Below are 72,089 nucleotides of genomic sequence, written 5' to 3'. Positions count from 1 at the left end.
TTTGCTGAACTGTTGTTTTAGACACACATCTGGTAGCCCCCTGGTTGATTTTCACGGTGAGCTGCTCCACTGTAGCGTGTCGTTTGGCCATCGCGCACCTTCGTAACCGATGTTAACCTCTTACATCAATGGCACGTGGTGCTCCGCAGTTTCCACAATAGTTATTACCAATGGTGCCAATTGTTCACTCACGATACACTTTTACCATAGCAGTACGTGAACTGTTAACAAACTGCGCTGTTTGAGAAATGCTGCCACTCTTGGCCCGAAAGCCAATAATCATCCCATTTTGCAACTCTGATAAATTGCCCCTTTTACCCATGGCAACAATGAGTGATATGTGCATGGACAGGCTATCGCATAACTTCTATGCACACAAAGCCATCCCATGACACATCACTTCCTTCATCGGCTTTGCGCTGCCGGCGTCGAAAGTAGGAGGTGGCCTTAATAATGTGACTCGACTGTGTATATTTCTATGTCTATGAAGGGTACTTGGAGCTGTGTGTCAGAAGAACTGAGCTCTGACCACTGAAAGTAAATGTTAAGAAAATAAATAGCGCAATATTTTGGACCTAAAAATTAAAAGTGTTAAAAGATAGTGACTCCAAACTGACAGTTGTTACAATACTCTATGTCTGATATCGTTAGTAAAATATCTGTATGTGATGAATCTTAATTTTTTTGTTCAGAATGCCATTTTAGCTAAATATAAAAGTCACAATGTAAATCTCTTTTTAAAAAAATGAATAAAGAAAAAATGCTGATCTACCCATGAAGATCATTGCAAATGACAATATTCCTGAAAAATTTCTGGTGTAATCCCAGCTGATCCACACACCATAATGCCTCTCTTTTATCAACATCTGTAAAATGCCAGCATAATTTATATTACATTCTTATCACAAAATTTCTCTTCTCTACATATTTCCTGCTAAAATAACATTTGCCATTTTACTCTAGAAATTCTTATCTGAGAAAGCTAAGCTCATGATCCAAACATGAAACAGGTTTACTTACTACTGTTAAACCACATCTGTTTTATTTTGCATCTAGTGCATTTTCACCAAATCATTATATTTATGGTATGTTTTATTCAGATAAAAAAGACGGGACTCATAATCTATGTTGGATCAAAGCACAGGCTTGGGAACTTGCAACTTACCAGGACTAGCTGTGAGTGTATTCAATCTATCTCTGAGAATTTATAAATAAAATGTCTTAGCAAATGTCCAAGACTAGTACTTAAGCTCGTCATCTTGATTTCCGAAGTAGCTAATGAAATCCTTCTCCTTCCTTATATAAAACAGGACATCTACTGTAGGTTCACTTCTACACCATTCAGCCGCAACATTAAAGTCACTGACAGGTAAAGTGAATAACATTTATTATCTTGTTACAATGGAAATTGTCAAGTGGTGGGATATATTGGGTAGGAAGTGAACAGTCAGTTCTTGAAGTTGATGTGTTGAAAGCAGGAAAAATTGTTAAACCTAAAGATCACAGCAACTTTGACAAGGGCCAAATTGTGATGGCTAAACGACTGGGTCAGAGCATCTCCAAAACCGACGGTCTTGAGGGCTGTTTCGGGTATACAGTAGTTCGTAGCTACCAAAATTATTCCAAGTTCCAAGTACAACAGGCAACAGGGTCATGGATGCCCAAGGCTCATTAGTGTGCGTTGGAGCGAAGGCTGGCCCATCTAGTCCAATCCCACAGAAAAGCTATTGTAGTAGAAATTGCTAAAAAAAAGTTATTGCTAGCTATGATGCTAGCTATGATAGATAGGTGTCAGAACACACAGTGCATCACATCTTGCTGCATTGATCGGCTGCATAGCTTCAAATCGGCCAGAGTACCCATGCTGACCCTAGTCTACCACGGAAAGCACCGGCTATGGGCATGAACTGGACCATGTAATAATAAAATAAGTGGTCTATTCTAATTAATCACATTTTATTTTGAACGGTAGCTCAATATATATATATACACTACCGTTCAAAAGTTTGGGGTCACCCAGACAATTTTGTGTTTTCCATGAAAACTCACACTTATATTTATCAAATGAGTTGCAAAATGACTAGAAAATATAGTCAAGACATTGACAAGGTTAGAAATAATGATTTTTATTTGAAATAATAATTTTCTCCTTCAAACTTTGCTTTCGTCAAAGAATGCTCCATTTGCAGCAATTACAGCATTGCAGACCTTTGGCATTCTAGCTGTTAATTTGCTGAGGTAATTGGGAGAAATTTCACTCCATGCTTCCAGAAGGCCCTCCCACAAGTTGGATTGGCTTGATGGGCACTTCTTGCGTACCATACGGTCAAGCTGCTCCCACAACAGCTCTATGGGGTTGAGATCTGGTGACTGCGTTGGCCACTCCATTACAGATAGAATACCAGCTGCCTGCTTCTTCCCTAAATAGTTCTTGCATAATTTGGAGGTGTGCTTTGGGTCATTGTCCTGTTGTAGGATGAAATTTGCTCCAATCAAGCGCTGTCCACAGGGTATGGCATGGCGTTGCAAAATGGAGTGATAGCCTTCCTTATTCAAAATCCCTTTTACCTTGTACAAATCTCCCACTTTACCAGCACCAAAGCAACCCCAGACCATCACATTATCTCCACCATGCTTGACAGATGGCGTCAGGCACTATTCCAGCATCTTTTCAGTTGTTCTGCGTCTCACAAATGTTCTTCTGTGTGATCCAAACACCTCAAACTTCAATTCGTCTGTCCATAACACTTTTTCCAATCTTCATCTGTCCTATGTCTGTGTGCTTTTGCCCATATTAATATTTTCCTTTTATTAGCCAGTCTCAGATATGGCTTTTTCTTTGCCACTCCGCCCTGAAGGCCAGCATCCCGGAGTCGCCTCTTCACTATAGACGTTGACACTGGCGTTTTGCGGGTACTATTTAATGAAGCTGCCAGTTGAGGACCTGTGAGGCGTCTATTTCTCAAACTAGAGACTCTAATGTACTTGTCTTGTTGCTCAGTTGTGCAGCGGGGCCTCCCACTTCTCTTTCTACTCTGGTTAGAGCCTGTTTGTGCTGTCCTCTGAAGGGAGTAGTACACACCGTTGTAGGAAATCTTCAGTTTCTTGGCAATTTCTTGCATGGAATAGCCTTCATTTCTAAGAACAAGAATAGACTGTTGAGATTCACATGAAAGCTCTCTTTTTCTAGCCATTTTGAGAGTTTAATCGAACCCACAAATGTAATGCTCCAGATTCTCAACTAGCTCAAAGGAAGGTTAGTTTTATAGCTCCTCTAAACAGCAAAACTGTTTACAGCGGTGCTAACATAATTGCACAAGGGTTTTCAAGTGTTTTCTAATCATCCTGTAAAGACGGGGTAGGGAGACAGACAGGTGAGCCCTAATCTACCCGCCACTCAGTCCCTGCCTACTTGCAACGGCCCGTCCTAGGCGACGGCGTATATCTGGGCGACGGTCCCTACTCTCACTATGTGCACGACAGACAAACAGACAAGGGTACACAGAAGCCAAGGGAAACGGGGCAGATGCCCACGGAAACACCGTGAGCTACAAGAGTAGTGAACGAGCTGAGTCAAACCAGGAGTGTACGAGGTACCAAACGCAGAGCAGGAGAGTAGTCAGTAAAGCCAGGGTCAATATGAAGCAGAGGACAAATAGTACAAGCAGCAGCAGCAGAGCCAGGAAGCAAGCAGAATCACAGGCAAAGGAGGAGCAGGAAATTAAGGTATAAATAGACAGAGGGCGGGAGCTAGCTCCGTCTGGCCAGGCTGTGATAGGCTCTCCCACTCCTCAGCCTCCCAGCCTGACTGGTAGAAGAAGGAGTCACTCTATCAAACTTAGGAGCATGCAGACTGACTAACCACGGGCGTCGACACAGAAGCTGTGTCTGGCAGATCCTTTACAGTACCCCCTCTTTTATGAGGGGCCACTGGACCCTTTCTAGGTGGACCTGGCTTATTGGGGAACCAAAGATGGAACCTCCTGAGCAATACCCCAGCGTGAGCATCCCGGGTGGGTACCCAAGTCCTCTCCTCAGGCCCGTATCCTCTCCAATGGACCAGGTACTGGAGGGAACCTTGGACCATCCTGCTGTCCACAATCTTGGCCACCTCGAATTCTACCCCTTCAGGGGTGAGAACAGGGGCCGGAGGTTTCCTCGAGGGGAGCAGCGTTTCAGGAGGGAGGCATGAAACACGTTGTGTATTCGAAAAGACGGGGGTAACTCCAGTCGGAAGGAGACAAGGTTAAGGACTTCAATGACCTTGTAAGGCCCTATATACCGGGGAGCAAATCTTTTGGACGGGACTTTAAGGCGCAAATTTTTAGAAGACAGCCACACCAGATTCCCGACCACAAACAAGGGGTTAGCAGAACGTCTTCTATCTGCCTGAGTCTTTTGTATGCTCTGGGACGCCTCTAGGTTCTTCTGAACCTGGGCCCAGACTGTGCACAGTTCCCGATGAACGACATCTACCTCGGGATTGTTGGAACCACCAGGTGAAACGGAGGTGAACCGTGGGTTAAACCCAAAATTACAGAAAAAGGGGGAGACCCCTGACGAGTTACTGACCCGGTTATTAAGGGAAAATTCAGCGAGGGAAATTAAGAAGACCCAATCATATTGACAGTCAGAGATAAAACACCTTAAATATTGTTCAAGAGACTGATTAGTCCTCTCAGTTTGGCCATTAGTTTCAGGATGGAAGGCCGAGGAGAAGGACAGATCAATCTCCAACTTCTTACAGAAGGCTCTCCAAAACAATGAAACAAATTGTACCCCTCTGTCAGACACAATATTGACAGGAACCCCATGGAGACGCAGGATGTGTTTGACAAACAAGGTAGCTAACGTCTTAGCATTGGGTAGTTTCTTGAGGGGCACAAAGTGGCACATCTTACTCAAGCGGTCTACTACAACCCACACCACCGACTTGCCTTGAGATGGAGGCAGATCGGTGACAAAATTCATGGAGATATGGGTCCAAGGTACTGGGGAATAAGCAAAGAACATAGTAAGCCCGCTGGTCGGGACCTGGGAGTCTTGGACCTAGCACAAATTTCACAAGCCGCGAAATAGGCCTTAACGTCTTTAAGCAACCCAGGCCACCAATAGTTTCTGGCAATGAGGTGCTTGGTACCCAGGATGCCTGGATGGCCAGATAGTGCAGAGTCATGATTTTCCCTGAGTACCCTTAGCCGGAATTGCAGGGGAACAAACAGCTTGTTCTCAGGAAGGTTCCCGGGAGCTGAACCTTGATCAGCCGCAATTTCGGAGACTAAGTCAGAATCAACAGAGGAAATGATTATACCTGGGGGCAAAACACAAGCAGGATCTTCCTCCGAAGGAGGGCTGGCCATGAAGCTATGCGACAGTGCATCAGCTTTAATATTTTTAGACCCAGCCCTATAGGTAACCAAAAAGTTGAATCTAGTAAAAAATAACGCCCATCGAGCTTGTCTCGGGTTTAGCCTCTGGGCAGATTCTAGGAAAACCAGATTCTTGTGGTCGGTAAGGACCGTTACCTGGTGCCTAGCCCCCTCCAGGAAGTGGCGCCACTCTTAAAATGCCCATTTAATGGCTAAGAGTTCCCGGTTGCCAATGTCATAGTTACTCTCAGTGGGTGAGTACTTCCTGGAGAAGTAGGCACAGGGACGGAGATGGGTGAGGGACCTGGTACCCTGGGACAAGACAGCACACACTCCCACATCGGAGGCGTCAACCTCTACGATAAATGGCTCCATTTGGTTGGGCTGAACCAGCACTGGGGCCGAGATAAAGCACTTCATAAGGACCCCAAAAGCCTGGACCGCCTCAGGAGGCCAGTGGAGCAGATCAGCACCTTTGCGAGTGAGATCCGTAAGAGGCTTAGCGATGACCGAGAAGTTAGCAATAAATCTCCTGTAATAATTAGCAAACCCCAGGAAGCACTGTAACGCCTTCAGGGAGGCAGGTTGGACCCATTCAGCCACAGTCTGAACCTTGGCAGGGTCCATGCGGAATTCATGAGGAGTGAGGATTTGACCCAAAAATTGTATCTCCTGCACCCCAAACACACATTTTTCGGTTTTAGCAAACAGTTTGTTTTCCCGAAGGGCCTGGAGCACCTTCCTAACATGTTCAATGTGGGAGGACCAGTCCTTGGAAAAAACCAGTATGTCATCAAGGTACACTACAAGAAATACCCCCAGGTAGTCTCTTAAAATCTCATTTATGAAATTCTGGAAGACCGCGGGAGCATTACACAACCCAAAGGGCATGACGAGGTATTCGAAATGACCTTCGGGCGTGTTAAACGCAGTCTTCCACTCATCCCCATCTTTGATGCAGATAAGGTTATAAGCCCCCCATAGATCAAACTTAGAGAACCATTGGGCCCCTTGAACCTGATTGAAGAGATCATGAATCAAAGGAAGGGGATACTGGTTACTTACAGTGACCTTATTCAAGTTTCGGTAATCGATGCACGGCCTAAGACCACCATCCTTCTTCCCTACGAAGAAGAAGCCAGCACCTACCGGAGAAGTAGAGGGGCGAATGTAACCCTTGGCCAGGCATTCCTGGATATACTCTCTCATGGCTTCACGTTCGGGACAAGAGAGATTAAATATCCTACCCTTAGGGAGCTTAGCTCCTGGTACCAAATCGATTGCGCAATCGTACTCTCTATGAGGAGGTAACACTTCGGAGGCCTTTTTAGAAAAAACATCAGCGAAGTCCTGAATAAACTCAGGTAGAGTGTTCACCTCCTCAGGGAGAGAAATAAAATTAACAGAAAAACATCACGTCATGCATTCATTACTCCATTTGGTAAGATCCCCAGTATTCCAGTTAAACGTGGGATTATGCATCTGCAACCAGGGTAGGCCTAAAGCCAAATCGGACGATAATCCCTGCATCACCAGTACAGAGCACTGCTCCAAATGCATGGAGCCAACAAGAAGTTCAAAACAGGGGTATGCTGCGTAAAATAACCGTTAGCAAGAGGAGTGGAGTCAATACCCACTACCAGGACAGGTTTAGGCAATTCAATCAATGGCATAGCTAGAGACATAGCAAATTCCACAGACATAATATTAGCAGAAGACCCTGAATCAACGAAGGCACTGCTGGTAGCAGACCTACCACCAAAAGAGACCTGAAAGGGAAGCAAGATCTTATTAGGTTTTATATTCACGGGAAATACCTATGCGCCCAAGTGACCTCCCCGATGGTCACTTAGGCGCGGAAGTTTTCCGGCTGCTTATTCTTACGCCTAGGACAGTTGTTCACTTGATGCTTGTCATCCCCACAGTAGAAGCAGAGACCATTCTTCCTACGGAACTCTCTACGTTGTTGGGGAGACACGGAGTCCTCGAGTTGCATAGGTTCATCCGAGTTTTCCATGGAAGAACGATATTACGGCACCTCGGGAGCCATCATGGGGGAGCCAGAGGAGAAGGCACAAAAACTTTCAAGTCATCGTTCCCTGAGACGTCGGTCAAGACGTACCGCTAAAGCCATAACCTGATCTAGAGAGTCAGAAGAGGGATAGCTAACTAACAGGTCCTTCAGGGCGTTCGACAGACCCAATCTAAACTGGCACCTCAAGGCAGGGTCATTCCACCGAGAAGCTACACACCACTTCCTAAAGTCCGAACAGTACTCCTCAACGGGTACGTAAGGTCACCAGCTGACTCTCGGCAAAGGCAGTCTTGTCTGTCTCGTCATATATGAGCCCGAGAGCAGAAAAAAAAAAGGTCAACAGAGGAAAATTCAGGGGCGTCGGGAGCCAAGGAGAAGGCCCATTCTTGGGGCCCGTCCTGGAGCCGGGACATAATTATACCCACTCGCTGGCTCTCAGAACCTGAGGAGTGGGGCTTTAGACGGAAATAGAGCCTACAACTCTCCCGAAAGGAGAAAAAAGTCTTCCGGTCCCCTGAGAACCGGTCAGGCAACTTGAGGTGGGGTTCAAGAGGTGAGGTGGGGGGCACTACCAGGGTAGCATCATGCTGGTTGCCCCTCTGAGCCAGGGCTTGGACCTGTAGGGAGAGGCCCTGCATTTGCTGATCCAGGGTCTCAAGGGGGTCCATAGTTGTGTCAGGGACCAGGGTAGAGTAGGTATATGGGCCTGTGATTATGTAAAGACGGGGTAGGGAGACAGACAGGTGAGCCCTAATCTACCCGCCACTCAGTCCCTGCCTACTTGCAACAGCCCGTCCTAGGCGACGGCGTACAACTGGGCGACGGTCCCTACTCTCACTATGTGCACGACAGACAAACAGACAAGGGTACACAGAAGACAAGGGAAACAGGGCAGATGCCCACGGAAAAACTGTGAGCTACAAGAGTAGTGAACGGGCAGAGTCAAATTAGGAGTGTACGAGGTACCAAACGCAGAGCAGGAGAGTAGTCAGTAAAGCCAGGGTCAATATGAAGCAGAGGACAAATAGTACAAGCAGCAGCAGCAGAGCCAGGAAACAAGCAGAATCACAGGCAAAGGAGGAGCAGGAAATGAGGGTATAAATAGACAGAGGGCGGGAGCTAGCTCCGTCTGGCCAGACTGTGATAGGCTCTCCCATTCCTCAGCCTCCCAGCCTGACTGGTAGAAGAAGGAGTCACTCTATCAGACTTAGGAGCAGGTGCAGACTGACTAACCACGGGCGTCGACACAGAAGCTGTGTCTGGCAGATCCTTTACACATCCATTAGCCTTCTAACACAGTTAGCAATCACAATGTACCATTAGAACACTGGAGTGATGGTTGCTGGAAATGGGCGTCTATACACCTATGTAGATATTGCATTAAAACCAGACGTTTGCAGCTAGAATAGTCATTTAGCACATTAACAATGTATCGAGTGTATTTCCGATTAATTTAATGTTATCTTCATTTAAAAAAACTGTGCTTTGTGACCCTAAACTTTTGAATGGTAGTGTATATATACGTCATAGATCAGAAAAGTTGATGGAACACCCCAAAATACATCTCTTCAAGAAAATGTGAACAAATAACTCTACATCTGCTATAATGCTGAACGATAATATCTAAATACAATGGCAAATATCTTAAGGTACATCATGATATGGGAGACTTGCTATGCATATTTATGACGTTTACTAGAGGTCCTAAAGTTAACTTGAAGTTCTTTACTTTTGACATCCTATTATTACAATTATTTGACTTTATTTTAGAATTAGAAAATTCCAGGTCCAACTTGGATGGATGGTTTTCATGCCTACAAATGAAAGAGCACACTTGTGGAGATATTGGTACTGAAGCCTGGATGTAAAAATCTTCAGGTTGTGTAAAATAAAGAACGAGTGTAGGGAAGAGGAAGTGATCTACTATGTGTATATTGGGTCAGTGATTGCAAAGACAAAGACAAATATAATCTCAATACCAAGTAGACAAGGGGATTACTTTAAATCCCAGGTTAAGATTGTTTGACCTTGACAACACTATATATTTAATTTAAAGAAATAGAGATGATTGCTTTTAAGACCCCGGGTGAAATTCACCAGATTCCTAGCAAAAGGACGTGTGTGTTTAAGATAATATAACTGCTACTGTAATCATAAACATGAAACTAAAGAAATATAGGATAAAGCAAAGCACCCTCAGAACAGGATTAACCTATGGAATTCAATAACTTGGTTCTAGAAAGCTCCCCTAAAATGCAGCACATTTCCTGATGCTTTAAACTATGCAGATCATATTGTTTTTATGAATTAGCAATAGAAAGAAGCAAGAATAAAAATTGTTTGTTATACTACATAGAATATTTCTAAAGATGTTACAGTAAAATATGAATACATGAATATCTACAATGTTATTAATAATAATAATAATAATAATAATAATAATAATAATAATAATACTACACATAAAAGTTTGTATAAACCATTAAAGCAGTCATGTCTAATATGAATCAGGCTGCACATTTTTTACAGATTTTTTTTTTAACTGAAAACACAAAAAATTGAGAAAGCGCCAGATTATCAGACTGATAAAACAATCTTATTTTTAAAACGTTAATTAAATGGTCACTAACTTTTCAACAAACTTTGCATAAATCAATAATACAAGTGAATATAAGAACATTGTAATATATCTTATTAGAGGAAAAAATGCCTCTTTTACCACTTATTGGGCACCTCTCGTCCTAGCTGTTAACTCACCCTGATTTTACTGCTTTTTTCGTCTCCTCAAGACAAGACATACTATCTGCTCACTGAGGGATCAGGTTACATCTGCCCATAGAAATCTATGGAATAGAGAGCAGGAACAGAGTGAGAGAGAGGAAACTGTGTAGACCCATGCACATGCTGCTGCAGCTTCTAGTAAGTGTTATAGCTTAACTCAGTACTGGATTCTTCGCTACACTGCTTATTGCTCATTCCTGCTGTGTAATCCCCTCTATGCTGCTGCAGCTTCTATATATGTGATAGATAGAGATTGGAGAGTGGATTCTCCTCTTCTCTGTGTGCAGTGTATAGAAGACATAATAGACATTAGGCTCCACCTACTAGCTTAGAGAATACTGAGAATTGGACATAGAGCCTGCAGAGGGGAAAATTACTAGATACAAGTCATATATTGGCCAGAAATAATGTTATTCTTCATGTACATAGATATGACAGCTTATTCTGAAATATCACCTGAAAAGTTAGGTATGCTTTAAAGGAAGTTTGTTACCAGGTTTATGCAGCCCTATCTAAGGGAAGCATATAGTAGTGACAGAGAACCTGATTCGATCACTGTATTACCTAGTTTTCAGTGATCAGTAGTTTTTATAAAATTCACATTATCTCATGCAGTCCATCTTCACTTCCTTCCACTAGTTATGGACAGCTTTATCCACATACTGTGCATAAGGAAAGAGCTGCTATTAAGCGTTGGGTGGGCTAGCCGAAGCTAATGAATATTGAGGACTACATACGCTCTAAAGGAGCCTACATGGTAAACGCCAAAAAATGCCAAACCTAGGGTTTGCTGCATTTTGAAAATAACGCCACAGAGCCCATAAAATGTTACAAAAATGTGGTGATTACTGTAGTATGGCATGTGACCACTGAATCCACTGATTTGCTAAAGCGGTCTCGTGCAGCCATTGCATATCATTGCTGGCATGTCACAGCTGGTAAACAAAGCCTGGCATGTTGATTGCCAGAGCATCTGTCTTGGATCGGCATTGGAAAGAAGAGGTGAGTAGTGTTTTTTTTTTATATTTGAACATTTTATTTTTATTTTTCAAAAACCCGACAACCCCTTTAACTGTATTACCTATGTTCTTAGAACACTTAGACCCATATTAATAAAGGCACCTTTCTTTGCATGTATATAAATATATGTAAATTGTATAAATACATGTAGATTGTAAATATATGCAAACCCGAAAATGTTTTATGGTTTCAACAAATAAATGGAATATGGTGACAAACTGCACAATTTTTCAATATATATTCTGTAACAATTCCTCATGGATTTCAAGATCATTCAATAGGAACTTTCATTGCCTATTCCCAAAAGGGGAAAAATCTGTCCATGATCACACAGATGCTCAGATGCACATTATAATCACACAGATGCTCAGCTTGTTACCAGACATAGCTCTGATACACATACTGTAACTCTATTGAGCCAGGCACCTATGTGATTTTCAGCCCCTGGAGGTAGACCATGGAAGTTTATATTAAATGACAACAAGCAGGGATCTTGAAAACCATAAAGAATTGAAAGGGAAATTATATTTTGAATATTGTATAACCTTTTATGACACAAAAAAAAAATAACCTTATTTTCCTAAAACTGTAATACCCGTTTAACGTAAATACATATTCCAGATAATTTAGACATTTTGTACTAAATTTGTATTTCTTTCCCAGCATTGTATATTGCTCTATGTATTACTTCTGCCTCCCTTAGCATATGCATACATCAACAATCCTTTTCCAGAATGCATTGAGTGAGTCATTTCTTTTTTTAATTTATTCTGTATTTAATGTTAAATTCCTTGTAACCTAGGTTATTCGTCTTTGCACCTGCTTAATTCATTAGGTTCACACCATATTCGTTAATAAAGATTTTTAAGAACAAACCTGAGAACCCTGCAGATGAAGTTTTCTACTTTATTACACTTTTTTGATACATGTTTTTTTCAAAATATTTCTCTTTACAAAGGTCCAAACCAGATTAACACTTACACTGATATACTGGAATAGCCATGGGGAGATTACAGTCAGGTTTCTTGGAGCAGCAAGGCCACAAACACTTTTGTGATAGTCCCTTGAGTGAAGTAAAACATTGAAAAGTTTCTTCTAAATCTCAATAAAGGCAGCGAGCCAACAACTATATTAAATTCAAATTCTCTGGACTTGGCAATAAAGTGATGCCTTTAGGCACAAAGCATTTGCAAAACATATTCTTCTCAAATATAACCTCAAGGTAATTGAATTCATGATTTTGTTTTCTTTATTGAAGGCATGACAATGAAAATAATTTGAAACCTGTTCATTTTTTTTCTAAAAAAGGCATGGCATCATGCGAAGTAGCAGACCTTTATTTGAAGTCAATGTGTTTCTAATAATAAGATTAGTTTTTACTGTATTGTTGCTTGGGTGCAGACAAGTTTGAGCACTCTTGCAAAATTAAGAATTATATGTCATTCCTGCTTTCTTTCATGTACTTACATAAAAATACAAACCAAATATTTTTGGTATTACGCATTCTGTCTGTTTTGCGTAACGTATATCTGACAAGGATGTCAAAAATTATTTTAAGCCTGCAGCAAATCGGCATTAAAGGGGTTTTCCAAACTTATGATAACACATAAAAGTACCTTTATAGGTCGGAATCTCACCAGATGATGTCACTGTAGCTCAGAAGTAATTCGTTTTTATTTTCATTATGTTGCCCAGCTCTATGCTGTTTTCATTTTGCTACGGCTTGTTCTGGGCGGGATTAACATGTAAGAACTATAGTTCCCATCTGCTACCCAGCATGAGAAACACACCTACTCCAGAGACAGGAAGGGAGGGGGAGCAGGTAGTAGTTGAGACAATGATGTGTGTACTACAGAGAAAGGGAGAATGGAGCTGCCCATGTGTTCAGTGTACTGAACATCACACAAGCAGGTGATAAACTCCAGGAGCAGGGTCATGTGACTGCATGTGAGACCAGGGCCGGCCCTAGGATAGATGGCGCCCTGTGCGAAATGCTCTTTCGGCGCCCCACCCCATCATTAAAAAAAAAAGCCCCATAAAAAAATTATAATGCCCCTTTAGTGCCCCCCATACAGTATAATAATAATATTTAATAATATAATATATTACAACCCCTTCAAGGACACAGTATTTTGTCCTCTAATTGTGCCCACAGTATTATGCCTCCTGTAGTACCCCTACACAGTATAATGTCCGCTTAGTGGCCCCCACACAGTATAATGCCCCCCTGTAGATTTTGCCATATAGCCTCCCTGTAGACAATGCCATAATCCCCCACCTCCTTTTTGTAGATCGTGCCATACAGCCCCCCACACCTCCCCCTTGTAGACAGTGCCATACAGTCCCCCACCTCCCCCTTGTAGATCGTGCCATACAGTCCCCGCATCTCCCCCTTGTAGACAGTGCCCCCAAACAAAAACAAAAATTGTACTCACCTAGGCCCCGTTCCCATGACGAACTGAGCTGCTCCATGACGGGACCCTAGTACAGAGTTTCCCAACCTTTTCGGACTCCAGGCAGCACTGGAAAAACAAAATTTCCTCAGGGCCCCCCTACCAAAAATAGTTTTGAGAAAGACAGAAAATGGCTAAGAACAAGCACTCCACTCGTAGGGCATGTTCACACACGTTTTTTGTAAGGAAAAAAAAATCTGCCTCAAAATTCCTTCAGCAACTGACAGCGGTGTGTGACCTTTTTTTTGTGTTTTTTCTTAAAGGGAATGTGTTGCCAGAAAAAAATTTTTTTTTTTTAAAAAATTAAACATTTAGTGTGTGGGTGATTAAACATTGTTCAAATTTTTTTTATTTTTTTCACGAGTCAGGAAATAGTCAGGAAATATTATAAATTAATTCTAATTTATAATACTACCCATTTTTGGTCACTAGATGGAGCTATTCCCAAAATTGCAGCATTGCAACATTGGGTTAAAAGCCCTCGCTCTAGTGAGCTCTCAGCATCCCCCCCTCCTTTATCCTGGCTAGTGCCGGGATAAACGAGGGGTTTGAACGGTGTAACCTCCTACACTGTGTGTCGCCATTTTTTGAGCTAACACACAGTGTAGTAGGTTTACATACAGTAGTAAACACACACAAACACGAACATACATTGAAATCTCTTACCTGCTCCTGCCGCCGCGGCTCCCTCCGGCCCGTCCGCTCCGTTTGCTGCCGCTGGTCCAAGTGCACAAATCCGGAAGCCGCGACCGGAAGTAGTAATATTACTGTCCGGCCGCGACTTCCGGTCTACAGGAAAATGGCGCCAGACGGCGCCAATTTCGAATTGGACTGTGTGGGAGCGGCGCATGCGCAGTTCCCACACAGACGCCGTACACTGAAGTCAATGGGACGGGAGCCGTTCGCAGTCCCTATGGGACTGTGGCTGCCGTATTCCATGTCTGTATGTGTCGTTAATCGACACAGACAGAAATGGAACAAAAAATGCCAGCCCCCATAGGGAAGAAAAAGTGTAAAAATAAGAAAAAGTAAAACACAAACACACAAATAAATATAAACGTTTTTAATAAAGCACTAACATCTTGAACATATGAAAATTTTTTTGGGTGATGACACTGTTCCTTTAAGCTGTTGAAGCGAATGCAAAAGACGCAGGAAAAAAAGCTCCAAACGAGCGCCGCAGGTATCTTCTGCCTCCTATTAATTTCAATTGGAGGTCAGAGGTGGAAACCACTTGAAGACCATCAGCTCCCCACTCACAGAAAAATGACCATCAACCCCCACTCACAGTAAAATGACCATCAGACCCCCACTCACAGATTCCCCCTGTAGGTAGCGCCACACCGCCCCTTGTAGGTAGCGCCGCACAGCCCTTTGTAGGTAGCGCCACACAGCCCCTTGTGGGTAGCGCCAGACAGCCCCCTTGTAGGTAGTGCCACACAGCCCCTTGTGGGTAGCGCCACACAGCCCCTTTGTGGGTAGCGCCAGACAGCCCCCTTGTTGGTAGCGCCACACAGCCCCCTTGTAGATAGCGCCACACAGCCCCCTTGTAGATAGCGCCACACAGCCCCCTTGTAGATAGCGCCACACAGCCCCCTTGTAGATAGCGCCACACAGCCCCCTTGTAGATAGCGCCACACAGCCCCCTTGTAGATAGCGTCACACAGCCCCCTGTAGAGTGTGCCACACAGCCCCCTGTAGGGAGAGCCACACAGCCCCCTGTAGGGAGTGCCGCACAGCCCCCTTTAGGGAGTGCCGCACAGCCCCCTGTAGGGAGTGCCGCACAGCCCCCTGGTAGGAAGTGTCGCAAAGACCCCTGGTAGGTAGTGCCCACAGCCCCCTGGTTGGTAGTGCCACACAGCCCCCTGGTTGGTAGTGCCACACAGCCCACAGCCCCCTGGTAGGTAGTGCCACACTGCCCACAGCCCCATTGTAGGTAGTGCAAGGACTACGAAATGACCGATAGCTGGCGGGCAATAGACATTCAAAAAAGGAAAACTGTGCAGGAGCACACAAAATACCCAGCTTTCCCAGCTATCAAATAAATGTGTGGAAATAAACTAAGTTATAACTTTTATTTAGTCTGAGTAAAGGATTAATTCTTTTAGCTAGATTAAATAAAAGTTATATCTTAGTTTATTTCCACAGTCTTTTTTTGATACCCGGGAAAGCTGGGTATTTTGTGTGCTCCTGCACAGTTGTCCTTTGTAGGTAGTGCCACACAGTTACCTCCCTGCTCTGCTATAGTGCCCCCCTGTAGATAGCAACCCCCCCCCTTCCAGTATAGATAGCGCCACTGTAGCTCCCTGAAGGAGCGGAATCCCCGTGTGGCAGGGGATTCCGGTCCTGGAGCGCTGCTTGATGCCTCTGTCCATATATGGACAGTGACATCAGGGAAAACTCCTGAAGCGGAATGCCCGGTCACAGCGTTGCAGACGCTATGACCGTCGATTCCACTCCAGGAGAAACTCCTGACGTCTGTGTCCATGACGCCATTGGCTTCTCCTGGAGTGGAATCCCCGATGCTGTGACCGGGGATTCCGCTTCAGGAGTTTTCCCTGATGTCACTGTCCATATATGGACAGAGGCATCAAGCAGCGCTCCAGGACCGGAATCCCCGGCCACTCAGGGATTCCACTCCTCCAGGGAGCTACAGCGGAGCTATCCTGGAAGGGGGGGGGGCTTTGATATCTACAGGGGGGCACTATAGCAGAGCAAGGGAGGTATCTCCCTGCTCTGCTGTCTACTAGCGCCGCTGTAGCTGAAGGGAGCTACAGTGGCGTTAATAGACAGCAGAGCAGGGAGATATCACCCTGCTCTGCTAGAGTGCAGTCGCTACCACTATAGCAGCCACAGCAGCTGCTAGCGGCGCCACCGCCCTCATGCCCGGTGTCACCGCTACAAGATGCTATGGCTGCTACAGCGGTAGCGATGGCCACTAAGTGAAGAAGCGTCAGGTTGCGAATGCAGTTAGTGTGTGTATCCCGCTGGTAGTTGCAATGGCACGGGGATACACACACCCGCTGACGCCCCTCTTGCCGTTTGGCGGCTTGCGCCCTGTGCGACCGCACCGGTCGAACATAGCTAAGGCCGGCTATGTGTGAGACTGGCTTACAGAAGCATTTAAGCTACAGACAGTACATTAGTGATAAATGTTACTCAACTTGCCCGGTTCTAGTGCTGTGTCCCTGTGAGCAGACTGTTAGGCAACGGGGCATCTTCTTCACCTTTTACTCTACCTTCGATCTCCCACCGCGACCAGCAGCCTCTTGCTCTGGTTGTACAGCAGCATTAGGTTACCAGGGTAGCCAACGCCAAAGATGATGCCTATTTAAGGGGGGAATCGTTCTGCCATTTGCTGCCTGGTAATTGAGGAACATCCTTCCTGACTCTGTTCTGGGAGTTTGTATTGCTATTGACTTTTCCAATTGATCCTGACCTTGGCCTTGACCCTGCCTGCTCTCCTACCTTGGCCTTTGTATACTACTCCTGGTACCTGTGGTTCTTCTCCTGGTCCTGACCCTGGCTTTCACCTGACTATGCTCCTATCTCATTCCTTGTCATGTCACATTCTATCTGCTCTCCAAGTGACTAATTCCTAACCACGCTACTTCTCCAGCAGCGCTACCATCGACAATTCAAAACTATTATGTGGACTGCGACTTGGGGATTCTCTGGCAGCAAAGTCAATATCTGCTTGCAGGTGTTAAGGTTGAAAACCAGGGGATCCCTAGACTCTGCATTCTAGTCTAACCTGTGGCAAACAAGTTGAGGCTGTGAAAATCCACTGTCCGGTACGTGACTCGTAGCAATTATGTAAAGGATCTGCCAGGCACAGCTTCGGGGTTAACGCCCATAGATAATCAGTCTGCACCTGCTTCTATGTCTGTGAGACTGACTCCATCTTCCACCACTCAGGGTGGCAGGCTTAGGAGTGGGAGAACCTATCACAGCCTGGCCAGACGGAGCTAGCTCCCGCCCTCTGTCTATTTATACCTGCCTTTCCTGTTCCTCCTTTGCTTGTGATTCTTCTCAGTTGGTTTCCTGGCCCTGCTGCAGCTTCTTGTACCATTGTCCTTGCTTCATATTGACCCCGGCTTGCTGACTATTCTCCTGCTCTGCGTTTGATACCTTGTACACTCCTGGTTTGACTCGGCTTGTTCACTACTCTCCTGCTCTGCGTTTGGCACCTCGTACTCTCCTGGTTTGACTCAGCTTGTTCACTTCTCTTGTTGCTCACGGTGTTGCCGTGGGCAACTGCCCCTTTCTCCCCCTAGCTCTGTGTACCCTTGTCTGTTTGTCTGTCGTGCACTTATTGAGCGTAGGGACCGTCGCCCAGTTGTACCCCGTCGCCTAGGGCGGGTCGTTGCAAGTAGGCAGGGATTGAGTGGCGGGTAGATTAGGGCTCACTTGTCTGTCTTCCCACCCCCATCATTACAAATTAATATTATTGTAGCTAAACAATGTGTACACAATTTTTAAAGATTGAAAAACATTTTTTAATCTGTAAGTTTAATATATGTACAGTATGTGCTGAGGAAAATATTTTATACAAAAATACACAAAAGTAAATTTAACTTAACCCCTTAACGACGAGCGACAGATATATTCGTCACAAGGTATGTGCTAGTTCCCACATTGTGACGGATACATCCGACACTCAGATCTCATGAGTACTGACACTGCCACTCCCATGAGATCAGTGGCAGGAGCACTGCTGCTATACACAGACAGGCTCCTACTGCAACTGCCAGAATTAAAGAGAATGACGCGGGGCACCAACGGGTTACCATAGCAGCCGGGGGCCTAACAAGGGCCCCTAGGTATACCATCTGTAACTGCCTATTAGGTAATGCCAGACGCATTGCCTAAGGGTTTATTCACATGAACGTTGTAAACGTCCGTATGACGGCAATTAAAACAATGGCCGTCACACAGACGCATGGGGCGTTCACACGGCCATTGTTTTGATGGATCGTGTGAAGGGTCCGTTGATGAATAGAACATGTCCCATTTTCTTCCGTTTTCATGGATCCCTCGATAGACTCAAGTCTATGAGGGATACGTGAAAACGGGTCCCGCACGGGTGCAACTCAGACGTGAAGAACGGCCATTTTTCATGTCCGAGTTTGCACTCGTTCGTGTGAATAACCCCTAATAGTTTGTGATACACTGACAGGCATCAATGCTTTGGTATACTAAGTGTTCCAAGGCATTACACAAGTGACCAAGAATCTCAGCTTCAAGTACCCTAGTGGGACAAAAAAAATAGTAAACTTAAGTTCAATAGAGATTAATAAGAATTCAATAGTAACCCCCCCCCAAAAAATTTTTTTTATAAATTCAAACTTTTTTCCTTAAAAATAATTAATTTCAATAAAAATTGGTCACTGTAAAATAGTTATGGAAATCAATAAATTATACTGTATGTACCCAAAAATGGTATAATTTGGGCACTACGTGGGCACTACTCTTTATGCAGTATTATGTCGACACAAATGGCAGTATTAGGCGTTCTATGGCTGCATTATTCAGGTACTGAATGGTTGTATTGTGTAGGTATTGTATGGAACTTTCTTTTTTTCTTACTTGGGTTTCAATAGAAATCTATATAAATGACACCCAAGTATTTTATGAGATTTTTTCTATATACTCCAAATAGTTTTCATTCAAATTTTTAGAGAAATGTTTTTAAATTATCATAGGTTTTCAATATTCAAGACTATACTACCAGATGCAACTTCCCTATTATATAGCGTCTACTGTTGAGACATTTTATGTGAGTGCTTTGTTTGGAGAAATATATGGTATTACAATGGGCCATTGTGCTATTACACAGCAGTACTGTAGGACCAACATACAAGTTGTCAAAATATATATAAATGCTTTGACTAGTTAGACCAGTATAAAAATATCACAGTTATATTCTGTTCTCGTATCTGTATGTGCAAACATGTATGACATTTTAATTTATTTCTACTTTCCCTAATATTAAAGAACCACTGGATAAATTAATCCAATAAAGTTAATATTTCTGAGAGAAATCTTCCTTAAATTCTTCTGCACTGAGTGTGCCTGCGGGGTTTTCCTTATGTCAACAACAGTGTTGCTCATGGACCACTGCAACAGCATGATCACTAGGTGCAGAGGATGAGGAAAATTCTCTTTTATATGCATGCTTGCAAATAATAGCTTTTTGCATGTAGAAACAAGGGATGACACTTTCTTCACTAGCACGACCACTATCTGATTAGTTACAAACAGCCTATAAATACCTATTTGTCTATATACTTACTATATAAACTGGAACTGATACCCTGCACCCCAATATAGTACATATTAGAAGCAATACATTAAAAACATAGAAAAAGCACAATTGTCTGATGTTGGACATTGCATGTTGATCACATTTAATGTGGTCAAATATTATGGTCTAATATTATGGTCATAATATTGTGTGTCTAATATTATCGGCGTGAATAATAGGCTGTAAGCCAGGATGGTGCACTACATGCACCCATGTGACTGACACTCTTATAAAAGCGACATTTGTGTGCAATGATAATACTAAGCAGCCACATGAATAGTAGGCGTGTGAGTGGGTGTTTTATCAGTATATTGCACCTGTGTAATCCGCCTCTATGTAGCATTGTGGTTTGGCTGCGTCCTGCCGGGAGGTGTTGTATCTGCCCTCATGAGTAAATATGGCCTGTTCAGTTAGGATACAGCTAAGGAACCATTTGCAGAACAAACATGGGAAGACACAACAATGCTCAGGCAAGGAGGAAGTGGGCAGAGTCCTTTTTAAAGTCCGGGGTGAGTTGGGATAGGACAGGGACAATTTTACTGGTGCGCTCGCTGGCCCTTTAAGACCGGGAACGAGTGCGCGCACCCTAGGGCAAGGAACAGGGAGATGCAGACGCGTGTGTTACCTGTGGTGTTACATAGGACTGCAGGTAACATCTACTACATTATCTGTACTCAGAGAGTTATCACTATGTGTGTTATCTCTGGTGTTACGTAGGACTGCAGGTAAAACTACTACATTATATGTACTCAGAGAGTTATCACTGTGTGTTATCTGTGGTGTTACATAGGACTGCAGGTAACATCTACTACATTATCTGTACTCAGAGAGTTATCACTATGTGTGTTATCTGTGGTGTTACGTAGGACTGCAGGTAAAACTACTACATTATATGTACTCAGAGAGTTATCACTGTGTGTTATCTGTGGTGTTACATAGGACTGCAGGTAACATCTACTACAGTATCTGTACTCAGAGTTATCGCTATGTGTGTTATCTGTGGTGTTACGTAGGACTGCAGGTAAAACTACTACATTATATGTACTCAGAGAGTTATCACTGTGTGTTATCTGTGGTGTTACATAGGACTGCAGGTAAAACTACTACATTATATGTACTCAGAGAGTTATCACTGTGTGTTATCTGTGGTGTTACATAGGACTGGAGGTAACATCTACTACAGTATCTGTACTCAGAGAGTTATCACTGTGTGTTATCTGTGGTGTTACATAGGACTGGAGGTAAAACTACTACGTTATGTCTATTGTCTATTATGGTGGAATAAAGGAATCTTTATACTCTTTTGATACCACAAGAAATGTGTGCTGCGGTCTCTCTATCTTTATGTTGTATACTATGATGTTATCACTGTACCCAGGCTATATCAGTAATATGAAAATATGTGATATAAAGTTGTAATCTTTTTCAGCACAGCAATAAAAGTATCCCTTCCTTACTTGATGGTTACATTTTCTAATGGTATTTTATATAAAGTATTGTATAGAAAGCATCACATGCTAATTGTTATTTCATTATTTTAGCTTTTGACAGCTTCTCTTAAATTGTAAACATTTCATGCAGCTGCAAAAAGATTTGTCTTATCATTTCAAACTAGCAGCATTTTTTAAATACAACATATGTCACATACACAACACGTCTCCAAATTCCTAAAGCATTACTTTCTATTACATGAATATTTCAAACAGGGTTCTTATCTCAATATGGGGTGAATAATCTCTAAGCAAGACCACACAACAGCATGTGCAGATCGGATAACATTAGCAGCACGTGCTCCCCATAATTATGCATGAGGCACCATTAAAAGCCTGGGCGTTTTCTTGTCATATTTCTGAGGCAGCCGTGGTCAATTTGTAGATGCCTGGAAGGTTAAACACCTGGCAGTCGGTGACCATTACCAATGAGCACATTGTCTAAACAGCCATGGATTACAGAGGTGCTGTTTTCTTGACATTAATACTGCTGGTTTGGTAGGAGTTCAAAGAAATAGCCCAAAACTTCAAACACACCAAAGAAAATACCACCACAGTGGAAATCTGAGAGTATTGGAAACTGTTATTTTTAAATCATGATAATGAAGGCTTTTTATGTAAAACATATTTGATGCTGCAGAAAATACAAAAGAAAACCTGTACAAATCCCGTTTTCTCAGAAACCGAAAGGAAGATGGAAAGATCTCTTTGAAACTCCACTGATGACATAGTACTGTATAGCTGGTAGCCAGTGGTACCTCATAATATGTGTCATATTAAAGGCAGTCTAGAAAATGGTTTAAAGTAATAGTTTAAAGCTCTATTCACTGCAGAAAGTGGTTTCACTTGACTACAACTGCAATGTGCACATCACTTTCGGCTCCCTATCAGACAGAACACACCGATAGTACACCGCAGAATACATCGCTTTACGTAAACCACCAGACCAGCAGGTATTAAACTCATATTTTACCCTAGACCACCAGGTACCAAACCCCTATTTTACTCTAGACCACCAGGGAATAAAATATGAACCCCCTCATATACCCTAGACCACAAGGTATCCAACCTCTATTTTTAGAGCAACAGGGAAATAAAATATACACAATCTCTGGTTGTAGCAATGATTGACAGCCATCCCTGTGTGAGTATATATACACTCCTCAACATTGAAATTGCAACACCAAGAAGGGCAAGCCTTAGGCCAGATTCACACGAGCGTGTTCGGTCCGTGATATATGGTCCGCATGTTGGCCGCATTTCCCGGACCGAACACACTGCAGGGAGCCGGGCTCCTAGCGTCATAGTTATCTATGACGCCAGATATCACTGCCTCGCTGCGGGAAAACAGTCCCGTACTGTAATCATGCTTTCAGTATGGGTTCAGTAGTTTCGCGGAGAGGCAGGGAACCTAGCGTCATAGATAACTATGATGCTAGGAGCCCGGCTCCCTGCAGTATGTTCGGTTCGGGAAATGCGGCCGACATACAGTCCGAATATAACGGACCGGACACACTCATGTGAATCCGGCCTTAAGGTTATTTAAATCGAGGAAGTAGCAGGTGTCGCTTAGATCTGCCAATGATCAAACTTTCAAGCACCTAGGTCCAATCTGTTGCATGTGGAAAGCAAAGTTTTTTAGCTGCATGAAACCTCAAATGTCAAGTGGTGTGGGATGATTTTGTGATACCTCCTGTTCATCGACGTGCCAGTTATCGCCACTTGTCGCTAACTGAGAGGGACAGAATCCTTGAACTGAGAGACCTTGGTTTATGACTCCGGCAGACAGTGGCGGATTAAGTGTACCCTGGGCCCTGGGCTGTTGACTCAACTTGGGCCCCCTCCTTCCACCTCACACGTAATTCAACCCACCAACCCGCTGACACTCTATCAATCAGTGCCACTGACATGACGGATACAGGTTTTAGCACTAGATACAGCTGTTCTGTATACAGAATATAAAGCAGCTGTATCTCATAAAGTAAAAATAATTTTTAATAAAAAGTATTTAGAAAATTGTACCAAACACACTGATAGACTGTTTTATAAAAGAATAATAATAATAATAATAATAATAATAATAAATTGTAACACCTCTCTTTTGACATGTCATAGTGATGTCAGAACTTTTAATCGCTGGGGGGGGTCCGAGCACTGAGACCACCACCAATTTCTAAAATGAAGCGGCAGAAGCACTCGGTTGAATTTTGCACCGCTTAGTTTCTGATCGGCATTCCTCGGAGTGGTGTACGTCCGTACACCGCTTGCTCGGCTTTCCGAGAAAAGCATATCAGAAACTAAGCAGAACAGCGGTCACTGGAACGCTTTTGGCTCTTTGTTTTAGCGATCGGTGGGGGTCTCAGTGCTCAGACCCCCCCCCCCATCAAAACTTCTGACATTTCACTATGACATGTCAGAAGTTTTTTAGGAGTTTAGTTACACTTTAAAGGGGTTTTCCCATAAGGGACATTTTTGACATATTCACAGGATATGTCATACATGTCATATAGATGCAGGTCCCACCTCTAGGACCCACACCTATCTCTAGAACGGGGCCCCCTAAACTCCGTTCTACCTCATTCTGCTCTCGCTGCCTCCCGGCCACTTCCTGACTTCATGGTCAGGAGTTACAAAAAACAGCATATCTCGCTGAGCTCTGTAAGTCCCATAGAACTGGTAGAATGGTAGTTACGGAGACAGAGGGATGTCAATCAAGCATGGAAAGGTGGGTTTGGAGGCAGGACTATGTTACTCTTCAGGAAAGTGGCACCGCCCCATGACCCTTTAATGAGTAACTAGCAAATAGTGTGTGCCATTTTAAAAGTTAATTTTATAGGTTTTGCTTCATCTGAAAAAAAAAAACATACAGGGAAATGTTTGGAAATATTGTCAGGTCATGTATTACCACATGGTGGCAGTTTAAGGGCTTAAAACTACCCGACAGGTTCCCATTAAATATACAATGAATTGAAAACAATTCCATCTGCCCTGCAATTCTGTTATTATAAATATAGCCTACATAATTATGGCCAGAACCAAGCTCTGACATATATACAGCACCAGAACCAACCTCAGTACATATATACAGCCCCAGAACCAAGCTTAGTGCATATATACAAAACACCAGACCCAAGCTCAGTACATATAAACAGCACCATAATAAAGCTCAATACATATATACAACATATATATATATAACACCAGAACCAAGCTCAGTACATATATACAGCACCAGAACCAAACTCAGTAAATAAATACAGCACCAGAATAAATTCAGTCCATATATTTAGCTCCAGAACCAAGCTCAGTACATATATACAGCACCAAAACAAAGCTCAGCACATAAATTCAAGACCAGCACAAATACAGCTCAATTTAGTGCAACCCCTGCTGTGTAGGTTTGTATGGCGTAAAACTACAGCTCCCAGCATGACCCAAACAATGGTAAGGATATGCTGGGAGTTGCTGTTTCACAAAAAAAAAAATCATACCACCCATCATCTCTTTGCAGATCATATAGTGACTACAGTACTGATTAGAGGCAGAATAAACATTTACATTAAGTGACTCACCAGTGACGTATTTTCAGATTCCAGTTATTTTTTTCTCTTTTCTTCTCCATCCGGTCCAGACCTCTATGATGACTTCTCCCGGCCACAGCCCATTTCTGCAGTTTGCTGCGCAGATGTCTTCAGCTTCTCACTTTTCAAACATTTCTGTACCTATAAACGTAAATAAAATTCTCATGGTGCCACACACTATGCCTCTAAATATAATAGCAACACACACTGTGTCCCTGATTATAGTAGCACCATATGCTGTGTCCATGATTATAATAGCACAATACACTGTGTCCCTGATTATAATAGCACCATACACTGTGTCCCTGATTATGATAGGACAATACACTGTCCCTGAATATAATAGCACAATACACTGTGTCCCTGATTATAATAACACCATACACTGTGTCCCACATACACACTGTCACAATCCATAGGTAAGTGGGCCCACTTTGTCGCACCGCCGAAGCAGAGTAGCAGCTGGCCAAACAGTCCTAGTACAAGAGTACCTTTGATAGTCCAGACAGTAGCGGAGGCTTTAGGCCCAGGAGAACCAGAAGGCAGATAATACCAGATGGGCTGTGAGACAGCAGGCGGGACAGGTGGCACAACACGACACCAACACCTTAAGGCACAGGAACAAATATAGCACGGGACACAGGATACAGGCAGCACGGCACGAGAACAACGGCAACAGGATAACACTAATGGACCATTTGCTAAAACTAACATGGGTATACACAACAATGCTCAGGCAATGAGTAAAAGGGCAGAGCCATTTCTATAGTCCAGGGTGATCATGGGCTAATTAGTGATTTTTTACATACGGAACCCAGCATAGCGAAGCGGAAGTGAGTTCCGACGTCTCTCAGGAGGCGCCCAGCACTCACATGTCCATGGCCGCGGTCGTCGAGGGGTAAGTCAGAACGATGGTCCGCAGCCGTGGACATACACACACAGTGCTCCCTGTAGATAGTGACCCTATAGAGCCCCCTGTAGATTGTGCCCCCTATAGATATCGCTCCCCATACAGCCGCCTGTAGATAGTGCCCCACATATAGCCCCCCCTAGATAGTGGCCCACATACATCCCCCTGTAGATAGTGCCCCACATTTAGCCCCTCTGTAGATAGTGCCCCACATAAACCCCCCTGTAGATAGCGCTATACATATAGCCCCCCTGTAGATAGCGCACTACATATAGCTCCCCCTGCATATAGTGCTCCACATATACCCACCACTGTAAATAGTGCCCTAGATATAGCCCCCTTGTAGATAATGTACCACGTATAGCCTCTCCTGTAGGTTGTGCCCCACATATAGCTCCCCCGTAGATAAAGCCACTCACACTTTTAAGTGAAAAAAAACGTTACATACTCACCTTGATCCCGTCCCCACACTGTCCTGTGTCAATGCAGGCCTCCTCTATTCTGAGCAGGTCTGCTGGGGCTGAACGACACAAGCGGCGCTTGCATCTTTGAAAGGCGCTTTTTGGCAGGGCAGAATGACTTTCTCCGCCAATCTGCGCCTTTTAACAACGGAAGCGGCGTGATGACGTCATCGCGCCGCTACTGTCATTGAAAGGCACTGATTGGCATTCTAACCTGCCAATCAGCATCATTGTAAGGCGCTGAATAGTCGGGCACGAAATGTGCCCGGCCATTAAGCGCTTATGCATGTAATTGTATCTGCGTCCTATAGACAATTACAAGTACAATTACTGCAGGAGGGGGTGGCGGCGGCTGGTTTCAGTTGTGCCGCCACCCCCTCAGAGATGCAGCAGGCTGGACGGTGCGGCCCTGCCCTCCCTATCAGCAGCTGCCCTATTCCGTCCCAGCTTTCCCCTGCTATTGCTCTCCGTGCCCCTCCTCCCCATCAGCATCGGTGCGCGGCCATTAGCGACGCTAGCACGCTGCAATAGTCATTTTTAAAATGATGTGCGGTTCGAACCGTCCATATGATGATCCACCACTGCCGGCAGATCACTACACGCCTTGGCCGAAATGTCAGCACTGTTCAAAATTGTCCTGGAGGTTGGGAGAACAACAACCAACGGGAATGGCAGCAAGAGGTGTGCTGAGGGGAACCTTTGCATGGACGGATTGTCTGTTTGGAAGAAAGGTGCGTAGGGATCCATTCTGTACTGCAAGTGAAATTGGCTGTCACATCCCGAGCCTAGGGCAGCAACCAGTGTCGACACAAACCATCAGAAGGGGTTTGCACGACATTGGGCTACGAGCCAGAAGTCCAGCTACAGGTGTTCCATTGACTACACGCCTCTTCAGCGATGAGTTCCGCTATGATAGCCGGGGATTGGACTGGAGACTACGTGGGCAACACCATGAAGAGACCTTCACAAGGGATTGTCACACCGGTCCTATTCCTTGTATTATGGTGTGGGGTGGCATAATGTACGTTAGCCGGATCCCTCTGGTCTTCATTTCAGGTACACTAACAGCTCGGCGTTACATTGATTTGGTCATAGAACCAGTAGTACGGCCATTTCTCCAAAGTGTCTCAGGAGCTGTTTTTCAACAGGACGACACCAGGCTGCATGATGCTCGTGCTACTGTGAGTAGCCTGCGTGGCCTGAACGTGTTACCATGGCCTGCAGCGTCTCCGAACTTGTTTCCCATGAAGCACCTCTGGGACGTCATTGGTCAGCAATTGCAAAAGGTGCTGCCAGCAGCCAATCTTGATGATTTGCTAACGCAAGTGCATTCAGCTTGGCATAACATTCATCTGACAACCATTAATAACCTTATTAATAGCATGCCAAGGCGTGTAAGTGCTTGTATGTCTGCACGTGGCGCTCACACTCAAAACTGAATAAATCAAGCTGTTTGGAATATTTTGCATATATTTTCTAATATTTTGTATATTTTGACCGCACCCGGGCTAAATTTTTTATTTCCTGTGTCTTTGCTCAGCCATCATTTCCGGTGGAATAAAGGCACGGCGCGTCATCAACTACATTTACAGGCAGTGGGCCGGGCGGATGTTTCATGAGCTCTTCAGAGCTCTGCCTCCTCTGGTCCTGCCGTCTGTACACCTAGTTCATGACGCGCCGTGTGTGCCTCCTCCTCCTTCTTCACTCTTGGAGCTCCAGCACTGAAGTGCATGTGAGTTGAAGGAAGAGGAGCGGAATCCCTAATCCCTGGCCACAGCGTTGCCGAAGATGTGGCCGGGAATTACGCTCCAGGAGAAGTCCCTCACTTCACTGTCCATATATGGGCAGAGACTTCAGGGACTTTTCCTGGAGCGGTCCCCTACTCCTGAAATGGAATCCCCGTTCACATTGGCACCTGATTCCTCTCCAGTAGAAGTCCCTGACTTCACTGTCCATATATATGGACACTGACATCAGGGACTGCTCCTAAAGCGGAATACCCAGCCACAGCAGTGAATGCTGTGGCTGGGGATTCCGCTCCAGGAGAAGTCCCTGCCTTCATTGTCCATATATGGACACAGTGATATCAGGGACTTCTGAAGCGGAATCCCCAGCGCTGTGGCCGGGGATTCCGATCTAGGAGAAGTTTCTTACTTCACTGTCCATATATGGACAGTGAAGTGAGGGACTTCTCCTGGAGACGTAGAGGGGTGTCATCTATGGGGGGTGACTATGCACAAGAGGGCTGTGTGGCATTACCTACAAGGGGGGCCATGTGGCATTACCTACAGGGGGCCATGTGGCATTACCTACAGGGGGGCCATGTGGCATTACCTACAGGGGGCCATGTGGCATTACCTACAGGGGGCCATGTGGCATTACCTACAGGGGGCTGTATGGCATTACCTACAGGGGGGCTGTGTGGCATTGCTTACAGGGGGGCTGTGTGGCATTACCTACAGGGGGCTGTGTGGCACTACCTGGAGGTATCGACGGCTCTATAGCAGAGCAGGGAAGTATTTCCCTGCTCTGCTATCTACAAGCGCCACTGTAGCTCCCTCAAGGAGCGGAATCATGGCAAACTCCTGAAGCGGAATCCCCATCCACAGCGTTGCAGACGCTGTGCCCAGGGATTCCACTCCAGGAGAAGCCAATGACGTCACTGTCCATAAATGGACACAGATGACAGGAGCTTCTCCTGCAGTGGAATCCAACGCTGTGGATGGGGATTCCACTTCAGGAGTTTCCCCTGATGTCACTGTCCATATATGGACAGAGAAATCAAGCGGAGCGCTCCAGGAGTGGAATCCCCGGCCACATGCGGATTCCTTTTTTTCAGGAAGCTACAGTGGCGCTATCTACAGGAAGGGGGTGGGGTGCTATCTACAAGGGGGCTGTGGCCTGTGTGGCACTACCTAAAAGGGGGTTGTGAGCTGTGTGGCACTACCTACAGGGGGCTGTGGGCTGTGTGGCACAACCAACAAGGGGGCTGTGGACTGTGTGGCACTCCCTACCAGGGGGCTTTGTGGCACTCCCTACCAGGGGGTGTGGCGCTACCTACAAGGGGCTGTGTGGCACTACCTACAGGGGGAATCTGTGAGTGGTGGGCTGATGGTGATTTAACTGTGAGTGGTGGGCTGATGGTCATTTTACTGTGACTGGGGGGCTGATAGTCTTCAAGTGGTTTCCACCTCTGAGCTCCAATTGAAATTAATAGGAAGCAGAAAATATTTGCATTGCCGGTTTGGAGCTTTTTTGCCTGCGTCTTTTGCATTAGCTTCAACGGCTTAAGAAAAATGCAAAAAAAAAGGTCAAACAACGCTGTCAATTCCTGAAGGAATTTTGAGGCAGATTTTTTTTGTCTTACAAAAAACCTGTGTGAACATACCCTACGAGTGTAGTGCTTGTTTTTAGCCGTTTTATGTCTTTCTCGAAACAATTTTTGGTAGTGGTGCCCTGAGGAAATTTTATTTTTCCAGGGCTGCCTAGAGTCCGAAAAGGTTGGAAAACTCTGTACTACGCTACAGGATCACGCCGGCCACGCAAGGATCCCGTCATGGAGCAGCTCAGTTAGTCGTGGGAACGGGGCCTAGGTGAGTATAATTTTTGTTTTTGTTTGGGGGCACAGTATACAAGGGGGAGGTGGGGGACTGTATGGCACTGTCTACAAGGGGGAGGTGGGGGCTGTTTGACACGATCTACAAGGAAGAGGTGGGAGATTATGGCACTGTCTACAGGGAGGCTGTATGGCAAAATCTAAAGGGGGCACTATACTGTGTGGGGGCCACTAAGCGGACATTATACTGTGTAGGGGTACTACAGGGGACATAATACTGTGGGCACAATTAGAGGACAAAATACTGTGTACTTGAAGGGGTTGTAATATATTATATTATTATATATTATTGTTATTATACTGTATGGGGGCACTAAAGGAGCATTATAATTTTTTTAATGATGGGGTGGGGAGCCAAAAGATCATTTCGCACGGGGTGCCATCTATCCAAAGGCCGTCCCTGTGTAGGGACACATCCTCTTGACAATGGGAATGCTAACACGCATTTGTCTATTAGTCCTGGGTACACAAAGATATGTAGAATACAAGGATTTCCTACAACAGACATGTCGGGAAAGGGGACAGATGCTCTATAGCTCCAGTGACTCACAAGTGATGTCTTCTCTGATTGGAGTCATTTTCTTTTCTTCTCCATCTGACGCAGACCGTTATGGTGACTTCTCCTGATGAGACATGTTTGCCCATCACTTCTGCAGCTATTTCCAGCCTCTATCGAAACACACAAATTTAGACACCAAGGCCCAAGACCATACATTAAAGGGGTTGTCCGGGCACAGACCGTTTTTTATACTGATGACCTATCAATGTGCCTGGACAACCCCTTTTACTCAGACTAATAAATTTGGACCCCAAACTAGATCATAGAATACATACAGACCCCAGACCTTCTATTGCAGACCCCCCTAAACAAATAGACCCCAGAACAAGCACCCTAAATAAATACAGACCTCAGACCAGACCCCTAAATACTGAGCCCAGACTTGACCCCCTTAATACAGACCCCAGACCAGACCCCTTAAACTAAAACAGACCCCTAAATAAAGACCCTTAAACTAATACAGACCCTAGACCAGGCCCCCAAAATACAGACCCAATAAACTGATACAGACCTCAGACCAGACCCCTAAATACAGACCCCAGAACAGACCCCCTAAATACAGACCCCAGACCTGACTACCTTAAGTAATACAGACCCCAGACCAGACCCCCTAATCTAATAGAGACCCCAGACCAGACCCCTAAATACAGACCCCTAAATAAAGACCTCTAAACTAATAGACCCTAGAACAGGCCCCCTAAGTAGACCCAATAAACTAATAAAGACCCCAGACCAGACCCCCTAAATACAGACCCCAGACCTCAAACTAATACAGACCCCCTAAATACAGACCCCTTAAACTAACACAGACACCTAAATTTACAGACACTAAACCCCTTAAACAGATACAGACCCCCTAAATACAGACCACAGACCCCCTTAAACTAATACAGACACTAAACCTCCTAAATACAGACCCCACACCAGACCCCCTAAATACAGTCCCCCTAAACAAATCCATTCCCTTATGCTTATATGGCAGCTTGCCTTGTCTTCTCTGTGGAATTTTGCTGCTGCTCATGGAGCTGCAGTCATGTGACAAGCAGGCCTCTAAACAGTAGTAAGAACTTCAGAGATAAGGTCATGTGACATTATGTCTAAAGGTCCTTTTGCAGGACATCCACAATGCAGTATCATTGCGGTTTTTGTCGCGATTTGCAGCAAAATCGCGGCAAAATCGCGGCAAAAAGGCTACAAAACTACATTGTTCTTTGGGCGGCCAGCCAAAACGCCCTATGATGATCCGCCATTTTATATATATATATATATATATATATATATAAATATATATATATATATATATATATATACAGTATATTTACTAATATATATATATATATATATATATATATATATATATATATATATACACTACCGTTCAAAAGTTTGGGGTCACCCAGACAATTTTGTGTTTTCCATGAAAACTCACACTTATATTTATCAAATGAGTTGCAAAATGACTAGAAAATATAGTCAAGACATTGACAAGGTTAGAAATAATGATTTTTATTTGAAATAATAATTTTCTCCTTCAAACTTTGCTTTCGTCAAAGAATGCTCCATTTGCAGCAATTACAGCATTGCAGACCTTTGGCATTCTAGCTGTTAATTTACTGAGGTAATCGGGAGAAATTTCACCCCATGCTTCCAGAAGCCCCTCCCACAAGTTGGATTGGCTTGATGGGCACTTCTTGCGTACCATACGGTCAAGCTGCTCCCACAACAGCTCTATGGGGTTGAGATCTGGTGACTGCGCTAGCCACTCCATTACAGATAGAATACCAGCTGCCTGCTTCTTCCCTAAATAGTTCTTGCATAATTTGGAGGTGTGCTTTGGGTCATTGTCCTGTTGTAGGATGAAATTGGCTCCAATCAAGCGCTGTCCACAGGGTATGGCATGGTGTTGCAAAATGGAGTGATAGCCTTCCTTATTCAATATCCCTTTTACCTTGTACAAATCTCCCACTTTACCAGCACCAAAGCAACCCCAGACCATCACTTTACCTCCACCATGCTTGAAAGATGGCGTCAAGCACTCTTCCAGCATCTTTTCAGTTGTTCTGCATCTCACAAATGTTCTTCTGTGTGATCTAAACACCTCAAACTTCGATTCGTCTGTCCATAACACTTTTTTCCAATCTTCCTCTGTCCAATGTCTGTGTGCTTTTGCCCATATTAATATTTTCCTTTTATTAGCCAGTCTCAGATATGGCTTTTTCTTTGCTACTCTGCCCTGAAGGCCAGCATCCCGGAGTCGCCTCTTCACTGTAGATGTTGACACTGGCGTTTTGCGGGTACTATTTAATGAAGCTGCCCGTTGAGGACCTGTGAGGCGTCTATTTCTCAAACTAGAGACCCTAATGTACTTGTCTTGTTGCTCAGTTGTGCAGCGGGGCCTCCCACTTCTCTTTCTACTCTGGTTAGAGCCTGTTTGTGCTGTCCTCTGAAGGGAGTAGTACACACCGTTGTAGGAAATCTTCAGTTTCTTGGCAATTTCTCGCATGGAATAGCCTTCATTTCTAAGAACAAGAATAGACTGTCGAGTTTCACATGAAAGCTCTCTTTTTCTAGCCATTTTGAGAGTTTAATCAAACCCACAAATGTAATGCTCCAGATTCTCAACTAGCTCAAAGGAAGGTCAGTTTTATAGCTCCTCTAAACAGCAAAACGGTTTACAGCGGTGCTAACATAATTGCACAAGGGTTTTCAAGTGCTTTCTAATCAACCATTAGCATTTTAACACAGTCAGCAAACACGATGTACCATTAGAACACTGGAGTGATGGTTGCTGGAAATGGGCCTCTATACACCTGTGTAGATATGCAGCTAGAATAGTCATTTAGCACATTAACAATGTATAGAGTGTATTTCTGATTAATTTAATGTTATCTTCATTGAAAAAAACTGTGCTTTTCTTTCAAAAATAAGGAAATTTCTAAGTGACCCTAAACTTCTGAACGGTAGTGTATATATATATATATATATATATATATATATACACACACATATATACATATATATATATATATATATATATATATATATACACACAGAGATAGCTGTCATCACTGGTAGGACCACCCTCTAGACTCATAAGCCCAGAGTTAGCAGGGATTTAAATCAATAAATGTCAGTCAGTCATTTCCCGCAAAACGATATAAATACCTGCTCAGCTCCTCCTGCTATATAACATGCTGCCCATGTGTAGGATACCATAATTGATGTGAAAGCTTCCCCTTATGTTACTGAGTTACAAAAACATTTAGCAGAACTGAAGTAGTGTTGGCTGTTGAGGTATGTGGTTTACCGAACAAAACCTAAAAATTAACCCCTTCCCGCTACAGGACCTACTATTAGGTCACACTAAGTAGAGCGTTCGCGCTCCATGACCTAATAGTAGGTCATGGGAATAACCGCCCTTCCGCCCCCTCTCCGGGCACTTTTATGAGCTGTGACAACTGCTGTCTAGTACAGCAGTTGCCACAGATCCTTCCCCAAGGACCAATCACATTGTCCCTGCAGATTAACCCCTTAGAAGCCGCGTTCAATACCGATCGCGGCTTCTTAGGGGTTAAAGCACCATTAACGTCCCGCGACATTATCGCGGGCGCTGAAGGTTGCTATGGCAACCGGAGGCCTAATAATGGCCTCAGGCTATGCCATCTACGGAAGCACAGTGGGTCCTGACAAAGTCAGGACCCACCATGCTCGCTGTCAGTGAGTAGCTGACAGCTCTAATACACTGCACTACGCATGTAGTGGTGCAGTGTATTAGAATTGCGATCAGGGCCTAATGCCTTCAAGTCCCATAGTGAGACATAAAAAAACAAGTTAAAAAAAGTTGTCAAAAAATACAAGTTTTAAAGTAATAAAAGAAAAATTCCCCTTTTCCCTTATCAGTCCTTTATTATTAAAAATATAAATAAAATAAATAAACTATACATAATTGGTATTGCCGCATCCGTAACGAGCAAACTACAAAAGTATTTCATTATTTATCCCGCACGGTGAACGCCGTAAAAGAAAATATTAATAAACCATACCAGAATCACAATTTTTTTGTCACTTCACCTTCAAAAAAAATTAATAAAAAGTGGTCAAAAAGTCGCATATACTCAAAAATGGTACTGATCGAAACTACAGTTCGTTACGCAAAGTACTCACACGGCTTTATTGATGGAAAAATGAAAATATTATGGCTCTTAGAATAAGGTAACACAAAAAGTACATGATTTTTTATAAAAAGTATTTAATCGTGCAAACACCATAAGACATAAAAAAAAGTTTAAACATACTGTATTGCCGTAATCGTATCGCCCCGCAGAATAAAGTGAATATGTAATTTATAGCGTACGGCGAACGCTGTAAAAAAAGAATTGCTGTTTTTTTAGACACCACGCCTCTTAAAAAATAGAATAAATGGTCATCAAAAAGTTGAATGCACCCCATGAAAACTACAATTAATTCCTCAAGGGGTCTAGTTTCCAAAATGGGGTCACTTTTAAGGGTTTTCCCCTGTACTGGTTCCTCAGAAGCTCTGCAAATGCAACATGGCTCCCAGAAATCAATCCAGCAAAATCTATATGCCAAATAGTGCTCCTACCTTTCTGAGCACTGCCGTTTGTCCAACCAGCAGTTTAAGACCACATATGAGGTATTGCCGTCATCGGAAGGAATTGTCTGTCAAACATTGGCATGTTTTTTCTTCTGTATTTCTTGTAAAAATTACAAATTTGTACCTTTTATCAGAAAAATATGTTATTTTCAATTTCACAGCCTAATTCCACAAAATGCAGCAAAAAAAAACATATGGTCTAAATGCTCACTATACCCCTCGATAAAGTCCTTGAGGTGTAGCTTGCCAAATGGGGTCACTTTTGGGGGTTTCCACTGTTTTGGCACCACAAGACCTCTTCAAACCTGACATGGTGCCTAAAATATAATCTAATAAAAAGGAGGCCTCAAAATGCACTATATGCTCCTTTGCTTCTGAGGCCTGTGTTTCAATCCATAAGCACACTTGGGCCACATGTGGGATATTTCAAAAAACTGCAGAATCTGGGCAATAAATATAGAGTTGCGATTCTCTTCTGAAAAAAATTGAATGAAAAGAAATTTCTGCGAAAAAATATGAAATTTGTAAATTTCACCTCTACTTTGCTATAAATTCCTGCGAAACACCTAAAGGGTTAATAAACTTTCTAAATGCTGTTTTAAATACTTTGAGGGGTCTAGTTTTTAAAATGGGGTGATTTATGGGGGGTTTCTAATATATAGGTCCCTCAAAGCCACTTCAGAACTGAACTGGTACCTAAAAAAAAGGCTTTTGAAATTTACTTCAAAATATGAGAAATTATTTTATTTTTCTAAGACGTTACACGGCTTAGAATATAAGCAGCAATGTTCAAAAAATTATGCCAACATATAGTAGACATGTGGAATATGTGAACTAGTAACTATTTTTGTGTGGTATAACCATCTGTCTTACAAGCAAATACATTTCAATTCAGAAAAATGCATTTTTTTCCAAATTTTCTCTAAATTTTGCTATTTTTCCCAATTAAACACTGAATATATTGACCAAATGTTACCACTAACATCAAGTCCAATGTGTCACGAGAAAACAAACTCAGAATCACTTGGATAGGTATAAGCATTCCAGAGTTATTACCACATAAATTGACACATGTCAGATTTGAAAAATGGGCTTTGAGCCTTAAGGCCCAAACTAGGCTGCGTCATATCCTTGGCTTATACATATAATTGAATTGTTTTTTAACTATGCTGTATTCCTTTTATAGGCTCAAATAATAAATGATCCACCGATAATGCGGCACCATTCAATATTTATATAAATCTAGCAGTGCTATACATGGATTGTAGTAATTTGGATTAATCCTTGTCTCCAACAAGCTCTTAATTTCCTTAACTGACACACACACACTGGGGCCCTCTAACAAAGACAGATACAGATGTAACCCTCTTTATCTTGACTTATAACGCATTAAATAAACAGTGGCAAGATCCTTTATAGTGACCTTTTCAATGACTTCTCAATGGCTTTTGTTGTGTGATATCACGCTGCAGCAAGTTATCAGAGTCAAGAAAAGATGGCTACATCTGTATATGCATGTAAACGATCATTGATCGATGATGTAGCTCGTAGATCGGTGCTTGTTTAGCTCCATTTATATCTATATGAACGAGATTGTTTATACCCATACAGTTTGCATCATTGTCGGCATTTGCGGGTTTGCCGGCTGGTTGCTGAGCCCTTTTACACAGGAACGTACCGTTTCCCCAATCATTGGCCCATGTAAAATGGCTTCAACACCGCTTTTAGAGAAAACATATTGAGGTCAGTTTCAGGTGACTGCAACATTAGGACCCTCCAGAATTCTACTGAATCAAACTTAGTTCATCCAAGAGTTCTATGTGATCTATGTTCAGTTCACTAGAACCCTTGGGGTCTGGATTTTGCTGCAGTATTACAGCCGTCTGAAACCAGCTTAGTGCATCAGTATGTTTTTGTAGTGTGAAAGGAGACCAACGCAAACATAGGAGAACATACAAACTCTATCCAAATGCGGTTCTGATCAGAATGAAATTTAGGATCACTGTGCTGCCAGAAAAGAGTCTTAACTACTGGACCACCATGATATCCTAACAAATAAAAGTAATGAATGCAATGGAAAGTAATGGAGGTGTGGTTATAACAGCTTCTGTAAAATCACAAAAAGTTTCATTTTTTGAAATGCAGAGCAGTTGTTGGCATATTATTTGTAATGTGGTAATTAATCAATAAGGATTGTTAGATTATTAGATCAGTAACAGATGCTTATTGCACAGCTGTATGTTATGTCATAAAGTCTTTATGGTACAAATGTCACAAATAAATTGAATAATAGTTCACCCTCCAAATTTTACCAGTGACTATCCTCCATTGTTACCTTATCCTCAATCTACAATAATTGTTTGTCTAGCCAGTTATTAACAAAATGACCCCCTGCCATTACAATTTACTAAGACATTTACTCTGAAATTCACAATCCTCCCCGCCTATACTTAAATAAATTGCTTTGTGTTGTGGGATGATATACTCAAAGCAAACTTAGACATATGTCAATCTAAATTAAATTTACAGCTCTTGCCCATAATAAATAATATCTGTGCTAACTGCAATTTTATTAAAATTCATTTGTAACTTTTTAATATATGATTTGGCATACAATGTAAATGTACATCAGATGAACAGACCCCATTGTATGAAATGGAACCATGGTGTATTGCAGACATTTTAATCACATATTTTCTTACAGACCATAAAATGATTGGAGCCATAATATTGAGTCTGATAATTATTGTATAGAATTTCAGAATATAAAATTATAAATCTGTTATAATTACCCATAGATAAAATGATTAGAATGAACAAATTGATATTCGTCTGTTTTCATTCGTCTGACTGCAGTATGACTTATAATGAAATTGTTCATGTATATAGTTGAACAAACAGTAAGATAGTAGGTTCACCTGACCTGTTAGCCTTGGTGTGTTTTAAGGTACAGTATGTTGTGCTACAGGTTCTTGAAATGTTAATCCACCACTGGGTTCAAGCAACTACTATAATCAGACTTATTCAAAACTTTAATTTTGTATTTCCTCAGTCACTCAGATGAAAACTTGCCTTTATGATTTGGATCGTTCTCTTGCTGCATAATCCAATTATATTTTAGCTTCTGGTCGGATAGCAACACATTTACTTTAGCATTTTCTATTCTAGTGCAGAACTCATTAGTCCTTCAGTAATGGCAAGGTTGTAACGTGGGGTTAATGGAGTGGTTCCCCTTTAAGAAAACACAATTGCAGACCAAATAAATGTAGAACAGATAGTTTTTATTGAACACAACTAATACACAGTCACACACAAAGCATTTGGCAACTTTCTCTCTATGAGGCACAGTAAGCTTAATGGTTGCAATAGATCAGGCGTCACAATCTCTTAAATGTTAGAAAATGCCTAACAGATGAAACGCTTAACCAACAGGAATATTTTCTTGTACAGGTTTCTACTTGTCTCCCAAAGACCACACCAGACTATGTTGCTTCACACAGATGTATGCCTTTCTCAAATGTTTCCCACCTTTATTCAGACAGCTGTCTCTTTTTTCGCTCCTGTTCTAAAGGCACTCTCAAATTCTCCCTCTGGAACTGTTCTTCCATTACAAGGGCTTAAAGAGGCTCTGTCACCAGATTTTGCAACCCCTATCTGCTATTGCAGCAGATAGGCGCTGCAATGTAGATTACAGTAACGTTTTTATTTTTAAAAAACGAGCATTTTTTGCCAAGTTATGACCATTTTCGTATTTATGCAAATGAGGCTTGCAAAAGTACAACTGGGCGTGTTGAAAAGTAAAAGTACAACTGGGCGTGTATTATGTGCGTACATCGGGGAGTGTTTACTACTTTTAATAGCTGGGCGTTCTGAAGAGAAGTATCATCCACTTCTCTTCACAACGCCCAGCTTCTGGCAGTGCAGCACTGTGACGTCACTCACAGGTCCTGCATCGTGTCGGCACCAGAGGCTACAGTTGATTCTGCAGCAGCATCAGCGTTTGCAGGTAAGTAGCTACATCGACTTACCTGCAAACACCGATGCTGCTGCAGAATCATCTGTAGCCTCTGGTGCCGACACGATGCAGGACCTGTGAGTGACGTCACAGATCTGCACTGCCAGAAGCTGGGCGTTGTGAAGAGAAGTGGATGATACTTCTCTTCAGAACGCCCAGCTATTAAAAGTAGTAAACACTCCCCGATGTACGCACATAATACACGCCCAGTTGTACTTTTACTTTTCAACACGCCCAGTTGTACTTTTGCAAGCCTCATTTGCATAAATACGAAAATGGTCATAACTTGGCCAAAAATGCTCGTTTTTTAAAAATAAAAACGTTACTGTAATCTACATTGCAGCGCCTATCTGCTGCAATAGCAGATAGGGGTTGCAAAATCTGGTGACAGAGCCTCTTTAAGTATACAAGGGATAGTCTCAAAGTCATGGTTCCCTGAATCTCAAGAGATTTACTCCTATACTTCAGTCAACACTGGATCAAGGTAGCCTTATCTCTAGTGTCCTGACTTTCAAGGCTTCCCAACCGCTACCTCTCCCCCTGATTACTTCAGCAGTCCAGACATTCCAGAACCTGCAATTACTAGAAAACTGTTACGCCGTTGGTGGTGCTCAAGACCGCAACACTAGACAATTGCTATCACATGGGTGAAACACGCATCAACATTGATAGAAAACAAAAGGCACAAGTAACTCACCAGAGGATGAGCGGAACCAAACATTCAAGGTAGTAGAAGATGGAGATGATGCATAAATGGAGTGTCTGGCAGATGAATAGCATGCAAGAAGTTAACAGATGAATAGATAGTGGAGAAGAATTAACAGCACTCACTGACCTTACGTGAATACTATCCCACAGCATGGTAAGACAACAGCTGGGCAGCACACGAAACGTACAGGAAAGGCAAACAAACCAGTGGAACTACTGGTCCCAGGAAAAACATTAAACCACTATACAAAAACTAGATCACTCAGAGGACCAACAGGTTCCACAGTGCAAACAAACACATATACAAGAATCTGGAAAGAGTTTAGAACTGTAATGACAGGGATAGGGAAACAGACAAGTGAGTCCTAATCTACCCGCCACTCAGTCCCTGCCTACTTGCAACGACCCGCCCTAGGCGACGGGGTACAACTGGACGACGGTCCCTACACTCAGTAAGTGCACGACAGACAACCAGACAAGGAAACACAGAACAAAGGGAAACGGGGCAGTTGCCCACGGCAACACCGTGAGCAACAAGAGTAGTAAACGAGCCGAGTCAAACCAGGAGAGTACGAGGTGCCAAACGCAGAGCAGGAGAGTAGTGAACAAGCCGAGTCAAACCAGGAGTGTACGAGGTACCAAACGCAGAGCAGAAGAGTAGTCAGTAAGCCAGGGTCAATACGAAGGAGGGACAAGTAGTTCAAGAAGCTGCAGCAGGGCCAGGAAACCAACAGAGAAGAATCACAAGCAAGGAGGAACAGGAAAGGCAGGTATAAATAGACAGAGGGCGGGAGCTAGCTCCGTCTGGCCAGGCTGTGATAGGCTCTCCCACTCCTAAGCCTGCCATCCTGAGTGATGGAAGATGGAGTCAGTCTCACAGACATAGAAGCAGGTGCAGACTGATTACCTATGTGCGTGGATACAGAAGCTGTGCCTGGCAGATCCTTAACAAGAACATGCTAGAAACAGTTTAACCAGCGCTTGAGTAATCCAGGCCTGAAGTATATATAGGCCCAAGAAAAGTACTCAGCCCTATTTAACCAGGCAAAGCTAAATGATGACCAAATGAATACTCAGACCAAATGCATTATCTAGAAATGCCCAAACACAGAAATAACAGAAATCATTGATTAGCAGCAGTCATGCTGCTGATCGTAACAACAACATCTCAGGCCTACAGCGAAACCAATCCTCACTGTAGCTACCTCACAGGCCCAACACTACATGGATCCATCTACTACCTTTACACAGCCCATTACAGACTTCCCCGGATTTGAGCACAGTACTGCTCAACTGTCCACTAGACCCCATACGGGGCTATTTTCACAGCCCCAGCAGAATTCCCAGCCAGCAATACACTGCAGCCATCACCGCTTCAGCAATGGCCTGCATGGAACACCTCTAAGCCACCCTCATCCATGGCCTGCTATTATTAGCCCCCAGATTCTATGCGTCTTTGACTAGCTCACCATCTGCTCCATGACACCCATCTCTGACTGCTTCCCTTCAAGGACTTGCCCACTGGTGACCGCCTACTCTGAATAGACCCCTGTCACCTTCCGGGCTAACAACCCCCGAAGCTTCAGTCTTCAGTGTTTGCCTGGCATAAGACAGGGAGACAAATGCTTTTGTGACCCACTTTGCTACTGCACAGATCAACAGCAGCAACAGTATGTCTAGCACCTCACACGGTTTACTCGCTCTCCATCTAATGGCACCATACCTTCTCCTTATTAGGGCTCTCCTCTACCCCTCCTCCTCCTGTTAGTTTTGTGGTGCATCAAATTAGCGTCACCATGCGCTGTCTCCAGCCAGCACCTGGCTCTTCCTGGGAGTAGCCAGTCATCATAACTCCACTGCCGCTCTCCCGCGAATCCTCTCATTCCTTTGTACAGTAAGAGCACCATGATGATGGAAGTGCACCTGGGCATCGCAGGCTGCCCTCTCCAGTAAATCTGCAATTCAAAAACAACATATATGCAGTGCAATGCAATACCACATCACCAACAAACACTTGAGCAGTCTATATACAGACCATTGGCTTACGAATTGGGGCACTTAGTTCACACTCCTTACACTGTGATCAGGACACAGAAAGGACACCCACACCTTTACATTATCACCATGACCATATTTGACTTCTGGTCCTATGGTGGAATACTGAATTAGTTCTAGACATTCTGTAACAGGCATACAAAAAGTTCCACTTTGAGTCATCTGCACATAGAAGATTATCCCAATCAGGTTGAGGATCATAGCTGTTTTTATAAATATAATCAACATATGTCTCATGGGACTACAGAGTATATGGGCTAAGTCACCAGCAAGTGCGGTTTTTATTATTAGACTCCCCAGTAGCAATAGAAACTCCAATCAATATTAAATAGAACACAAGAGAAAACGGAGTCAGAAACTATTAAATAATATAAATTGCCAATGGCATAGAAAAATACAAATTTTATTGGACATTACAAATAACATAGTTAAAAATTAGACTACAAATCAAAGGAAACTGTATATCTCCAGTAGTATAGGAGGGGAACTCAGGTCACAGTAGTAAGACAAATAGCACTACAGGCAAACCTATCAGGAATTCTGAGTGGTTGCGGTATAGTAGATACAGAGAGAACATTGGCTGCAAACATGCACAATGTTCCTACATGTAACCAAAAACAATGTGTCTAATAACAGGCAATAAAGAGTAAACACAGTGGTAAACAGAAAGAGTTTCCGTAAAAACAAGCCTGTTATCTAAGTCGACATAAAGTATTTAGACTGAGCCTATCTTCAGTGCAAACACTAGGTGTATTAACAGATACGCTAAGTCGTATTACAAGTGTTTAAGGTTGCAGACAAATCAACGCTGGTACTGACCCATATGATTCCACAGATGTAGTGACTCCCAGGTATGGAGAGACCCCAACGCGCGTTTCGCGTAGATGGCTTTCTCAAGGGGCACTGTGTGGCAAAGGGGGCCACGTGGGCCACCCAGGTTTAGGGGCACGGTCACAACTGCAGCCGTTGCGACCCTTATAGCTACGCCACTGATGTGCATGTTTAGTACCATAGTGCAGCCTATTATGTTAGGTTGTGCACCATCTAGTTGGACTCTCCTAGCATTCTACCACTCCCTCCATATAAATATTTCAAGTATAGATGCAGTATCAGAATCAAGATTAATGTGACAGACCAAGCTAATAAAATAAATATAGCATCAGAACCAAGCTCATAACAAATTCAGCACGAGAACCAAGCAGTACAGAGCTCAATTACAAAGTCAGGTTAACCCCTGACATATAAGTTTGTGCCCAGTGAAACTTCAGCACTGAATATGACCTTAACAATGGTAAAGAATGCTACCACCCATCATCAAACTGCAGACAATATGAGTGACTATAGTATTGATCAGACGCAGTCAGAGGCAGAATAAACACTTGCCTTCAGTGACTCGCAGGTGACGGCTTCTCTGATTGCAGCTGACCCGCTTCCCTTTCTTCGACATCTCATCCAGATCGCCATGATGACTTCTCCCAGCCACAACTTGTCTCTGCAAAGTTTGCTGTCCAGATGTCTTCTGCTCCTCACTTTTGCAGCACATCACCTCACCGTGTCCCCTGAATATAATAGTGCTACACACTGTGTGCCCTAAATATATTAGTGCTCCCTGAAAATAACTGTATAATATAATAGTATATATTTAAAAAATAACAGTATAATATAACAGTATATATTTTCAGCTGGTAATATAATTCCCCTGAAAATATCAGTATAACATTCAGTCCCCCCTGATATAATGCAGTGCCAGTAACTGCTATAATTTTCACATTTATGACTTCTTAAGGACTGGCTATTAATTAAAGATACATTTTTGGAGAACGATGGAGGACCAGCTGCTTCCCACTCCTACCTTTATGTCTCTATAACAATCCACTAGTTAAATTCATTAGCTCTATCCCTTACATGCAGCCTAATAGACTGTAGGAAAATGCTTTTAGGGTGGTAGTAGTCCCCTTATCTAATGGGCCCTTGTACACAGGTTGCACATATGATATGTCCACGCCAGGTATAAAGAGTACTGATGTTAATTCCAAAGTCTGATTTTTGCTTTCCAGTCTCCTGTATGTCACAATGGTAGACTTTCTATTGAGCTCGTACACCGCTCGCTCGGCTTTCTGTGGAAAGCCGAGCATAGACGAGAAGAAACTAAGCGGCACAGCGCTCACCTGAGCGCTTCTGCTGCTTTGTTTTAGAGATCGGTGGGGGTCTCAGTGTTGGGACCCCCACCGATCAAAATTTCTGACATGTTACTATGACATGTCAAAAGTTTTTTTGAAAGTATAGGTACACTTTAAGGAAATACTCTGGTCAAAACTTGTATATTGTGTTATGCAGGGCCAGGGGAGGTGGTGCATGACACAAGAATTCTCTATTTGGTGCTCTCTGAAACCCTGCACCATGCACTGCTCTCTCAGGCCCTGCATAGCACAATGTATTAGTTTTACCCAGAGTATTTATTTAATGTTCATCCAAAAAATATAAAATATGTGAAAATGAAACATATATAATTTCCAAAGAAATATTGTAATCTTCAAACTGTATGAATAAAACATTTCATTTTTGCACTTTTTGAGTTGCAAATAGAAAAATATTTCACTACTCCCCAAGGTCAGAGCTTAAAATGATTAAGGAACATGTTCAATATTTGGCAATTCTGAAAAATTCTGAATTTTTCACGGACAAATACATATAAACTGTAAATCTTGAAAATTTGTGAGTATGTAGTATAAATGTGACATTTTAAAATTTACTTGCGTTATATTGTGTTCTATTGTGACTGTACAATGTCTATAGGCATCATAAAGGTAAGTACTGCAGTGCAAGCATATTATGCAGTGAGTGGTTCTTTCTTCCTCCAATTACATAGGAGGTAATTTATCAGCTTGTCACTTAGAAGTTTTTTTTTCCCAGTGTGCTATTGTTTGGCAAGAGCCTACAAGAGGAAGAAACCCCTTTACTAGCCATCTACAGATAATGGAAAGCTTGTGTTAGGACAATGCATTGCCTGTAAACTGTCATTCATAGTGCATTCCTTTGATAAGATTGCCAATGTTCTGCAACTTTTATATTCCACTTTTAACTCAACTTTTTATATGATTACACAAAGCTATGTCTTCCTGGCCAGAAACACTCCAATTGACCAGATAGTTTTCATCATGAAAAGTAAAACTGCAGAAGGGGTTATTTTATTTTATTTTTTTTCCTCTTTTCTCTCACTTCATGAATTGCATTTTTACTGTTGTAAGGACAATTCATAGACCTATTATAGTACACTTAGTCATTGGAAATGTGCCACGTATTAACAACAGAAGATCGCTAACATTAATGTTATCTTTTAGTAAATAATTTATATTTTAACATTTTAGATATCGTGTTCATTTTAAATGCTTAAAAGATGAAGGCAAACAGAGCAATGTAAATGTATTCAAAGCATTTTGGTTATTCATGCAAATCTGTAAGAAATTATATTTTAGCAAGTCATAGATGCATGTGAGGAGATCACATTGATATGAAATTTAGTTACCACCAGGTTTCAGAACAAAAAGGTTCTTTAGCCCAAAGTTTCTGTAAACCCTCTCAGACATTTACTTTATCTGAATATCCAAGACATGGCATTTTTCTTAGAATTCTTAGAAAATTCCTGTAACAGAAACTTATGAGCGGACAAGATCATAAACTCCACTAATGTGATCATCTGAAATGTCCGTGATAGTGTCTCAGTGGCATAAATTCTGGTGCTTAGGAATTTACTGGCATATTGGTAAATTTTTTATAACCAATGGGTGTACGGTTCTGTCTATTTTATGCAAACTACGTATAAGTTATAAACAAGCTTTAAATCATATTTCCATCAAAGTATGAAAAAGTATGCTTCCGCAAAACAAAAAAGTCCCTACATTTTATTTTTCTTTGATGAATCTGTCCTTCATTACAGTATTATGCCTAATGGTACCTTTTGTGTGCCTAGTCTCTAATTGTGTAGTACTGTGCCCTGTCTTTGGTGGCATAGTGGTATAATATATGTCAATTCTCTAAGTACCTGCTGAGAAGGTGTACAGTCCCTGGTGACCCAATGGAAAAATTCCCAAATTCTCAGAATCCAGTGAAATAGAATATTCTGTATGGCGAACCAGTGCCAGATGTCTTCTCAATGGAAACTTTGTAGCCCGGGCTAGAACGAGGGTTAGGTGAGTAGGCGTAGAAGATAGGAAGCACGGTGCAATTTCATTGTGAAATCCAAAATATTTTTTGGGGCGTGTAGTAATGATTGCTTCCCTTAGACTGATGGACGTGCGCAACCGATGAGTGCTTAAATTAAACTCAGTGAGGCGCTCTTTTATTTTTTGTGCTATAGTCAAAAGTCTTAGTTATGGAGTCTGATGTCTGAATATATTTTGTGGTCTGGTCTGGAATTCAAAATAATTTAGGGGTCTGAATATAAATGTTTCACCATCAACACAGACAGGGATTCTTTACTGTGAGAGCAGTGAGACTATGGAACTCTCTGCCACAGGATTTTGTGATGTTTGATTCTTTGAACAAGTTCAAGATCTGCCTTGATGCATTTCTTAAGAAATATAATATTACAAGTTATGGGTATGAGATTCTGGAGATGGGACATTGATCCACTAATGAGGCAATTGGCATTAACCTCATGGGTTTTTTTTGATGGACCTGTGTCTTTGTAACTATGTAACTATATTTTTTCGGGTCCCATCTGGGGTTGAATCTATTGACGGTTCTGGTCTAGGATCTGTATATATTTAGACGTATGATCTGGGTTCTGATTAATTAGAGGTCTGGTCTGGGATCTGTAAATATTTGCGAGTCTGGTGTCTGATTAATTTAGAGGTCTGGTTTGGGGTCTGAATATATTTAGTGGTCTGGGGTCTGATTAATTTAGGATTTCGGTATGGAGTCTGATCAATTTAGGAGTCTGATCTGAGGTTTGAATTAATTTAGGGATCTGGTCTGGGGTCTAAATTAATTAAGAGGATTGGTCTGGGCTCTGAATTAATTAAGGTAGTCTGGTCTGGTGTCTGAGATTAGGGGCTTGGTCTAGGGTCTGAATTTATTTAGAGGTCTGGTCTGGGGTCTGAATTAATATAGGGGTCTGGTCTGGGGTCTGGTGAATTTAGGGGTCTGGGGTCTGTATTAATTTAAGTGATCTGGTGTGGGGTCTTAATTAATTTCGGGATTTGGGGTCAGAATTAATTTAGGGGTTTTGGGGTCTGTATTTATTTTGGGGCCTGGTCTGAGGTGTGAATAATTTATTTAGTAGTCTGCTCTGTGGTCCTCATTTATTTATGTGTCTTGTCTGGGGCAGAGCCTGCGTCCATCGCGGGAACGGTGCTAGGAAGGTACAATTTTTTTAGGGGGCTGTGTGTCACTATATACAAGGGGGCTGTGGCCCTATATACAAGGGAAGGGGGAAGCTGCGAGGCACTATATACAGGGGAGGGGGCTGTGTGGAACTATATACAAGGGAGGGGGCTGTGTGGCACTATATACAAATGGATGGGCTGTGTGACCCTATATACAAGGGGGAGTTGTGTGGAGCTATATACAAGGGAGGGTGTACTATGTGGCACTATAGACAAGGGGGGAAGTGTGGCACTATATACAAGTGGGGGCTGTGTGGCACTATATATATATATATATATATGTATATATATATATACTGTATATATATATATATATATACACGCACACGAGGGGGAGCTGTGTGGCACTAGATACAAGAGGGGCTGTGTGGCACTATATACAAGGGAGTGGGCTGTGTGACACTATATACAAGGTGGGGCTGTGTGGCATTATATACAAGGGGAGGGTGAGGCTGTGTGGCACTATATAAAAGGGAGGGGACTGTCTGGCACTATATACAAGGGGGGTTGTGTGGTGCTATATACAAGGGGGGGATGTGTGGCACTATATACACGTGGGGGCTGCGTGGCACTATTTACAAGGGGGGCTGTGTGGCACTATATACAAGGAGGGGCTATGTGGCACTATCTAGTGGGGGGGCTGTATGGCACTATCTACTAGGGGGCTGTGTGGCACTGTCTACACGGGGCTGTGTGTGGCACTATATACAGTGGCACAAAGATGACATTACTGTGGGGGCACAAAGGGGGCACGGTTACTGATCGGGCACTTTTATTGTGTCGAGCATTGAGGGATCATTATTACCATCTGGGGCACTGTTGATTACGAGTTTGTTTAGAGGATGGAGTATAGGTGTGGAGGGTGCTGGAAAAGTGAGAAACTGGGCTGGATGGAGAAAAAAAGGGAAAGTGAACAATTCTAATCAGAGAAAACATCACTTGTGAGTCACTGGATATAAATGTGCTGTAATCACTTACATGGACTGCAGAGCTCCTGTGTATAACTGGCATCTACCACTATAGGGCCACTATATGTTGATAATATTGGTCTTTGTATAGTGGTTTTTATTCAGTAACAGTATGGGGTATTATTCAGTCACTGTGTGGTTATGGTGTGGAGGTATTAATTGGTAACAGTATTGGGTATTATTCACTCACTATGTGGTTATGATGTGGCAGTATTATTCAGTAACAGTATGGGGTATTATTCAGTCACTATGTGGTTATGATGTGGCAGTATTATTCAGTAACAGTATGGGGTATTATTCAGTCACTATGTGGTTATGATGTGGCGGTATTATTCAGTAACAGTATGGGGGTATTGTTCAGTCACTATGTGGTTATGGTGTGGCGGTATTATTTCGACCTTATATTGTGTTATCATTGGTAATATTGGTCTCATAATATTAAGTTGTGTTCAGTAACAATATGCAGGTAACATTTTATCTGGTATAGTGGTATGATTTAATAACTGTATATGTATATAGATAATTTTTTTGTGTGAGGGGGCATATGCTTTGGGGCTTGGAACACTCTTGGACGTGCTAGAAATCAGCAATACAGTTCTCTGCACACTGCCTTGCACAGGGCCACACTTTGTCTAAAACCGGCCCTGGATTGGGGTCTGAATTTGTGTTGCTATAGAGGGTGAGGATGGGTAAACAGGAAAGCAAAAGAAAAATGAACGACTCCAATCAGAGAAGACGTCACCTGCGTGAAAAAACCCTGCAGAGTGCTGTGTAGAACTGATATCTGACCACTAAATGCAGGGCCGGCTCCAGGTTTATGTCGGCACCTTGGGCGACACAGACTTAGTAGGCCCCTTTGCGGGGGAACTCACGGCGGCAGTAAAATGGCAGAAAATGTCCCTTTGTGCCCCCATATTGAAGTTTGGCCCTGTTTATGCCCCCATATAGATGTTAGGCCCCCAGTTTGTACCCCCATAAATTTAGTGCCCTCTGTAGATAGTGCCACACAGCCCCACTCCCTGGTAGTGCCACACAGCTCCCTCCCTGGTAGTGCTACACAGCCACCCTCCCAGGTAGTGCCAAACAGCACCCCTCCCTGTAGGTAGCGCCTTTGGGGTTCCCTCTAGGTGTGAAATCCCGAGCCAGAGCCTTGCCAACGCTCTGGCTGGGGATTCCACTTCAGGAGAAGCCCCTGACGTCACTGCCCATATATGGACAGTGTTGTCAGGGCCAACCCCAGAGCCATAGTCCCGGGCAGAGCAGTACTAGCACTGTGCCTGGGACTCCAGCTCTGCTCCTGACATCACTGTCCATATATGGACAGTGATATCCGGAGCAGAGCTGAAGTCCTGGGGAAAACTGCTCATAAAGGCTCTGCTTCGGGATCTCCTGCTCTGGGGAAGCCTCTGACATCACTATCCATATATGGACAGTGATGTCAGGAGCAGAGCAGGAGTCCCAGGCACAGTGCTAGTACTGCTCTGGGGGGCAGGCGGGGCATGTGCCCCGGGTGCAACTTAGAGGGGGGCGCCAGCACCACCTCCTCCTGCACTATAATTGTACCTGTGTCTATAGGACACAGGTACAATTAGAAGCAATGATTAGCCGGGTACGTTCTGTTCTCGGCTATTCAGCTCTTTTGTACCAGAGAAGCGCTATCGCGCTTCCGTCGCTGAAATGCACTGAGTGACAGGCAAAGTCATCCTGCCCAGCCAATCAGCACCTTTCATAGATGCTTCGTTCAACCCCCAGGAGACCTGTGCAGAAGAGAACAGGTCTCCGTGGCTGCCGGACGGCGTGGGAGCGGGATTAAGGTGAGTTTGAACAGTTTTTTTTTTTATTGTAATAAAAAAATGTGTGGCTGTATCTACAGGGGGGCTTTATCTACAGGGGGCTTTATCTACAGGGTGGGCTTTATCTACAGGGGGGCTTTATCTACGGGGGACTTTATCTACGAGGGGACTTTATCTACGGGGGGCCTTTATCTACACGGGGGGCTTTGTCTACGGGGTGGGACTTTATCTACGGGGGGACTTTATCTATGGGGGGGCTTCATCTACACGGGGGGGGGCTTTATCTACGGGGGGGGGGTCTATCTACAGGGGGGCTATATACTGGGGTGGGCTATCTATGGAGCACCATATACAGGGGTGGGCTATATCTACAGGGGTGCTATATACAGGGGTGGGCTATATCTACAGGGGGCTATATACAGGGGTGGGCGATCTATGGAGCCCTATATACAGGGGTGGGCTATATATACAGGGGGGCTATATACAGGGGTGGGCGATCTATGGAGCACTATATACAGGGGTGGGCTATATTTACAGGGGGGCTATATACAGGGGTGGGCTATCTGTGGAGCACTATATACAGGGGTGGGCTATATCTACAGGGGGGCTATATACAGGGGTGGGCTACCTGTAGAGCACTATAGGGGGAGCTATTTGTGGGACACTATATACAGGAGTGGGCTATATGGGGGCACTATCTACAGGGGGCTCTATGGGGCACTATCTACAGGGGGCTCTATGGCAGACACTATCTACAGGGGGCTATATGGGGGCACTGTCTACAGGGGGCACTATGGCAGACCCTATCTACAGAGGGCACAGTGTGTGTGTGTGTGGGACACGGTGTATGGTGCTATTATAATTAGAGGTGCAGTGTATGGCACTATTATATTTAGGGGCATAGTGTGTAGTATAATGATAACTTTATCTTTACTTATAGGTGTAGAAATGTTGGAAAAGTGAGAAGCTGAAGACATCTGAGCGGCAAACTGCAGAAATGGGCTGTGACCGGGAGAAGTCATCATAGAGGTCTGGACCGGATGGAGAAAAATAACTAGAATCTGAGATTGTCACTGGTGAGTCACTCAATGTAAATGTTTATTCTGCCTCTAATCAGCACTGTAGTCACTGTATGATCTGCAGCGAGATGATTATGATATGATTTATTTTTTGTGAAACAGCATCTCCCAGCATATCCTTAATATTGTTCGGGCCATGCTGGGAGCTGGAAACCATTTAGTGTGAACCTGTATATGTCAGGGGTTACACTAAATTGAGCTGTATTTGTGCTGGTGCTGTATATATGTATTGAGCTTGGTTCTGGAGCTGTATATATTTATTGAGCTTGGTTCTGGAGCTTGGAGCTGTATATATGTACTGAGCACTCTTCTGGTGTTGTGTAGAGAACTATATTGCTTGTAAAATGTACAAATGTTTTTATGCTCGAGTTACATAAAAAGAAATGTGGAAAAGAAATGACATGTCATTGATTGGTAGAGAAAACAAACACGGCGAGGGGGAAGGAGATGTCGGGAAAGAGGTTGGGGGGGCGCCAAACTGAATCTTTGCCCCGGGTGCTGGAGAACCTAGCTACGCCTCTGCATTAAGTTGCTATTTATTATGTTAATTAATATATTGATTTTCTTAAATTTGCTTCTAAAATGTGCTTAAATCTCTCTATTTGCAAATAAAGTAGTTTTGAATTGATTCCACATGGGGGGACAATTTACCTAAGGCTAAGTTCACACTAGCGTTAGTATACGTTTGCCGTTAGAATTACCATTGATTTCAATGGTAATTCCTTTGTTTCAGTTGCTTTCTGTTTGTCTCCGTTTTTTCACGGAAACAAAAGTTCTGCAGACTGCACTTTTGCTTCCGGAAAAAAACGGAAATCTAGCGAAGAGAGGTAAATGTATACTAACGCTAGTGTGAACTTAGCCTAATCTACCTAGTATGCCAAAATAACTTGTCCTGGCCCTGTGAGTAGCACATTGTCTAAGTTCTGATGACCCTGTGATATTAAGTTAAAACTCTTGTAATCCATCCCAGTAGCAGACACGCAAGACTAGTCGCAGACTACTGCAAGCTATATACAACATTTGTAAGTGATCATTATATAAGACAGTAGGATATCTTCCTGTATAGTGTACAGTGAAATGGCCTAAGATAACATTTTCTTTATTTAGCATATTTCATAATAGATTTTTTGCATTTAAATGGGTTTTCTGTGTCTCATTTTATATCATACATTAGACAGAAATAAGCAACCTAGTCTCATAGTGTCTGAACAAGCTCGGCCCCTAGTTCCCGTTTTACAAATGTTGTCCTCATGGCACCACATTGGCAGGCTATATACAGCAGGACTTAGTTGTTGAATTGAAGACACTATCTTGATAAGCGGTTTATGTTTTTTAGGTTATTGTTCTGTTTAAATAAATAATATTATTATGCTAGGAAAACCCCTCTAACATGGAGACCTTATTTTATGTAAACTAAGTAGCAAGTCAGCTTTACAGAAACATAGGAATCATTTATATATACTATCCATTTCATTGATGAATTAAACATATGTAACATACATATCAATGAATATGAAATGTGCCTTGGCACACAGTTCTATTATTCCAGATTCCAGAGCAGCATTTCTTGCACACGATATATTGCACATTTTACTTTTAAGTTTTACTGGCTAGTCCCTGTATTTGAGGCCTGTTGATGTCGTAATATAAAGTGTGACTATTTTTACTGAATCCAAACCAAGTTCTTCCTATATTAAGTTTTTACTGTACTTCAATTTCTTTTTATATGCTACTTATCGCATCGAAAGCCACTACACAGAATAAGCAAACAACTCATGTTCCCCAAAGGTTTGTGAGTTTTAAGTAAAATACCAGTCCATAACATATTTCTGTCAACTTTAGTTTAGTTATAGTTTACACCACTATGGTTTATCAGTGACCAAAATTTTTTAAAATACTTTCTTGAAAAGCCTTGTAAAACTCTGGAGAGCCCAAAAAGGTGTACGTTTATTGAGAACCAGAAACGTTGTCCTCATAGCACAGAAAGCCACCGAAGACTTACAGTATTAGTTGGTGCATTAGACCAAGTATCTTAATTCATTGATTATATTCCATATCGCATATGTTCTCTATAACGAAATTAAAAATAAGAACATCCTGCTTTCAGTGGTCTATACCTATGTATACGGTATGGATCTTTTCTAGGTATGCATCTATACCCTAGTACCAAATTTACCACTAGTGTAATGGACCATTTTAATTTTAGTCCAAATGGTACGTCATCTAGTGTCTTGTTGTCAGTGTTTTGCTTCTCTCTGCTTTCTTGTCTCCTTTTTTTAATTTTTACAATTTTGAGGGCTGTTTTGGAACTATTATTTTCTTTGTATTGCTGAGTAATTGATTTATTGATTTCTATATTTATTATTTGTAAAATGCTCCGCAAACATGTTAAACAAAAGGATTCCTGACTCGCCTCTTATTTTGGACTCCGAACAATTGATGTCTATGAACGAATAATATCCATAAACAAAGCTAAGAGGGAAACTTTATTACTTAAAGGGATTTTCTCATCCTTGACATTTATAACATATCCACAAGAAATGATGTGAAGAAAGACCAAGGCACCAGAATCCAATCTCTTGTAGAAAAAACTTATTGCATTACAGCAGTATACAAAATCATACACATATCGACGTTTCAACCATGGCTTCAACAAAGGCATTTAATAGTTGAAACGTCGCTAAGTGTATAATGGCAGAATATGTCATAAATGACTGAAAAGTGGGGGTCCCAAAGGTCCCCAGAATGTCATCCTCATAGGTTATTTAGATGGAAGCTGCTGAATATGGGCAAAAAGTGAATGGTAAGGTGGTTGTGCATGTACGCAGCACTTTCCAGTCAAGTGTATAGGAGAAATCACTTGAAATTATTGCACTTCTGATGGAAATGTATTCAAACATAAAGTTTATTCTGTTAGTCAGAACACAATGCAATTGTATGGTATATACAGTATAGTTATAACAGTATACAGATTCATCCTAAACAATTCCATATTACAACATAAGTGAGTGCAAGTGAAAGATTGCCAGTTATCACACTCTTACCAGGGAACAGTACAGATGAAAGGGATTTGTGAGATCAGGGGGTTACAGTGGTATATATAGATATTTCTATTGTATTGTTCTTTAGCTGAATACGCAATGGGACATGCAGGAGGGGAAAGTTACGATCATTGAGGGGCATAAAAATGAAGGGTGTTAGAAGAACAGAAAGAGAGTTTGACAACATTGATCAAGTTAGAGACGTGAGAGAACAGAGAGATTACTGAGACACTACGAGTACAATTCCTTGCACAGTCACATACAAAGGAGTCATTCAGTTCTATGGCCATGGGAGATGACACGCAGAGATATCTATGGTGTCAAAAGCAGCTTTAACAATATACCAGGAACTTTCTTTCTCCAAGCTATGATTTAAAAACATGTAATATCTAGAGAATATTGGAAGCAGAAAAGTAACATTGAACAAGAGATTTGTAGGAAATAAAGGTGAGTCAAAGGTATTAAAGTCATTGTCAAGAGAAGAATCAGACCCATGTTGCCAATGACATGCTGGGTTTAATGATTGCATCAGATACATATATTACATATTATATATTATATATATTATTATTAATATTATTATTAATAATAATAGTAATAATAATAATAATAATAATAATAATAATCTACATTCAATATTATGATGACAATGTTTGCTGGCCTGATTTCTGAATGACTAATATTTGGCCATATTTAAAGGGTTTTTCCACAACCGGACAACTGATGACCTATCTACAGGATAGGTCATCAGTATATGATCAGTGCGGGTCCAACACCCAGACCCTGCACTGATCAGCTGCCTTCGGCTGCCTGTGGATAGGTCATCAGTTGTCCAGTTGTGGACAACCCCTTTAAGGTTTAGGACTAAAGGGTGCAAAGGTTTCAGTTTCACCAGGGAATTGGTGCCTGAATGGGGACAAAGGCCCTTCCTTCTGCTACATAAAAGGACAGCAGTAATATAGATAAAATATAGTTGGCGGGCCATGTGACAGAATTTGCATTGGGGCCCAGGAGTTTCAATTTACGCCCCTGATGAAAATCTTTTGTATCAGAAAAAAATAAGCCTCTGTATAAGAGAACACCCTAATTTTCTTGTAAATTAAACTTTACATTTACTTAGAGAGATCTAACATAAGAGGGTGGCTTCCAAAAGGTCAATTCAATTAAAATTTTTTGCTCCTATCATTTAACTGTTGTATAAATTCACAATATCAGATTCACTATTGTTTTCTTTACATCACATATACCATATAGCCTGGGACAAAATATATTCTGATATTTTCATGAATAGATATGAAAAAATGTTTGTGAAAATGAATAGAATAGAGAGATGTAGAAGATATGAGTTTGTCATCTGCCATGATTCATTGTAAAATGTGATTTTACATAGGACTGGAGACGAAAACACTCCGTTATTATAACAAAATAAGAAATAGTTACCGTTAGTACAGTTAAAAAATTCACATGTTCATCGAGTTCAACCAGGGGAAGGGAGAGGGTGTAAATGAAGAGAAAGTGGTTTCCCTATATTGATCCAGCGGAAGGGAAAAAAACCTCCCTTAGGCCTCATGCACACTGCTGTGCCCGTAATCGCAGCCTGCGATTACGGGCATGGCCAGCCGCTGGCGGCCGCGAACAGCCACTCACATTTTTGGCCCGTGGTGTAGGAGCACAGGCAGACATGTCCTATATTTTGCGGTACACTTCTACGGCCCAGACACCTTCCGGTAAATATATGGGAAGGTATCTGCGGTCAATAGAAGTGAATGAGTCCGTAATTGTGGACCGTAATTACAGTCCGCAATTATGGGCGATTTTTACGATCGCCCAAACTGTACGTTTACATAGAGAGATCTACATAAGAGGGTGGCTTCCAAAAGGTCAATTCAATTACAATTTTTTGCTCCTATCATTTAACCGTTGTATAAATTCACAATATCAGATTCACTATTGTTTTCTTTACTTAACATATACCATATAGCCTGGGACAAAATATATTCTGATATTTTCATGAATAGACATGAAAAAATGTTTGTGAAAATTAATAGAATAGAGAGATGTAGAAGATATGAGTTTGTCATCTGCCATGATTCATTGTAAAATGTGATTTTACATAGGACTGGAGACGAAAACACTCCGTTATTATAACAAAATAAGAAATAGTTATCGTTAGTACAGTTAAAAAATTCACTTGTTCATCAAGTTCAACCAGGGGAAGGGAGAGGGTGTAAATGAAGAGAAAGTGGTGGGTTACATTTTAGAAATCTGTTTCCCTATATTGATCCAGCGGAAGGGAAAAAAACCTCCCTTAAGCCTCATGCACACGGCCGTGCCTGTAATCACGGCCTGCGATTACGGGCATGGACAGCCGCTGGCGGCCATGAACAGCCACTCACATTTTTGGCCCGTGGTGTAGGAGCACAGGCAGACATGTCCTATATTTTGCGGTACACTTCTACGGCCCAGACACCTTCCGGTAAATATATGGGAAGGTATCTGCGGTCAATAGAAGTGAATGAGTCCGTAATTGTGGACCGTAATTACAGTCCGCAATTATGGGCGATTTTTACGATCGCCCAAACTGTACGTTTACATAGAGAGATCTACATAAGAGGGTGGCTTCCAAAAGGTCAATTCAATTACAATTTTTTGCTCCTATCATTTAACCGTTGTATAAATTCACAATATCAGATTCACTATTGTTTTCTTTACTTAACATATACCATATAGCCTGGGACAAAATATATTCTGATATTTTCATGAATAGACATGAAAAAATGTTTGTGAAAATTAATAGAATAGAGAGATGTAGAAGATATGAGTTTGTCATCTGCCATGATTCATTGTAAAATGTGATTTTACATAGGACTGGAGACGAAAACACTCCGTTATTATAACAAAATAAGAAATAGTTATCGTTAGTACAGTTAAAAAATTCACTTGTTCATCAAGTTCAACCAGGGGAAGGGAGAGGGTGTAAATGAAGAGAAAGTGGTGGGTTACATTTTAGAAATCTGTTTCCCTATATTGATCCAGCGGAAGGGAAAAAAACCTCCCTTAAGCCTCATGCACACGGCCGTGCCTGTAATCACGGCCTGCGATTACGGGCATGGACAGCCGCTGGCGGCCATGGACAGCCACTCGCATTTTTGGCCCGTGGTATGGGAGCACAGGCAGACATGTCCTATCTTTTGCGGTACACTTCTACGGCCCAGACACCTTACGGTAAATATATAGGAAGGTATCCGCGGTCAATAGAAGTGAATGAGTCCGTAATTGCGGACCATAACTACAATCCGCAATTATGGGCGAGTTTTACGATCGTGTGCATGTGGCCTCAGGCCTCATGCACACGATTGTACTGGTTCTTACTGTCCGCAAGTACGGATGTGTAGTCATCCGCCAAACATCTGCAACTCATCCGCATATACGGCATGTTTTACGCAAATACGATCCGTAGTGCATCCGTAGGTCATCCGTATTTACGGATCCGCAGAAAAAAACAGCTAGAAATCTTGGGCAATCCCCTGGCGTCGCAAAGCAAGGCTTCTGCAATTATGGAAGCGCCGACAGACTTCTATGGACAAGAAAAGGACATGTTCTATAATTTGCGGATAATTTCTACGGCACAAACACCCATCCATAACTATACGGAAAGGTATCCGTGACCCATAGAAATGAATGGGTCCGCAATTTCATCCGTAATTATCAATCCTATACACTTACATAAGTATTGATGTTCTATTCCAAGGAATCATCTAAGCCTTTCTTGAAGAAGCTGTTCCAGCTAAAACCAGCTCCTGCGGGTCTATTCCACAGATTCACTGCTCTTACAGTAAATAATTCTTGTTGTTTCTTTTTTTTCTCCAGATGGAGGGAGTGGATTCTTATCATTTGAGGGGATTTCACATGGAACAGTTTTTTTTTTTGTATGTGCCATTTAATTACTAATATAAATTAATCACATTCCCCCTTAGACATCTCAAGACGAAATAAATAAATAAATGTAATTATTTTAATCTTTCCTCATAACTTAGATTCTCCATGCCCCTTATTAGTTTAGTTGTTCTTCTTTGTACGTTTTACAACTCCAGGGAATCCTTTAAGATTTTGAACTGCCTGCACGTATTTTTCCGTGTTTCTTTTGCAGCGTTTTTTCATCCCCGCGGCCAGTGAAGCTAATGCAAGGACCGGGGGCAAAAAACACATCGAAAAACTCTCAGAAGAGCTCAAACGCCAAATGCCGCTCGGGTGGAAAAAAACGCCTCTGCCTCCCATTGAAATCACAGAGGTCCTCTTTTTTACTGTCCCCATTGGAGCTCACAAGCTAAATTCCCTATTGGTATGTTTTTGGGGTGTGGGAGGAAACCCACGCAAACACAGGGAGAACATACAAACTCCATGCAGATGTTGTCCTTCGTTAGATTTGAACCCATGTTACCCATGTTACCCATAGTGCTAACCTCTGAGCCACCATGCTGTCTGTGACTGGAAGATACATGAAGAACAGGAGCAGAACATTGTACATAAGGTGAACCGGGTCATGTAGCAATGCACGTATATGTTCCACATAGTTCATTATTTAGAATAGTACATAGAACTTTGTAACCTTCCCTCACCACAAGAAATGAGTTTGCCAGGATTAAACACAGGTGTACACACAGCAAGGAAGTGAAAATGTGACTGTGAGTTGTGTGACGACAGTTTTGTCTCCTTGATACATTTATCTCATATCACGTTCGTTCATCTGGTGCTTGAATTCTACATTCTGTTTGATATTATACTGAAATGTGTCACATATTCCCTTTGTGATATAATATCTGTATTACTGCACTGTAGTGAAATTCCAAATATTTACAAATTGAGCAATGTTCAATCATTTATTTTATATTGTTTGAGTAAATGTAGACCGCATGTGAGGTATGTTTCGAGTTTTTCGCAATGTCAGTGGATGACATATTCGATAACTGATGCCACACACGCATCGCTTATTCAATCTGTACCGTGCTGTCATAATAAGAACAGAGCCTTATTATTGTACAGATGAAAAATTATTTTCTAGACTATGAATAATCCAAATTCACCGCACCACTTTTCTGCTATATTATGCAATGTCATTTTTGCTTCTTTTTTTTGGGTGATAGATATGGTTTCATTTTTCTATCGGTTTGGAAGTTGAAGCAATTTTTTTTTCCCTACCTATCTTTCTGTAGCTAGGGTAGCCGCAGTTACAGAGGAAAAAAGCCTTCCTCTGGATTAACATTGCAGGAGAATAGGCTGATCTGGATGGACTTATGTATTTTTGCAGCCTTACAAACTATGTTACTATGTATGTACAGTATAAGGTCACAGCCTACACCGCGTTGCAAATTATTATGCAAATGTTATTTTTCGCTGATTTTCCTAAATAGTCGATGCAAATGACAGTCAGTATAGTCTTCAAGCCATCAACCGTTGGAGTATAATGCGAATTTTATTGAACAAATCTACTAATGATAACAGATTTTTTTTTTAGAAGTAAAAAACTAAAAATGCACTGTTTCCAATTATTATGCACAACAGACTTCAAAACATTTTAAAGGTCGTAAAGAGAACTAAAATGGTCATTTGTTGAATTTGCAGCATCAGGAGGTCATATTTACAGAAATCAAAAGCTCTTTCCATCCAAAAAAAACTTAACAGGCCAAGTTACATGTTAACATAGGACCCCTTCTTTGATATCACCTTCACAATTCTTGCATCCATTGAATTTCTGAGTATATGGACAGATTCTGCTTAAATATCTTTGCAGGATGTCAGAATAGCTTCCCAGAGCTTCTGTTTTGATGTAAACTGCCTCCCATCCGCATAGATATTTTGCTTGAGGATGCTCCAAAGGTTCTCAATAGGGTTGAGGTCAGGGGAACATGGGGGCCACACCATGAGTTTCTCTCCTTTTATGCCCATAGCAGCCAATGACACAGAGGTATTCTTTGCAGCATGAGATGGTGTATTGTCATGCATGAAGATAATTTTGCTACGGAAGGCACGGTTCTTCTTTTTGTACCACGGAAGAAAGTGGTCAGTCATAAACTCTACGTACTTTGCAGAGGTCATTTTCAAACCGTCAGGGACCCTAAAGGGGCCTACCAGCTCTCTCCCCATGATTCCAGCCCAAAACATGACTCCGCCACCTCCTTGCTGACGTCGCAGCCTTGTTGGGACATGGTGGCCATTCACCAACCATCCACTACTCCATCCATCTGGACCATCCAGGGTTGCACGGCACTCATCAGTAAACAACACAGTTTGAAAATTAGTCTTCATGTATTTCTGAGCCCACTGCAACCGTTTCTGCTTGTGAGCATTGTTTAGGGGTGGCCGAATAATAGCTTTATGCACACTTGCAAACCTCTGGAGGATCCTACACCTTGAGGTTTGCGGGACTCCAGAGGCACCAGCGGCTTCAAATACCTGTTTGCTGCTTTGCAATGGCATTTTAGCAGCTGCTCTCCTAATCCTATTAATTTGTCTGGCAGAAACCTTCCTCATTATGCCTTTATCTGAACGAACCCGTCTGTGCTCTGAATCAGCCACACATATTTTCACAGTACGATGATCACACCTAATTTGTCTTGAAATATCCAATGTTTTCATACCTTGTCCAAGGTATTGCACTATTTCACGCTTTTCGGCAGCAGAGAGATCCTTTTTCTTTCCCATGTTGCTTGATACCTGTGGCCTGCTTAATAATGTGGAACGTCCTTCTTAAGTAGTTTTCCTTTGATTGGGCACACCTGGAAAACTAATTATCACAGGTGTCTGAGATTGATTACAATGATAAAAGGGCCCTAAGACACAATACCATCCATGAGTTTAATTGAAAAACTAACAATTAAATGTTTATAACACTTAAATCCAATGTGCATAATATTTTGGAACACGGTGTAGTTAGACCCAGCATCCCTGTCACCTAAGGCTGTGTTCACACAGAGTATTTTGCAGGCGGAAAATCTTCCTCAAAATTCCATTTGGAAGTTTGAGGCAGATTTTCCTCTGCCTGCACGCCATTTTTTCGCTGTGTTTTTTGCCCGGGGCCATTGAGCGCCGCGGGCATAAAACTTTGCGAAATACGCTTTCTCTGCCTCCCATTGATGTCAATGGAAGGTCAGAGGCGTAAACGCCCGAAGATAGGGCATGTCCCTTCTTTCTCCCGCGAGACGGTTTTACCGCTCGCGGGAAAAAGACGCCTCCGCCTCCCATTGAAATCAATGGGAGGCATTTAGGCCAGTTTTTGACGAGTTTTGCGGCGTGGTTTCCGCGTAAAAAAACTCGTCAAAAAACTCAGTGTGAACCCAGCCTTTACAGTGGTTCCGGCTGCCACTGCCTTAATAAGTGCTGTGTATACAGACATCGGGAGGGCAGAAATAGCAAAAAAACATTAAAAAAACCAGTAAAACTCTTAACACCTCCGCATTAAATCGGTAGCATATGGAGGAACAGTAGGGTCTCTATAGCTCCACACAAAATTTGTATGGTATTGTAATATCACTGTGTGTATGAGCCCTTATTATTATGCATATATACATTTAGGAAAAAAATGTTGCTAATCATTATATTTTTAGCCAAATCCTTCAATATATATATATATACACTTATATAGTGTATATACATGTGTGTGTACTGTATATATATATATATATATATATATATATACACACACACACACACATAATACAGTTAAACTAAATATGTGATACAATAGGATTCTGAAATGGGACAAGTTAGGTCACTAATAATAAGTTAAAAAATTTTGGGATTTTTAATCAATTATTTACAAGCGCATAAAATCTCTTTAGAAAATATGACTATACGTGAACCTGGGAAAAAGTGCTATCCCCATTTCGCCCCTGTCAACATGTGATATAGTTATACAAATAAATGACATGCAAGAATGATGTGTGGTGAGCTGTCAGGCACCACAGATGTGCTTTTTTGTTTAACTTTTACCACTTACGGTGATAGGTAAAGTCAAACTACGATATAAACTAGTATGACTTAACGGCTGTTCAGTGTGGGAATGTAATGAGTACCAGCTCCGACACCTGATTTATACTTCTCTTCTAACGTGGCACAATGATGTCTTAATTACCTACAGGGTTATACTCCACACAACGTATGTTACTCAAAAGAAAGGTAACCTTGGGAAAAGTTATGGGGTTTTTCTTGTCATGATTTTCGTTAGTTTACTTGACGCGTACAATAAAGAGCTAGGAGTTACAAACTATCCCTGGGTGTTCTCTTTGACAGACATACATCCTCAGGTATAACAAAAACATGAAACAGCAATTTCTGTTAAAATCAGTGTATACGAATGCCTTGAAAACTAATAGACCTCAGTATTAAAGTAGTATGGCTGCATCTCACATATGGGTCAAATGTATTATAACATTTTGATAAATATCATGCAATTTGTAATTTATGCACCTAGCTCCAATCTGTGGTATGTGGAGGGGCATAAAAGCCAGATTGAAAGCAAAGTATTTTAGCCACATGAAAACTCAAAAATCGAATTAAGTGGTGTGGGATGATTGTGCGATGCTTCCTGTTCATCGACGTGCCAGTTATCGCCACTTGTCGCAAACTGAGAGGGACAGAATCCTTGAACTGAGCGACCTTGGTTTATCACTCCGGCAGATCGCTACGCGCCTAGGCCGAGATATCAGCACTATTCAAAGTTGCATGTCCAGGAAGTTGGGAGAACAACAATGAACAGGAATGACAGCAAGAGGTGCACAGAGGTGAACCAGTGCAAGGACGGAATATATGATTGGAGGTATGGCTCACAGTGATCCATTCTGTACTGCAAGTGAAATTGGATATCACATCCCAAGCCTAGGGCGGCAACCAGTGTAGACACAAACATCAGAAGTCATTTGCACGACATTGGGCTACGAGGCAGATGTCCAGCTACAGGTGTTTCATTGACCACAAGCCACCTCTCTCAAAGGCTATCATGGTGCACAGCAAGATGACAATGGAGGCTGGAATGGAGATCTATGCTCTTCTGTGATGAGTCAAGCTTTAGTCTCAGACACAATATAGCCAGAGATTTATCTGGTGACCACGTGGGCAATGCCATGAAGAGGCCTTCACAAGGGAACGTCACAGCGGTCCTACTATTATAATAATAGTGTGGGGGGCATAATGTATGGCCGCCGAACCCCTTTAGTCTACATTTCATGTACACTAACAGTTTGTCAAAAAGACAATGCCAGGCCACATGTTGCTCGTACTACTGTGAGCAGCCTGCATGGCCTAAGTGTGCTAACATGGCCTGCAGCATCTCCAGACTTGTTTCATATCGAGCACATCTGGGACGTCATTGATCGGCAATGGCAAAGGGAGCTGCCAGCAGCCAATCCTGATGATTTGCGTGCCCAAGTGCATTCATAGTGGCACAACATTCCTCAGACAACCATTAATAACCTCATTGATAGCATGACAAGGTGTGTAAGTGCCTGTATTTCTGCGCGTGGTGCTCATACTCGATACTGAATAAATTAAGATGTTTGGAATATTTGGTTTTGAAATTTCAATGTTGCGGAGTGTATATATTCATCTGCCCAAAATAGTAACATCCTGGCATTAACTATGTCTTGCTTCAGAAATAATGCTATTTAAATTAAAAATTTCTAAAATGTAAACATTCAAATAGCTGCTGATCTCCGTTACAGTCAGATAATACGATCAGTGGTGGATTAAGTAGGCCATAGGCCCTGGGCTGTTCCACAAACTTGTGCCCCCCTTCCCCACCCCGCTCTGCCGTGTCTATAGCGAACACCACTTTTCTGTGCGAGCATTGACAAATCGGTGTTACGATTCCTCTTGTCAAAAGGCTGTGTCCCTATATACTGACAGTCTCGAACCATCGCTGACTGTATCACACTGTGCAGGGACACATCCTCTTGACAATGGGAATGGTAACATGCATTTGTCTATTAGTCCTGGGTACACAAAGACTTTATGTGGAATACAAGGATTTCCTACAACAGACATGTCAGGAAAGGTGAAAGATTCTCTATAGATCCAGTGACTCACAAGTGACGTCTTCTCTGATGGGAGTCACTCTCTTTTTTTCTCCATCTTCCCCCGACCGGTATGGTGACTTCTCATGATGAGACATCGTTGCTCCTCGCTTCTGCAGACATTTCCAGGCCCTATAGAAACACAAAAATTCAGACACCAAGGCCGAAGACCATACATTAAAGGGGTTATCCGGGCATGGACCGGTTTTTCATACAGATGACCTAGTCCTGACAACCCCTTTTACTCATAAATTATAATACATACAGAACCCAAACCTTTTAAACGATTGCAGTCCGCATGACCAGAGCCCCCAAAAAACAAATATAGACCACAGAACAAGTACCCTAAATAAATACAGTCCCCAGAACAAACACCCTAAATAAATACAGACCCTAGAACAAGCACCCTAAATACAGAATCCAGACATGACTTCCTAAACTAATAATGACTCCAGAACTGACTCCCTAAACTAATACAGACCCCAGACCAGACCACTTAAACTAATACAGAACCCAGACCCCTAAATATAGACCCCTATTTAAGGACCTCTAAACTAATACAGACCCCAGAACAGGCCCCCTAAAAGCAGACCCCTTAAACTAATGCAGACCCCAGACCTGACTCTCTAAACTAATACAGAACCCAAACCCCCTAAATACAGACCCCTAAATAAAGACCCCTCAACTAATACAGACCACAGACCAGGCCCCCTAAATACAGACCCCATAAACTAATACAGACCCCAAACCAGACCCCTAAATACAGACCCCCTAAACGAATACAGACCCCAGACCAGAACCCTAAATATACAGACCCCAGACCAGACCCCTTAAATACAGACCCCCAGACCCCTTAAACTAATACAGACTCCAGACGAGACCCCATAAATACAGACCCGAGACTTCTTAAACTAATACAGACTCCCACACCCCCTAAATACAGACCCCTTAAACTAATACCTACCCCTTGGCCCCTTAAACTAATATAGACCCCTGAATAAAGACCCCTTAAACTAACAGACTCCAGACCAGACCCCCTAAATACAGACCCCAGGCCCCTTAAACTAATACAGACCCCAGACCGGACCTCCTAAATACCGCTCACATCACGGTCTTCTCTCTTGCTGCTGTACTAGGACCTGCGGTCATGTGACCAGCAGGTCTCTAAACAGTAACAAGAACTGTAGACATGAGGTCATGTGACCTTTATGTCTGCAGGTTCATTTGCAGGACATACACAATGCCGTTTAGTCGTGTTTTTAGCCGCGATTCGCTGTGAAATCGCGGAAAAAATTTGACAAAATTGCATTCTACTTTGGGCGGCCATGGCACCCCCCCCCCCCCGGGAGCCTCAGGCCCCATGTGGCCACCCAAAACGCCCTAATGATGTTCCGCCATTGAATATGATACAGCAACGTGTAGTGTGTTAGTGTACAGCATGTCTATAGGCTAGCATAAAATTGACAGTTTTTACAGCCATGAAGGGTGGACATCCATGAAAACTGATCCAAGCAATAAAGAGAATCTTTTGTCAGAAAATTACCTATTTTTAAACATATATTTACATGTTGGTGTTGGTTTTATTTATTCACCATGTCATCATTTATAATAAAACAAATTCTGAAATATTGACGTTTTCACACTGGCCAATGAGCCTTTACCGTAGGCGCACCCTTCCTGTTTTGTAAAGATGACTATCTAGCTGTGTACACTGAGGACAGGGTACAAAGTCATCTAATTTTCATCAGAGTGCAGGGTTACAATAAAAGGTAATAGCACTATTATAAAACTGTAGGATCTCCCTATTGACAATAGTTAGTTGGGAGAACTAACACTCTCCCATAGAAGTCAACAGTTTGTTTTCTAACTTAGATATGTTATGTTCCGATGCTTGCTGCAAAAGCAAAATTACTTCAGCAAGATGGCTGTACCATGTTTATTTACAGAAATTAAACTTAAAAACAAACAATATACAGAAAAAAACTGATTGAAGAAAAAGAATATGTTTCATTATATATGTTTACTGTAATTAGTTAAAGCATATGTTCCCTTTAAGGGGGTTGTAAAGTGATCACATTATATAACAGACTAAAATTGCGCTTCTAACTGTATCCATAGAAATCAAGAATGCTTCAAAGATGAACACGGCTAAACTGAGTGTCTGTTCCCTCTCTGCCTTGTTGTTTAGTGCTGATCCGCTGTAATCTATAGAGTTGTAGGTAGGCTTTACTTCACCCGAGGGAAAGATGCATCGTGGCGCCCCTTTCCTCCACATATACACTACCGTTCAAAAGTTTGGGGTCACCCAGACAATTTTGTGTTTTCCATGAAAACTCACACTTATATTTATCAAATGAGTTGCAAAATAACTAGAAAATATAGTCAAGATATTGACAAGGTTAGAAATAATGATTTTTATTTGAAATAATAATTTTCTCCTTCAAACTTTGCTTTCGTCAAATAATGCTCCATTTGCAGCAATTACAGCATTGCAGACCTTTGGCATTCTAGCTGTTAATTTGCTGAGGTAATCGGGAGAAATTTCACCCCATGCTTCCAGAAGCCCCTCCCACAAGTTGGATTGGCTTGATGGGCACTTCTTGAGTACCATACGGTCAAGCTGCTCCCACAACAGCTCTATGGGGTTGAGATCTGGTGACTGCGCTGGCCACTCCATTACAGATAGAATACCTGCTGCCTGCTTCTTCCCTAAATAGTTCTTGCATAATTTGGAGGTGTGCTTTGGGTCATTGTCCTGTTGTAGGATGAAATTGGCTCCAATCAAGCGCTGTCCACAGGGTATGGCATGGCGTTGCAAAATGGAGTAATAGCCTTCCTTATTCAAAATCCCTTTTACCTTGTACAAATCTCCCACTTTACCAGCACCAAAGCAACCCCAGACCATCACATTAGCTCCACCATGCTTGACAGATGGCGTCAGGCATTCTTCCAGCATCTTTTCAGTTGTTCTGCGTCTCACAAATGTTCTTCTGTGTGATCCAAACACCTCAAACTTCGATTCGTCTGTCCATAACACTTTTTTCCAATCTTCCTCTGTCCAATGTCTGTGTGCTTTTGCCCATATTAATATTTTCCTTTTATTAGCCAGTCTCAGATATGGCTTTTTCTTTGTCACTCTGCCCTGAAGGCCAGCATCCCGGAGTCGCCTCTTCCCTGTAGACGTTGACACTGGCGTTTTGCGGGTACTATTTAATGAAACTGCCAGTTGAGGACCTGTGAGGCGTCTATTTCTCAAACTAGAGGCTCTAATGTACTTGTCTTGTTGCTCAGTTGTGCAGCGGGGCCTCCCACTTCTCTTTCTACTCTGGTTAGAGCCTGTTTGTGCTGTCCTCTGAAGGGAGTAGTACACACCGTTGTAGGAAATCTTCAGTTTCTTGGCAATTTCTCGCATGGAATAGCCTTAATTTCTAAGAACAAGAATAGACTGTCGAGTTTCACATGAAAGCTCTCTTTTTCTAGCCATTTTGAGAGTTTAATCGAACCCACAAATGTAATGCTCCAGATTCTCAACTAGCTCAAAGGAAGCTCAGTTTTATAGCTCCTCTAAACAGCAAAACTGTTTACAGCGGTGCTAACATAATTGCACAAGGGTTTTCAAGTGTTTTCTAATCATCCATTAGCCTTCTAACACAGTTAGCAAACACAATGTACCATTAGAACACTGGAGTGACGGTTGCTGGAAATGGGCCTCTATACACCTATGTATATATTGCATTAAAAACCAGACGTTTGCAGCTAGAATAGTCATTTAGCACATTAACAATGTATAGAGTGTATTTCTGATTAGTTTAATGTTATCTTCATTGAAAAAAACTGTGCTTTTCTTTCAAAAATAAGGAAATTTCTAAGTGACTCTAAACTTTTGAACGGTAGTGTACGGATGCTTGGACCTCAACTAAATTTGTTCCCCCTTCCACCATAAAATGTAAAGAAACTTTATATATAATACCAATATAAAGGGGGGGATGGAAAAAGGGGGAGGGGATGAAGGGAAAGGAAATAAGGAATAAACAGAGGGTAACCACTGGTAAGGCACTCGGCTCAGCGTTATTATAAAAAATATCAAAAATGTATTAACAAATTATTTAAAATGTGACAAAGGTGGCACCAAGTGCAATCCTGTGTCTAGATAACAAAAGTAAACACAACACAAAACCACATACAATAAACAAGAATAAATAGACGTCACAAGCCCGGCCGGGTCACTAATAGATAGCTCACATACATCGTTTTTACCTTTCGTTTATGTAAACATATATAGTGCATAAACAGTGTTGCATGTGATTGCAAATATATAGTAACTTAAAGTAGGTAAATTGTATGTAGATCAAACAAGTAGTGAGCTAAAAATAGTCCCGTTCAATAGGGAATGATAGGCGAACCGCCGAGCTGGTATGTTCCATGTGGGCACAGAGGAAGTATCAGCTGCAGATATGAGGTGAGTGTTATTACCTCTTGAGGCACATTTTTAACAATTGTGTCAACATGTGTGGATTTATAACTTAAGATCTTTAAATCCCCTGGGTTTGAACAACGAACTTAAGTTCCATATGTTTCTTTGACGCGGTATGGGTTCCGAGACTCTGCCCGCACGACTGTATCCAGTGTGTGGTCTGACTCCCGGAACCGAGCCTGCATCTTTATTTCTTTTTCTTTCTTTTCTTTGCAATCCTTGTTTTTTTTGTTTCTGTTTCTTTTTCTCTCCTTTTTCTTTCCCCCCTTTTTTCTTTTGTTCTTTTCATTTATATTCAATTTATTTAATTATTTTGGGAGATATCCACCCAAACACAACCTTAAACTGAGTACAAACATGAAATACATATATGTACACTTACTTGAAGCTATTTCGTGCATCTAGGGTTAAACTGGATTGAACAGTATCGGTATGAACTGTTGATTGGTTGTCGATCTATTCAAATAGTTGAATAATGATAGTGTTACTACGCTCTGAGGAAGTTACGTGGTGACGAAGCGTGTCAGCGTACGCCCCCTTTTTCTGACGTCACATGCCGGGAATGTGTGGACTTGTGGACATTACTTGCTGCATATGTGCGATTCAATTGCATCGCGTACACCCTGCTGAAACCAGTGCGAATTGTAACCGCTTATACTGCGGATGCAATAAGGCTTATTTGTTTACACATGTTGACACAATTGTTACAAATGTGCCTCAAGAGGTAATAACACTCACCTCGTATCTGCAGCTGATACGTCCTCTGTGCCCATGTGGTACAAACCCGCTGGGCGGTCCGCCTATCATTCCCTATTGAGCTGGACTATTTTTCGCTCACTACCCATTTGATCTACATACAATTTACAACACCGTTTGTGTACTACTTATGTTTTCATAAACGAAAGGTAAAAATTATGTATGTGAGCTATCTATTAGTGACCTGGCCGGGCTTGTGACGTCTATTTATGTTTGTTTATTGTATGTGGTTTTGAGTTGTGTTTACTTTTGTTATCTAGACACAGGATTGCACTTGGTGCCACCTTTGTCACATTTTCAATAAATTGTTAATACATTTTTTATATTTTTTATAATAACGCTGAGCCGAGTGCTTGCCTTATCAGTGGTTACCCTCTGTTTATTCCTAAACTTTTCAATTATTTCAGACCCCAGATCAGACCCCAAAATTTATTTAGACCCTAGAACAGACCCCAAAATAAACCCAAACCTCAGACCAGAGTCCAAAATTAATTCAGGACAGACCCCTAAATTGTTTAGACTCCAGACCGGACCCCTAAATCAGACACCAGACCTCTAAATAAATTCAAATCCCAAATAAGACCTTTAAACTAATCAGACCCTAGACGAGACCCCTAAATATATACAGATCCTACATCAGACCCCTAATTTAATCAGACCACAAAAAACAGACCTCTAAGTAAATTCAAATCCCAAACCAGGCCACTAAATTATTCTGACCCCAGACCAGACCCCTAAATATAAACAGACCCCAGACCCCCTAAATTAACCAGACATCAAAACCGGACCTGAAAATTAATTCTGACCCCAGCCATGACTCCTAAATTAATTCAGACTCTAGATCAGACAAAATATATATATATTTAGACCCCAGACAATATATACTTACCCTCCCTGCTCCCAGCAAATGCACCACCGCAAACTACATCCTGACGCAGTACGGCATCAGAACCCAATTCAAAGGCTTTCAGAGTTAGGGAGGATTTACACGAGCGTGTGCGTTTTGCGCGCGCAAAAGGCACTTAACAGCTCCGTGTGTCAGCTGCGTATGATGCGTGGCTGCGTGATTATCGTGCAGCCGCCATCATTATGACACTCTGTTTGTATGTTTGTAAACAGAAAAGTATGTGTTGCTTTTCTGTTTTCAATCATACTTCTTACTGCTGTTGCGCGAATCACGCGCGACCCACGGAAGTACTTCCGTGTGGTGCGGGTGATTTTCACGCACCCATTGACTTCAATGGGTGCGTGATGCGCGAGCAGCGCTGAAATATAGGACATGTCGTGCGTTTCACGCAGCGGACACACGCTGCGTGAAAATCACGGACTGTCTGCACGGCCCCATAGGCTAACATAGGTCCGTGCGACGCGCGTGAAAATCACGCGTGTTGCATGGATGTATTACACGTTCGTGTAAATCCTCCCTTAAATAGCAGCCGGGAGGGAGGACAGTTAGTAAATTGTTTGTGATTCATTCGAGTAATCCAATAGATAATGTCTGGTTGATTTTTTTTGCTGCTACTGCGCCCCTTCCACATTCTATGCAAGTGCATCCCTTTGTATTGAAAGGCGTACTCAACTATGATTTTTAATACAGTAAAAAAATAAGGTAAACCGATATTTCTATCGAAGTACTGAACACTATTTGGCATGCTAAGCACCCTTTTATACGCAAAGTCCCAACCCCTGGACATATTAACGAACGCACGCTCATGCGTGCGCTATCACGCTGTTGCAGGAATCTAGCAAGCACAGCCAAGGATGGAGTCCAGGCTGTACATTCTGGCACCAATGTTTGATACACAACAAACCAGCTTCCGCCTTGTTTATAACAACGTCACAGCAGTCATTGCACCTGGCGTCTTTATTGTCAGCTAGACACCCAATCTTCTCCACATCACCTGTTCCTTCATGTTGCATATCTTGGCTGGTGAATCAACATGCGATTACCACCTATAGTGGGGGAAAACTACACCACAGCTACATCTCAAATATGCAATACATCCACACAATAGCATTTAAAGGCACAGTACACAATTAATACAATAAGACAGTTTAATAGCCCCAATCTTTAGAGAATACGATTTCCACATCTTACAAAAGGACACTCTTTTGGCATACAACATCCAGACATATAAACCGAATACATATCACATATGTGATGCGAACATAGCTTAATATATCTTACCAAACATTCCCAATATTGCAGCTCAAAAGAACTGTGGCAAAACTGCAACAAAAAAACATTTTAACCTACATGCGTTTTTATGTGGGTTAATGGTGCAGCTCTCTAATGCCCCATTACTGTCCCATTAGAATATGCTTTCAAATGGGTTGTAAGCTTTGGAAATCCGTTGTTCCTAGAAGTGTCCCCCAACGATAATCTCATCACAGGGTGTCCTTCTGTCGGGACCCCGAACAATTAGCTTTAATTTGTAAAGGAATATAACACCAAGTGTTCAAATCTCCTTCAACATCCCCACAGGAGAAATTAAGCATTATATAGTTCTCATTGAAATCTATGGGCTGTCTATGTAATGCATGGTTAT

This window comes from Rhinoderma darwinii, chromosome 1 (genome assembly GCF_050947455.1).
Source record: "Rhinoderma darwinii isolate aRhiDar2 chromosome 1, aRhiDar2.hap1, whole genome shotgun sequence".
Classification (NCBI taxonomy): Eukaryota; Metazoa; Chordata; class Amphibia; order Anura; family Rhinodermatidae; genus Rhinoderma; species Rhinoderma darwinii.
This window is presented reverse-complemented; position numbering follows the sequence as displayed.